This window comes from Mesitornis unicolor, unplaced genomic scaffold, assembly GCF_000695765.1.
Source record: "Mesitornis unicolor isolate BGI_N332 unplaced genomic scaffold, ASM69576v1 scaffold5600, whole genome shotgun sequence".
In the NCBI taxonomy this organism is placed as follows: Eukaryota; Metazoa; Chordata; class Aves; order Mesitornithiformes; family Mesitornithidae; genus Mesitornis; species Mesitornis unicolor.
The window spans coordinates 73,738-141,785 of NW_010157493.1; the positions used below are offsets into that span (position 1 = coordinate 73,738).

Sequence of the window (68,048 nt, forward strand, 5' to 3'; positions counted from 1 at the left end):
ACTTCCTGTAGAGTTCCATGACAGGAAGAAGGATGCTGAACATTCTTTTTCTCAGCCAGAAAAGCTTCTTTCCTTAATTGGGAATGCCAATTTTAATCCAAGTTTTTATGCTATACCATAAGATGAATTTAAAATGTAGGACTTAACAAATATTATAATTTTGCTCTTAACATTATATAGTCCTACCATATTTTGTCCTCATTCCTGACATATCTTTAGGGAAATCATGTGGTGTGAAGCAGATATTTTGTAATGTATTTTTATGCCCAGACAAGATATAAAAAGAAATATATTTAGATTCTGAATCACTTTGACCCAAAAAAAGCATATGATATTTCATGGTTTCAAAATCTGGCCAGTGTCCAAACCTTGGTCTTGTTTCCAGTAAAGCTGTAATTTACAAGTCTTAAAGCTTTACTACCACATCTGTAAACTGCAGAAGATACTCCAAAATTTCCATAGTTAAAAAGTCATATGCCTTCTCATCTTTTGGGGTGATTCAATCCAAGTCAGTCTCCTGGATTAACCTGCTTCTATAGGCAAGTAGAAGATTTAGTTCAAATAATATAAGTTTGGTCCATATGGAATTACCATTATTGTTACTACTTGTAAGACCTCTTTTTATAGGAAAAAAAATTCCTTCACATTTACTAGCTTTCTCATAATCCTTCATACGCTCCTTACATTTTAGTTTGGAGCTCATGTAATTAGAAGCTGGATGAGCATCAGAAAGCAATAAACACTAATAATGCAAATAAATATTTAAACCTTAATAGTGAGAAACAATAAAAACTCTTATCTTGAACATCCCAACGTGCATTGCAGTCAGATGGCTCCTAGAGCTACTAACACGTAGGTGTCCTTTTTTTATTTCTTAATTTTTGTAATTCCAATTTAAAAAAAGTTTTCATTGTTTTCAACTGGGAATCACCCTCATGGTTTTTTCTTTTCAGTAAGAAAACATGATTATTTCAGGCCAAATCTAAGAGTGTTTTGGTTTGTCTGCCAAACCCCAAAACGTTTTACAAGAAACTTTGCTATACTACAGTTCAGTGCTGTTTACAAGCCCAGCTTTCTGTAACAGTGTTTAGTGCAGCTCATAGAAACACCATTAACACAAAAGGGTAATGGGTTGAATCCTCTCTCAGGAAGGCACAACAACATTTCCTGCTCATGATTACCATGCTGCTCTGCATGAAGGTAATTTCTGGTAGCACATGGATCAGTGTGGCCACGTTGCATTGCCATTCCTGAAAGAATTCATGTTAGAGACTGATCTTCAGTGAAAAAGGAAATTAAAGTCTGCAAATTGCTCACCTGGGCAAGGGCTAATTTTCTAAAAAAAAACCTCCTTGGAGTTTCAGAAAGGTCTTGGCACTCTTAGCTGCAGCTAAGGAAAAAAATGAGCAGTTCTATGTTATTCTTTTTGTAAGCTGACCTATGAAAGTCTGCAGCTCCCTGCAGTTACATCACTGAGTCACTGGTATGACATTTTCAGCAAGGGTCTGTTGGAGGAGCTGGACTCTTCAGACTATTTCTTTCTCCAAGTCATTGTGTGGATTAACAGATTGAAGCAGTTCTTTGTCTAATAACACAGCTATTGGAACTTTCAACTTATGACAGCCATGGAGAACTTCAAACTGTAATTTTAATTCCCCCTCTCACTACTGGCAAGCCAAAAGCTCACCCATTAAAGCACCACAAGCATTTTCATAGTTGATGTATAAGGAAAACAAGTACTTATTAGACTTGTTTTCTGTAGTATGGAGGATGACAAAGCGCCTTTGCACTACACAAACACAGAGAGCAAAAAGAAAACGAAAACAAGCATCAAACAAAGAAAGGATGTGTACAAGGGAACAGACACAAGTTACTTTGTTTTTTGGCTTTCTTTTTGTGCTACAAATAGAACACAATGTTTATCTTTATGTAAAGACTACTCACCAAAGCCTGAACAAACCAGAGGTTAAGAAAATCAACATCATTAAAACTCTTTCCAATTTTCAGTTATCTAGATGCACTTTCCCAGTAATATTTTCTTCAGAAACTGAGTCCTCTCCCAGCAAAAAAATCCAACAGAAATGCTCTTAAGTAGACATTGTAGCAGAGAAATGATCAGACTTAGTCCTAGCTATCACAGTTAAAAGTGCCATTAAAGAAAAATGTGAGACACTGAAGCTAAGAATTTTGACAACCAAACCTTCGCTAACTCTGAAGCTTTTTAAATCCCAACTCTTGTAAAAGGTTGAACAACTTTCTATAATAATGCCTCCTAGCTATGAAACATAACAGTGTCTGGTGCTACTTGGAATGTACAATAAAGAGCGACAAACAGAGAACAGTGCAAGAGTTTTCTTGCCAGAACTGCCATCCACTTAATCAAATTAAATATGTGGTTTGTAGCACATCTTACCATTACACTAAAATAAAACTTTGAATAAAGTTTGTAAAAGACTGACATGTGCCAAAAATACAGTCTGATCTAAACCCAGCATGCTTTCACATTAGGGTTCTTTGTACTGGGTATGATTTAGATGCTACTACTGCAGATGTATAAATAAGGGAGTTTCCCATCACTAAATACGTTTGCAAGATAAAGACTTATCTGTAAATGTGTCAGATGTGCCTTGTAAATTATCAAAATCTTAACAAGAAAACTACATCACAGAACCTCCAGATACATTTGCAGATATAATACAGAAAGAAACATGCTATGATTTTAGATGTTTTCTGAAAACAGCTATAGACATGAGAGTTGTGATGTATAAAAAATGTGCTGACTTAGAAGATAAAAATACAATACGATATTTCTCATATTAATGTTATATTAAGGAACTTTTATGCAAAAGAAAGATAAGAACTAAAATTTAACTAATGTGCGTTCTGTTCCAACACAGATCATTTAAACTTTTTTTCCTCAGTGAATAAAGTACTAAATTTTCACCTCCAAGAATATTTCATGATTTGTTAGGTCTTATTAAAACAAAAGCCACCTCCCTGACCATTTTAGTGGTGTTGCTGAACAACTGTTGCAACTTGAATTGGTATTACCTGAACTTAGGACGGAGAGCTATGCAAATTTTTCTGTATGTGGTTAATAAATGCCTTAACTTATTGGCACTACCATTCTCTCTTCCTACTGAATACATCTTCCTTGATGCAACTTTGGGACTGTATTTTTCTTTCTCACAGCCAAATCACAGTGGTGAGTCATAGTCAGTTTTGTTATTGATTACTACAGTCAAGTCTTTTTACCACGTGTCACTTCCAATTTATGAGCCCCATTTAGAGAGAAATTCCTATCAGCTGTATGACCTTGCAGTTCATAGTATGAGATTTCTACCTGTCTCTGTTGCTGTGTTTTCAAGGTCATCTACCTCTCAGTGTTTAACGTTTTGGTCTCCTCAGTATTAGCAAATGCCTCCCAAATTTTGTCAGTCCTGTACCTCTCCTACCTGCTTCTTTAATCAAAATATTAAAACAAGATTAGCCAAAAAACAGTCCCCATGGAACATCATTAGTAAACTCTCTCCACTCTAAAAGTTTCCTTTCCAGCACGAAGAATTGTAACCTCTCATTTGTCCAGTTCATCGCACCCTAAGTTTTCTTCTACTAATCCCCATTTTTTCTAGCGTAAGTAATAATTTATTACAGGTATATTTTCAGAGAAATAAAACAAACAGTCTGAAGTCAGATTAGAAAGAAACATCAAGCTTGCATGTCACGATATGACAATGCTTTTTGTGAGCTGCTGCTTTGCTTTACTCCATTTTTCAGCAATTTCACTATATTCACGTTGCTAAGACCACAGCTCGTCCTGCCTCCACTTTTTAATTACTTATACCATCCCAGCTACTTAACAGACATTTCTGAAAATGCTGTCTTACATGTACCAAGCTATTTTATCTAAAAATAAAACCACCAAAAAGACTACAACTAGAACAAGAACATTTCATCTTGCCTTTTCAGAGAAAAAGAACAAATTACAACGTGGTCTAATAGTTATAAGCAGTCACCTAAATCTCTAAGCAGAGTTATAACCCTGAATAAAATGGTTATTTTAGTGTAATGATGCTTGCTCAGCAACTACTAGTAAATACACGTTAGTAAAATATGCGCTGTGACTCATCAGCCCATGAATGTGCTTGTCTGTGCATGCACTAACACTGTAAAGTCACACCACCTGTACTGTGTCTGTAAAATACTTCTGCATTCTTTATGGGTCCGAAGCAACAAGATCAGTATTTCCTGTGTTATCATTCAAATAGATGCACAGCTAGACAGTCTCAAAATTTTGAAGGAGATCACTTTTTGGAAGCAACTGTACAACTTAGGCCTACCTGGAGTAGACAGTACTTATACATAGCAAGAGTTTCAATCTTACTAGTTTACTTTGTCTCACAAACTGTTTCACTAGTAACTTCTTCAGGGTTTAGATTCCATCCTGCTATGACTGTTGTTATGATTTTATTTCAGAGGCACTGGGATCACAGAGTCAGCACACTAGAACAAAGAAAGATCAGCAGAATTTAGAAACCAAATTTCGACTCTATACAGACACAACTGAAGAAAGCTGTCAGATTTTTTTTAATCAGTTGGAAAGTCTTGACAAATGCGGCTTCAATGCCTCTCTTCCTCTGGTGATGATAGTCCATGGCTGGTCGGTATGAACTCACATTTTATTTTTAATTCAAACTGCATCTGATTTGATATACTTTTGTTCTCATTACGCTAGTGCCAAAAGTAACTTCAGGAGAAAGACTGCGGTTAGAAAGATGGCAGATTTCCTTGGTAGCAATCATGGCTGGTAACAATACAGAGTGGATATTCCCCACTGAGATTCTGAGGGAACAGTCTATGAGCAATATTTCATATGGGAGTCTCATGCCAAGGATTAGATTCAGCCCTGGTTTAAAGCCAGCAGAGTTTGAACAAGTAGATGATTTAATATGCTATGCCTCTGGAGGACTGAATACCAGTTTCATTTCCCTGGTATGTTCACTGCCAGATATTTACAGACTTACTGAAAAGAAGTGCACACAATCTCCCCACATCTTTCTCACAGATACACCTTTAAAGAGAACTTCTCGATAAGCCCCTCAGCTGAAAATGAAGCCTTCAGCATCAATGATTTATCAGCTGCTCTTGAATAAAAGCAGAAATTTTCTGGGCACTTGTCTTTCTTTTTTATCAGTAATAACAATTATCTCAGGAGGAGTGAAAATACTTAGGGACATCGTTTCACTGATAGGAGTTCATAGTACGAGACTTAAATTATTAGACAGTTCTTATATTGATTATTTTTATTTGTACACCAAAATCCAAAGATTTTCAGCACTGAGGCATGTGGAAGTCCCATAAATCTAGACATCAGCATTAAGCACTCCTTGTTTATATTATGGTTTTTCTTTCCTTGAGTTTTTCACAAGAAATATTTGGCAGAAACTGCTTTGCCTTATGAAGGCGGGGTTTGTTTTTCCTTATTTTTGTTTCTTTTTTTTTTAATAAAACAGGTAGATGGGATTTTAGAAGGTTGGACTTGGAAAATGGCAGCAGCTCTGAAGACTCAGCATAAACAAATTAACGTGATCATAGCAGACTGGCTTACATTTGCCCACCAGCACTATCCCATTGCTGTACAGAACACACGCTACATAGGACAGGAGATAGCAGACTTCCTGGAATGGCTAGAGGTAAGAGCCCCCAGACCAACACGTGTTTTTCTGGAAAAGACCCATTTACCTATTCTTATGCTTCTGCCACCGTTCTGAAACACTACGCTGGTCAATGCTGTTCATTTCAGTCGCTTACGTTTCTTTAGTGCGTTGCAAATTTTTCCTTCCATAAACTTTCATACGAGTTCGTAAAACTTTCATCATGCGAAAGAAAAAAGCAAGTGGTCTTGTTTATGAAAATATTTCCATAAACATCTTTAAATGTAAAATAATTTCATGCTACTTTAGCTTTTCAATTAGCATGCATGTGGACAGCTGATAGTCCCACACATAGAAAGCAGGCACATGTTATCATTTGCAAGTGGTTATGTTATCTGGCTTATGTTATCTGTGCTTAAATTCTGCTTTTAATGCACAATTCAAACGTGACATTGTGTCTGATTTTTGCCTCAGTTTCCCAAAGATTATTCTAAAATAATGGCAGAATGTAAAGAGAAACCTTTCAAGAGGGCAGACATGCCTCACAAAGCAGATGATATGGAGGTAGCAGTGAGTGCAGAGCCATGCTAATGCAGTGACTACTTATCAAAACTCCTGCTACATAGGGAGCAGTGGCCATGGTTGGATTGAAAAGGCTGCAGACAAGTCTGCAAGGGACCACTGGTCTCCAGTACTAGTTAAGAAAAGGCAGAAAGCAAACACTAGAATAAGAACCACTCATACAAACCAGGCACTCTAAGGAACTCCTGATTCATCTATCTCTAGTACTAATTTAAGTACCTAACTTAAAATGAAATTATACATCTGTACCTCCCAATGAATTTTTGAATACATTAATTGATCTAATTTACAGTGAAGCCTAAGGTGGAAGGGAATTACAATGCAAAGCTGAAAGACTTGTAACAAAAAAAATCATTGAAGGGCTAAGCTGCTTTCAACAGGAATGGCAGGGCTAGAAGAAGTTATAAGATACCATGCCCAGTTAGGAACAACCAGCTCAAAAGAGAAGGCAGAAAAGCCAGAGTCATTATTTTTCATTGTGACACTACAAGAAACCTTAACTCGGTCAGATGCAGTTTAAGCTGCTGGAGCCTAAAGTCCCATTTTGAAGCTGTTTCATTACAGAATGAATCAAAGGGTGGACTTTGTTCCATTCCCAGGAGTACACATCACACTGTCAACAGTAAAGACAATCTGAGATTTCTCCGGTATCAGCAAACAAATCAAGGCTTGAATAAATGACTCCTTGCTTCAGCATTGTAGGTTACTTCTCTGGTACCGTGATACATGTTTTAAATATACGATAAATTTTCACAGCATTTAATTGCATGTGTTCAAGTAGTAACCCTTCCTTCCGTTGAGAAGCACCCCTCCTGAGTCTAACAGTTTAAAAAGCCTTCATTCCAACTCCCATAACTATCTACACGCTATCCTTCGCTCTGTGTACAGGCAGGTATTTGAAATATCCCCAACGGATGTAACAAAACCAGTTTGTGCAGCGTTGTTGTGCAGTGCTGTGCAACATTTTAATAACAAAAAGTAAATCTTAGCGCTCTTAGTCTAGGAGTTAGTAGGGCATGGTCAGTAACGATCTCAGTAGCATCCATCTCAGTAACAGCTGCCAAGAAAACTGATCAGATCTTGTGACTCCCAAGAGCTGCCTCTCATAAAAGAATGTTGCCAAGTTTTGCCTCATCTTCACAAGAGACAGGTATCGAGACTGGAAAGCCAGTCCACTGGGACATGCAATATCCACAATGAAATGAAAACGGAAGTTTGCCTTTTCTGTGAGAAAAATATGCCACATTTTTTCTTTACAAGTCAGAAAAACTTTGAGCCCTGCAGCTCAGGTGAAATGCTCAAGATCTAGATAGTATTGATTAGGTAGAAAGAAAGGCCTGAGGCCAATTCTGCTTCAATAGGTTTGCTTCAGAACAGATATCCAGTTCTGTACTAATCAGTCCAAGGAATGTCATTAAAAAGCAAGGCACTTTCTATAAGGGATTGTTTTAGACTGAAGTTAAAGGACAGATATCCTTTTCATAGGAAAGTCAAATGCTGCAGACAAAAGGCAACGCACGTCTGCATCACTTGCAACAAACAGTAACAAAACCCCTACTCTCTGTGATGATGGTGTTCCTGAGCATAGCACATAAGTAGCAGTGCCCAAATGTGCGGCATTTTCCTGCTGCATGAAAAGCTGGCAAGGAATACCATGCAATCAGTGAAGAAATTCAGTGCATGATCCATGCACCTCATTCAACCTCCATCATCAACATACAAACTTCTTGCATTGTAATTAATGGAATTCCTGTATCGTAGTAAATATCTCACCATTACTTTTCACATTTTCTGCATCTAAATCAAGCTGCCGCTATCTTCCAGGAATCTGTTCAATTTTCCAGAAGTAATGCTCATCTAATTGGGTACAGCCTAGGAGCTCACGTTTCAGGATTTGCTGGAAGTTATATCAGCGGTACGAACAAGATTGGAAGAATTACAGGTATAAGACTTATAACCAAGATATGTAACAGTCAACTGATTTAAGTTACATAGCTATTTGACATAGCAATGATGTATTTAGCTGCTGAATAGCCATATTTGTCACAGTTTAGAAGTTTCATCCCATTGGTTTAAAAATTAGATTTAGAAAAATGAATGAAAACATTTTTCAAAATGAAGTCTCATAGTATTACTACCTCTGATCTTTCCTACCTCAGTCCAAATTATGACATACAGAATATATATGCCTACATGCCAAGAAGCAGATTCTACACAATGTGTTGTGATATTACACCTGTGTATACCCTGAAGGACTTTAGTTCATCAGTTCCGCTTGCTCACACCATATTGGCACATCCAACCTTGATAATGGATAAGTAAAAAAACATTAAACCATGTTATTTATTTTAACAGCTACGTGCATTCCTCAGTCAAAATTATTCAGACTTGTAACAATGAGTTCCAAAAATTCTATTAACAATAAAAGGAAATGCATGCCTTCAGGGTGATATCTCTACTTGTAGCCTGTGTTATTAGTCTTGTCCAGTTACATCTACACAACTGCATTAGTCCATAATACCAACTGAGTAATCTCGAATTTAGAAGCTTGCCCTCAAAACTAAAGGCAGCTTTAAACCACACAGGCAGTCCTTTTCCTAGATCAGTTCCCAACCAAAGAGCACCATACAAAAATGAACTAGCAAACTAAATAAGACTGATTTTTTTTTCTAAATACCATAGTAATTTGCGTTGAAGGCTTTTAAAGTTGAAAGGTTATTATAAACAACATCTAGCAGACACAGCTCTTTTAAGCAATAAGTGAAGCTTTATAAAGTTTCAGGTCTCAAATGTGGGCTAAAAGTCAACCTTGCTGTGGGAATGGTGTCTTCAAAAGGGGCCTCTGAAATGCATGACCTCCAGAGTATGAAAGAACAAAATCAAGTAAACATCCCTCAAGTGACAAAGCAGTAGCGAGCATGGTTTGTCTGTAACAAACAGCTCTATCTCTGGATCTGTGTCCTTGTACGTGTAGCAGTCACTCTTTATTACAGCACCTGTGTTTACTTTACCTTTTGGTGTAGCCACGTACCCTCCACAGGACAAGTGTTCCCAGCGTTGTTTCTATCACTGAAAGACCTTGTAAAGTAGTAGTGCTGTCTGTTTTAAAATATTTATCACAGACTTTACTCATAACAGAAACACTGCAGCCCATCTGCACTGTATCACAACTGGATTATTTGCATTTATTGCAGGCCTTGACCCCGCCGGTCCCTTGTTTGAAGGAATGTCACCAACAGACCGTTTATCTCCAGATGATGCAAACTTCGTCGACGCAATCCATACGTTCACTAAACAGCACATGGGTCTCAGTGTTGGCATCAAGCAGCCTGTGGCTCATTTCGACTTTTACCCCAACGGAGGCACCTTTCAGCCTGGTTGTCACATCATGCACGTGTATAACCACATTGCACAATACGGAATCACTGGTAAGAACCAATGGCACAAAACAGCATTGCAGCTGCACTGGCAGTATGTCTAGTCTTAAACAGTATCTAATGGGAGTATTATCTCCCATTATATGCAAGGAAATTTCTTTTCTAGAAATTGGTTATCTGGTTTTTATGTGTATTCAGTTCAAAGTGTTTTGACTCCAGCAAGGAATTTGGCTGCCTAGCACTTCTGAAACTGATGCCAAGAGCATCCTGCTGTCAAGCACTTCCGAATACTTTCAAAGGTGTTTGGTTTAGTGGTAGAGGAAATGAGAAAACTTATTCTAATTAAGCCAGATTAATCCAGTATGCCATTAATTATTTCAAATCAAATAAAACACAAGGCTGTACTACTCACCTCCTTAGTTCACGTGTTCCCAACTCTTCATCCTTCAGCCGTGCACACGATGATCTCTCTTGGACTTGGCTGCCAGTGTTCTAGGCTAGGTTTTATATAGGGAAGATAATTCCTACGTACCTAAACGTAAAGGTAGAGAGAAACTGATGCAACATACTAAAAAAAGATAAAGTATTGCAGTGACAACCACAACTGTTCACTGAAAAACCCCAAAAGGGTACTGTTCACCTGGCATACTCTATTGCAAAAATATTTCTTAACTATCATCACGCTATGTAAAAGTAGGCCTTAGTTGTTAGCAGGTAATTCAAGACAAACATGAAAGCAAGCATCAGCTAGAAATCTTATCAGCAAGGACATAAAAACAGTCCATCATAAAATATCCTGACTACACAGAAGACAGTAACTTTCATAATTTTATGGCGCTTAAGGAAGAAAAAGATACTTCTCATAAAAGCAGAACTATGTATTCGATAGTTTTTAATGTATTTAATACATTTTTTGCTCCTTTTCCCATAGTAGTGGTTGCAAACAAACTTTGACACGAGAGTCTGTCACTTTGATAGGGTAAAATACGAGACTAATACATAAGCATCTAAAAGACAACAGCATTCAATTATTCAAAATGAGATTGCTGTCTTTAATGTGGCATGATCTGAGAGGCATAGCCTTATATATTAATATTTCATACTGACCAAAGCAGCCAGAACTATGAAATCAAGGTTCATATTCATAGTCTTAAACATTCAGGCTAGAGAAGTTTAAGGAGCAAGTTATTAAATTTTTATTATCGTGGGGGTTCAGACAAACTATTTTTGGATGATCCTAAAAAAAAGTGAAGTTGCTACAATGTATGATTTCTAAGGCAAAATCATGATATTTTAGTAGTAAAGGGAGTGGGGGGGAAATAATAATATATACTTATAGTTGGTTACTGTAATCCTCTGTAGTTGAAATGGTAAAGAGGAAGAAGGGCGTGCAAAATGTTGTTGTTTGCATTTTTTTAGGCATCACTCAAACAGTGAAATGTGCCCACGAGAGGTCAGTTCATTTGTTCATCGACTCTTTGCTTCACAATGATAAGCAAAGCACAGCGTACTGGTGTAACGACATCAACACTTTCAACAAAGGGATGTGCCTCAGCTGTAGAAAGAACCGGTGCAACACCCTGGGCTACAACATCAGGGAGGAAAGGCTTCCAAAAAGTAGACGACTCTTCCTGAAAACAAGAGCACATATGCCTTTCAAAGGTTTGTGGGAATACTTGTTACAGTCTCCAGACTGATCACAAAGTGTGAAAATGAGTCTAAGCTTTGTGATCCCATTTAGTCATTTATTAAAGCTTCTAAAAATCTATAGGAATAATTAGTTTGCTGAGACAAATGAAAATCTCAGTGGGGCGTCTTTCTGTGGGAAAAAGCATCTTGCACGCTTGCCACGTGCTAACTGTGGCTCTGAGGTCTCAGAGATGCTTAGGGTCCTGATCTACTGGATTTTCCTACTGCTGGTCTGTGCAAGTTTGTTTTAACATATGCAGGCATACAGCCAAGCCAAAAAAGCAGTCTAATTGCTCTGGGAGGCCTGTAAAACCTCCCTTTCCAAGTTTGCCCAAATTTTATCTGCAATTAGTCTACAAGATGACATATAAATTATTACTTTTCGAACAATGGACAGACAACAGAATAGCATGGACTTTTACAAGGCAGAACTGTAGCACTAAAATAAAGTGACTGGTACTCCAGCTTTATCTCCACTGAATTACTTTATCGAGAGTACAAAGCAACAATTTTGTAAGCTCAGAGACACAATCAATGTGGTTTCTTGCATGTTACCAGACAGAGGGGAAGTAGTCTGACAGGGAAATGGGGCCTACCAGTCTCCATTACAAAACGGCTGTGGCCTGCCTGTAAGCTGGTTACGACTCGGCTGTTGGACAGCCCAGAATGTCTGCTGCTGTTGAGAAGACATTCACCCACCAGTGGGAAGGCTTACATACGTTTTAAGACAAGAATAAGCAAGACTGTGTGGGACAAATGGCAGGGACAGGCTTCTTTTTAGAGACTTTTGGTAGAGGGAACTGTGGCACCTCACCACATGTTCCTCCTCACCACCTCCTTCCCTGGTTGTCGACGAGGCTCGCTGCCAGCGTCAGTGCAGTGCACTTTGGGCAGGGCTCCTGCTCAGGGCCACAGGCCACCACGCACAGAGGAGACTCGCGACGTGTGCCCACCTCCTTGCCACAGGAAGAGCAGCCCGCTCTTCCCACAGCCCCCTCAGCGCCCACTGTGCCACAGCCCCTGCCCTCAGTGCTGAGGCAGCACAGGGCCCTGTCCCCAGGCTTCTCCAGAACAGCCCCACGGCCATGGGTGTCCCTCACCACCTCACCTGCTGCTGGGACTGGCCCAGCCTGCCTGGCACAGCCAGAAAGAGGGTGCCCCTCTCCTATTGAAGGGGGTCAGCCTGCTTGCTACCTACCCAAGACATCGGGGCTGGGGAAGTGCTTTGACAGTCAACAGTGCACCCCTGGCATGGACACTCAAGGACCTTCCAGTCCTGAGGAGAAAAGCTTAAACATGCCAATTGCATTACACATCTTGTTTCCCCACGGTGTCTGCTGCTCAACTGCAATGTCCTAGATTTAAAAAAAAGAAAAAAAAAAGGTACTTTCAAAACTATTTTAAAAGTCTTCCACTAACTCAGTGTTGAAGCACACAGTGATGACTCCAGAGGATCTGCTCAGCCCTGACCAATACTCAGAGTAGCTGAATCTGCTGGACCTGTCATTATATTTTTTTAAATACCTCAAGAAGCTACTTGAAGAAGATTTAAAAATTCCAGAGGTCGTGCCTAGTTCCCGATGTAACTTTGCTGCAATACAGTCACGTCACTGTCAGAATCAGGAAAGGAAATTGCTCTGAGGATATAGTGTCCACTATCAACGCACCTAGGCACAGAAATGCGATCCCTGTGTTGTGTTTTTTCTCAGGACATGGAAATAGTTTTAGCCTGTGGTAAAATATCTGTGTCTTATTGGCATTGATTTCAATTTGAAGCATGTTGCATTTTTATGCTTCAAAAAAGCATTTGCAGCACATACGCAGATAGCAGTGTCCTAGACAATGGTTTCCTTTCACAGATGTTCCCAAACAGGGCGGCAACTGTGGGAGGGTGTGTACAAAGTCATCTTTGTAACATTCTTAAAAAAATGTTTCAAAAATCATGTGAGAAGCCCAAACAGAAGAAATTTGAGAAGCTTGGCATTACACTTCACAATCCTCTGTCTTCAGGAAATCTGACGTTTCATTTTTCAAGTTGACAGTATTATATTCTGGAACATATGTTAAACCACTTCAAACCAAAAAAAATAGTTGTTACAAAGAAATTAACATTTATAATAAAGCTGCAATGGGACCCTAAGACAGTTTTTACATGAATAAGCTTACCTTTTTCCTTAAAGTGATCATAACCAAAGCAAAAGCCTTGGCTTTATCAAAACATATATCAGAATAATCAATTTTTACAAGGAAAGAAATCTCAAAGACGAGATAGTAATAAAAGTGATCTGTAAAACAAGACTCTCTGCCTGCTTTGTCTTCATCAGGTTTGCAGCAAAGAATCAGTCATTTTGTTTTCTACTGAGTGACTCTGTTTCAAAAGAAAATACATTGTTCACTAACATACGACTATGAAACAACAAAGAAATACAGCTTTTCTAGCAAATACCTTCCACTGCGAACACTCAGAGCCGTAGAAAGGAAAAATACATGTATACATAAAAAGATTACTCCCTTAGCAGTATGGTGGAGACATTCTCAGATGTAGTGAAACTTGAAGTGTGTGAGGGAGAAATGAGGAAAGAGCATCTTTCTGCTCAAACACCAGTGTGCAATAATGTTTACCCAGAAGAGTTTCTCATGTGTGACTTGACCAGACTGCAAGGATAAATACAACACTCCTAATTCTTTCAAATACTCTGTTGTCTTTGTTAATAGAAATTACTAAAGGCTTTCTTAATCAACACCTAAATCTATCAGTTTTGTGGCTGGCAGAATCGCCAGGCAGAGTAATTTTGGACATTCAAATCTAGCTGACAATATCTGTGTGCACATGACCTCTTTGGGGTATTTTGGGTTTGGTTTTTTTTCATCACTTATTAAATGTCAAACTGCCTGTAATCAGTACACTGATGATTTCCTCAGGCATTCTTCATTCTGACAACATTCAGTTCAAAGACCTTTCTAAACACCGTTCTTTTAGAAACCCACCAAATCTCGAAGTATTAATGACATCTTTTGTACAGCAATGTGCTTGGACACAGTCATATTGTTAACGGATGCATGTTAAGCACAATCTATCATTATGCACTCAAGGAAAGTTTGTGAGTCATATGTTTCGCAGGGCAATTTTCTAGAGAAAAGCCTGACTACATTGCATAAGGTCTTCAATCTGTATCATGCATCTCTAGCCATTGCCAGTCATAAGGATTGGTCTGCTGATGAGGTAGAGAGCTTGCCAGCAATGCTAACAATTAAACTTCAGAAAAGCTGAAATATTTCCCATGGAAGAACGTTTTCTCCTATGAAGGGAGCTCAGCCCAGGTTACCTTCTTTCTCTCCATCCTTTTAAATAGAGCAACAGGGTCCCAAACCCTAAGGGGCGCAGCAACAATCAAAAAAATTTATGTTTTAATTGCAACAAATTGGTTTAAAAAATAAAATGGAATATCAATCGGGTTTCTGTTCTGAATGGCAAAATTCTTTTGTCTAAAAAAATCTATTGCTTCTTTGACCGTTAATTTTGTCACCTTACAAATTCGTCCTTTCTACAGTCTATCATTATCAGTTCAAGATCCACTTCATCAATGAAATCCAAGGCAAGCAGACAGACCCAACTTTTACCATCTCTCTGACAGGCACTAAGGAGGATGCTAAAAACCTGCCCATCACACTGTGAGTATTTGTATCACACGTCATCGTACAAGTCAGAAACAAGGTGCCACTTAATAATACCGTATCATGTATGTAATCATGCTCTGAGTGATAGGGTTTGGTACAGCTAAGTGAAGATCAACTGGAACCTGTTCTCTCTTCACCCATATTCCCTAACATTCACAAACTTTCACAGAGTTCATACAGTTTCTGCACGAAAAATCTCTATGAAACAAACTTAGTAATCTCGGACGTTTCCCTGAACATTAAGTATCCTGTCCACTTACATTTGGTCCATCCCATGGCTAACATAGGGAGGTCTAATCAATTAAAACACAGCTACATAAGCAGCTTTAATTAAGGTAAAGAATTCCGGATATTTCTCATGATGGACACTATCTGTATTAACAAAAGCAAAGGCAACAGTGCGGGTCAGCATTTGCTGGAGCAGACAAAAGACAATGTAGATGCTATTAAGGGACACCTTTGCTGTCAGAAACCACTACTGCTTCACCGGCTGTTTAAGCTTCTCCCACTTCTTCTTTTCTAGCATGTTGTCATATTTCACTGCTTCATGCACCTGGAGGAAGAGTATCCTAGAGACAATGATGTTCCCTCCTGGACAAGAAGGGGGAACCGTGGTTCTTTCTTTGTTTTTAAAGGGGAAAAAAACCTTTTTGTTTTTCCTTCACATAATAATATATAATATTATTAAGATATAATATTATTAATATATAATCCATAATAATTAAGACAGCATTATTCCGGTTTTGTTTTCTGCAGACTTGAAGGTATTAATGGGAATAAAACCTACTCTTTTCTCATCACCCTGGACACTGATATTGGTGAGCTAATAATGATTAAGTTCAAATGGGAAGGAACTGCAGTTTGGGAAAATATCTGGGACACAGTTCAAACCATAATACCATGGACAAAAGGAACCCGTCGACCAGGACTTATAGTGAAGACAATAAGAGTGAAAGCAGGGGAAACACAGCAAAAGTAAGTGTAATGAAAGCACTGCTTTTCTGTATTAACACCACAAATGTTTGGCACACAGGTTATCCTAGTTCTAATAAAACCACCTGAGTCCCAGCACACACACCAATGGTGAATTTATCCATGTATAAATTCCAGCTTTGACTGCATGATTTTTAAGTGACTTAAGAATTTCTTTGTTCTCAGGTCAGAAATGAAGAGTGGGAAATATTCTGGCTCACCACTGTCACTAAACTGAGTTTAAGGCACAATAACCTTGGGTGACAGTTTTGTTGAAACATGGGAAGAGAGGATAGAGAAGGAGTTAGCACACAGTTCCAAGCAAGACTTTTAACAAGGTCTGCAACGCAATTTCTCTACACAATAAATGATGGCAATTTCTGATGTATTTTTAGAAAGTGATTATCTCACTCCACGAGGACCATATGAAATTTCAATGAAACAAGATATTATGTAAGATAAATATTGACTCCAAAATTAAGGTCATAAAACTTTAAAAATCCTACTTACAAAAAATATACCAAATTTTGATTATTTTACTTTGAGTACCTTTTTAGTAGAGAAACTCAGCATCACCATTCTTGAAAGTACTCATCAGAAGGATCACATGCAGAACTACACGATCATCTGATTATTCATTGACATTAAGGGTTTTATCATTAAATTCCCCTATTTTTGTCTCACTTGTTTAAGAGCCAGTTAAGAATTACTACTGTGCAGGCTGCATGAGAGGTGCCTGGAGTGATGAACTGTGGAAGCGATGTTTCAACTACAGGCATTTTGAAATTCCCGTAGCAAGCAAAGAGAACATGAGCAGTCCCTGAAAAAAATACCCACAACTATCTATACTTCTACATACCACACTTTCACTGGTATTTGACAGTAATTTTTGCACACTGCTTGTGCTTTTCTCTATAGCATGGATCCAGTCATGTTAAATTTTGTCAGCTGAACTCCAGAGCAGCATCAGAGAGCAGTTTTCTGGAGGAAAAAAAAATTAATGCAAACTGAAGTCTATGTTTGGGTGGCTTTTTTGTTGGGATTTTGTTTGTCTGTAGGGTTTTTTTTTGGTGGAGGGTAGGTGGTGGTTTGTTTTTTTTAACCCCCTGCTGATTGCTTTGAAACTGGATCACCAAGTCTGAGTGGCCTTGTTCTCTACATACAGCAGTGCCAGTGACTTTTGAAACCGCTTATTCATACAGAGAAATTTCAGCCAGAAGACAGATTAACAACATCTGTAATGATTTCCACTGCTTTGATCCTTTAAGACATTTTAACTGAGCAGCTTAATTAAGGTTAATGAGAAAAGCATGTCTTACCTTGTAACTCTGGCTCAGTCTTAGATGATTTTTCCTTGCTACAGCCTCTTTCTTACCAGCAGCAGTTTTAACTCCTGCAGATTCTCTGCAGAGCAATACTTATTGGCAAAGCTGCATCTCTTGGTTACTGACACAAAAAACAAGTCAGGTAATTTAAAGAGACATCTTTCATAAGACAATCCGTGAGTACTGGGGGGCAGAGGAGGCATCATATTTTCTTGGGTTTTGTCCCCTTGAAAACGTATTTTGTAGATATTTTCCTCTCCTGAGCACTTGACACGTGCTCCTGCCAACAGAAAAAAAAAATTTCTATAATATGCCTTGCTGTTTTAAAAGTCACGATTCCAAATCAGTACTGACCTTACTGCCAAAGCAACTTAAAGCATACTACACACTGCAAATTAGAGAGCTCTGTTTAAATACAGGGTTTTGTACCTTGAGAAAAATTACGAGGATTGCTAAAGGATGTCATGTACACTCATTCCTCTCACCAGAAAACTCCTGTCTAATACAGTTGTGTCAATAACCTGGCACAAGCCAATTTACTACTGACACACTGAAGAAATCCTAAGAAATGGGTAACTGAAGTGGGTAGTTATTTTACTAACAAAAAAATTATGCTGGTATCTTCAGGTACCCAACACCCCTTAGAAGTGTTCTTTGCTGCAAGCATTAGTGGGAGCTTGTGTCAAGATTTTAATGGATGTCGATTATGTACTGGGTTTTGTTCTGTGCAATCCAGGCTTGTCAGGGAACAGAAATGACAGGTTACTGTTGAAACACTGTATTAAAGCTTGAGGGGGAATGAAAGAGTATTAGACGATTGTAAAAGGAGGAACAAAGAACACTCAAGGAAAAGCATTTTCTTCATAGTGTGTAGATTTCAGTCTTCTTGGAAAGCCCTAACGTCACGGATCAAAGAACTAGCAATGTTGGAAATCCAATACTGAAAACGGGCAGTAAACACGAGATGCGTTTTGAGTTGTCTCGTGCCCTTTCTTGAGCATCTGAACAAGCTGCTGGCAATATTTTATCTCCATGCACCCTTACCTCACAATGTTCATGATACTTAGACCAATGATAATTTTTCCTCTGGTAGATTATCTAATAGCAAACACTTAGATGCAACATAGCGGCATAAACTTAAAAATGAGTTAATAAACAGACTATTAAGAGCAGTAAAATACCACATTCCAACATATTTGAGTTACAAATATGGAAAACATTGCTGCAGCATTGTAGTTGCTGATGTTTTTAGCATCCTACATAACTGATTTTCAGCAACTTCATCGCTAAATATTCGTATTCCAGCCAAGCACTAGCAGGCCAAACAGTGCAACCCTGGTAGTAGCAGTACAAGTTGAAACAATGACAATGGCCACTGAATGGCCACTGAATGGCCAATGGCCACAGAATACAAGGCCAAATCGCTGTGAGGGCACGCTACAGAGAACAGCACGCCACATCTGATAACAGAGAGAGACACCTCTTTCCTCATGAGCCTACAAAAACAATCAGATACCTTCCTGTAAAAGACAGGAGAAAGGAAGTCTGATGCAGTTTATCTAGAGCACGCTTTTTTACAGACGATAGTCCTAAAAAGTAACGTTATGCTTACATACTGTGTTCTCTTTCTAGAATGAGCTTTTGTTCTCAAAGCATTGACAACCTTCACCTCCATCCAGCCCAAGAGAAAACGTTTGTGAGGTGCGAGGATCGCTTTCGGAGACAAAACAGAAAATGAGCAAGAACACAAAGAACAACTACTCACCAAAATATATCCAAAATACTGTACATCTAGTAAAATGCTTTCAAAATACACACCTTGTTTAGCTATGAGCCTGTTCTAAAAGTGATCGACAAAGCAAGTTCATCAACTGCAATTGTCAACTTTACACTGTTTAAAGTTTTAAAAAACACCTGCTCGCTAGAAATAAAAATATGAGTATTTGAAAGAATCATTGCCGTAAGCCTTTGAAAAAATTCATTTTGTTGGATTTAAGGGGGAAAAAAGCCTTTTTCCATTAAATACTTTGACTACCAGTTAAACCTTTCCTAAATTATTTCCTAATGAAGGGCGAGCTAAAGAATTCATAGAAGAAAATGTTCCCAAGTAGCACTGTCAACAGAGTTTGAACTTTTTACTTTAAAACATTCAAAAAACATCTCGACATGGAGAATGTTTGAGCTATCTGTCATAGTCTTAGGACAAGACAAATAACTACGTCACCAAAACATGCCATACTACACTTAGTCCTACTGGGAAATGCTTTGCTGTTTAACTATTTTAATTAAATTACTGACTTAAAGTACTAATAGTTTAATTAATGATGCTTAGTTTACTCCGTGCAATTCTAGCACAGCTAACTTCAGTTAACTTTTGTGTTGAAATCATATTTACCCGTTCATGTAAGACCTGAAGTGTTTAGGTTTTTAAACCACTGTCTGGCAGATTTTAGCGTGATTTGAAACTGCAGGAATAAATCAAAATGGTAAAACTCTCAATCATCTTCAGTGCATGTAAACAACCTTTATAAATTCAAACATACACAATTCCCTCGTTTCCAAGTCAGAATATAAGCTACATAAACACGATAAGTCTTAGATTATTTTTATTGTATGGTTAGTGCATACTGAAATGGAAACCAATATATATGTCAGAGTATTTCATTTGTCACTATGTAATGCTAAGCACAAGATTCATTAAAAATTATGTTTCTACAACTCTGTATTCTGAATGTAATTTGTTTAAAATGTTCTCTAAACGGAAAAAAAACAAAGTGGAAGATAGCCCCAAGACCTGGAGCAAAGCCTACTTCTTATACCAAGATATTGCAGGGAAATTTACATAAAAATATACGGATATTACCAGGATTAAAGGGAGAGTCATCTAAAAAGCATGACAAATGAACAAGCTGAGCAGAACTAGCAGTTCTGCAAGCAACGAACAGCGATCAAACGCTGAATGTAGTCATCTTTGCTGCCCATTCAGAATATTCACTTCTAACTTCTAAAAGCTGTTTTCAGTAACTACTGTTCTTTTACAAACAGGAATATTCAATACAGAAACAGAAAGGCTGATGAATTATGATAGGAATTGAAGCACACTTACTTTTCAAAGGAGAACAGCTGTTCTTTCTGAGGTGTACATTTCAGAAGCTGATCCAATATTTAAAGTGGCCACTCGGAGCAGCACCTTGATTAGGAGAAATGTTTACAGATTTACATAGAAGCTCCACATGAAAGAATCTTTAGATCTTCACTGAAAACCAAGGTTTGTCCTATAAAAGATTTTGTGAAACGAAGCAAACTGGGTTGTTGGTTTTTTTTCAAACATGAAAAGTATTTTTACCTTCTAGATCAAAAATTACAATTTAAGTGAGTAATTTCATGCTTCAGGTTGATATCCTCACTACTTAATATCCCAAAATAATTATTTTATTAAAGTTCTTTTATGTAAACACAGAACATATCGCAATTATTCACCCAAATACAAGAGCTAGAAGTTAAATCAGGAGCACAGCACAGAAGGAAATTTCAGTAATAAGTACCCCTGAAAGTTAGAGAAGCACCAGTCTTTTTATTTAGGTGATGGTTGCTGTTTGCTTTTTACACATTTGTAGTAGCTCTAACCCACTGGAGAGAATCAACTGCTAGAGACCCACTGACAGCATTTTTAGGGACATGAAGTGAAAACAGACTGTGCCCCGAAGAATGACAGATAAGGAACAAATTACAAAGAGGATTTTTTTTCCCAAAGCACAATGAAAAATGAAACAGAGAAGTATGTGTGTGTGGCCAACTCCAGATTCTTTCTAGAATTCCACTTTTGCTTCTGTAAAAAGCTAAAGATCTGTCACTTCTTATGTTTAGGGTTGTTTTGTTTACAGAATTCCATTCATAGAATTGAAGTACTGTCACTGGAACTGCATCCACAACATTGCTTATGACCAACTTTCTAAGCTATGAACTTTGTACACTTCCTGAACCAAATCCTACCGCCACTCCTCAGAAAAGGCCTTGTTCAGAGTATACTGGAGGGTGACAAAGCAAGAGGCAAAGGTTACAAAGAATCGGACTGTGCTGCTTCTCCAGTGCAGAACTGTTACTGTTTCGCTATACCCTGAAAAAACAAGAAGCACTGGACAGTTGATGAGAGAGCTTTTAATGAGATTTGTATGAGGTAAAACATAACCACTCACAAAGCCATTCAAGTCATGCTTTTCCTGCAGTTACACATCCTAACACACTTAGAAACATTTTAGACATGAAAATTTGCATTTCTTTCACATCACTATCACTTACTTGGTGAGAAGGTCAATAAAGGGATCTAAACTTTAGGAGAAACAAGCTTGAAAGCATTAATGTTCAGGAAATAAGGTCAGGGATGTCTACAGTGTGCTGAAACTCAAGAAACAGGGATGCTGCAGTTGAGGACTTCTAAAGTTTCCTGGGAAAAACAAACCATTCTCCAGTTCAACTGAAAAAAGCTGATATATCTTCAAATCTGAAACCTTCAAAAAAGTCAAAAGGGAAAATTAAAAGGAGGCAGTATTTGAATTTTTGCAGATATGAAGACACTTCTCCTGATGCCACTTCTCGCAAATCATAAACCCTGTCCTTGTGTTTTGATAGCCATCACACTCATTTCTGATATAAAAAATGAAATAAAGCCCAAGTTGCAGCAGTCAAATGGAATGTCTGAACATGACACTGAAGCAATACCTACAACTGCAACTGCTCAAGTGGTGCCTTACTTTGTGCTCATGAGAATTATCCCTGGTCCCACTCCAAATAACTGGATCGAGGCCTTGGAAGCCATCAGGAGCCTACTCCTGTCAGAGGAAGTACAGGTAAGAACAACATAACAACTGCTGTCCTGCTGATCACCTCTCTGCAATAATGAGCCTCCCATATGCAGAAGTGTTTTCTGTGTTCTTATTGAAAGAAATATTGGAACAATTATTCAGAGGCCAATCTTAAGAAACACAAGACGAATAAATGAATAGCTACAACTAGGGATTATTAGGTAATACACTAGTAGGAAAAATTACAGCTATTTAAGTACTCATTTGTTTTCCCCAAACACCTTTTAAAATATACACAAAATTTGTACTTTAGATGCTTAGGCATTATTTCTAACACTCTGGTTTGCATTCCTAGGCAGAAATGTAAATTCAACCACTACCAAATCTATTAGGCACCTATGATGCTGATCTGCAGAAGGGCACTGTTCCAGCTGAGTCTCTTTTAGTACCTTTTGCCCTGCCAGTGAGATTTATCTACAAGGGGAAGCACTTCTAGAAATAAAAAACAAAACCAAAAAAGCAGTCATGGAGAGGAGGAAAAAAAAAGAAAAGTACTGCAGGGAAGAAACTCTGACTGTGCTTTGATACAGTGCTCAGTTAGGGAAACAGACGTCTAAGCAGGCCACTCTCACCAAACAGCCCTGAGAATGAAAGGTTAGCTGGCAGGACTTGACTTTTCAAAGCACTCTAATCACTTAACCACTCAACACATATGAAAACACAGAGACCCAGCTTAGCAACTTTAAACCATCTCACAAAAAGCCGCTTTACTCTAGAAGTCTTAGACGGCAGTTGTGCACTCCGAGTACTGCATGTGAGTTCCAGTATCCTCTTCAAAAACATATTTAATTCAGAAGGTATCATTCAGTAGCTACAGTGCCAAGCTTGAAAACCCTACCAATAACTAGTTTCCATTGTGAAGATAAGAACAAAGAAAGCTTTATTCCTGTGATCACACAAGTAATTCAAAGGCAATTTTAGGGCTTTTCCTTAAAAGGTTACACAAAAACATTTACTCTTACATTTAACTGCATAATGTTCAAATTCGGAGGTGCACTTCGATAGCGCAGCTACTTTTTGGCATGACATCCGGAATCTGGGTACTCCCTTTTGCTTTCAGGGTTCAAGAAGTAAATGGCTCTTTAGAAGATGATTTCATCAAGTCTATTTATTAATGCATTTCAAGTTTCAAAAAACCTTACATATCTTTGCACAATACTTTATTTTTTGCATTTTTTTAGTAAAAATTTCCAAAGTGAACAAAAAAAGATACTGTATAAAACACAGTGGACATGAAATCGACAGTAGTATTCCATTTCATTGTCTTGAACTTTCAGTTTTACCACATCTTGACTTGCAGTGGAGAGTTCAGTGCACGTTTCTGTTTTCAGAAAACATTTAACTTAGACTCAAAATAAAATAGGGCAGCATCTGTCTGCCAAAATCCTACCACAGGATAACATTACAGGCAAAAAATTTACATGTTCCAAAGTCTACCACACTCAAGAAGTTACTAAGAACTCTTGCTGAATAAAAGTCACCATTGTAGAAATGCAAACCCACTTCCAATCCTTGCACAGTCTTAAAACAAATGTATTTAAAATGACTTAAAAGCAACTACATACACTTCTAACTAGTTAAGATCATTTAGAATTATTTATATAGTCTATTGGACTTGGGGTTTCATGTACAAAATTTGTCTCTAAACCATGTACAAAAAGCTGTCTTTTGAAAAAGTTACCACGTACTGTACAAGTTTACAAGGAAGAGATCCCATTATATTCTGTAACATTTTTGGCCTTGCTGGCTTGTGTCACATTATGAGAATGATTGTGTAAACCTTATACTCTTAAAAAACAAAACAAAACAAAACAAAAAGACCAAAACGAACACCCCCCCCAACAAAAAGAAAAAACCAACCCAAATGCAAACAAAAAAAAACCCCCAAACAACAACAAAAAGAAGCCTGTCCAACTCTTAGTAAATTTTCTCCTAAGCAAAGCCAGGAAAATTATAGCCATTTGAGTCTCTAATTAGCTCGGTGCTTTTGGAAAGCAAGCAATAAATATATCACAAGCTTAAACGTTTTGTAATGCCCCCTTTCGTCTCCTGCATAGCAGTAAGCACCTTAAGACATCTTTTGTTTCCTCTTTCAAAAATGCCAATTACTTACATTCATAATAAAAACTTTGGAATGGGACATTGTGCTGTTGAACTTCACTACTGGTATAAAATGTAGGAAAATTGGTAGTCCTACCTACAATTTTAACTCTGCCACAGTAGCAGGGCAAATCACTCTACTCTAGTGGTTATCAATCAACAGTATAATGCTGAAAAGTTATCCAAATATCTGATAAATTAAAAAAGAAAATAAAAACCCTACAGCTTTCCTTTCTTTCCACATCCCTCAGAACTCAAAACTTCATCGTCATACTGTAAGAATATCCGAACAGCCCAAATAAACTGGTTGCAATTTTAAAAACAAGTTGAATAACAGGCAGAACTTTATAACGACGCATGGAAATATTTCATTTCACTATTCATTATTTAACTGAATAATCAGACAAAAAGATTTACGCTGAACTACAGGAAATTAGACATTTCTAGAAAACATTTTTGAAACATTCTGGCATTTGCAAAGTTTGCAGAACACCTGCTGTATCTCTACAGGACCATTCAATCTGGTATGCTATGTCTTAGCAGCTGTTTGATAAAGATGAAATGAGCGCTTGAAACAACTTTGATCATGATAAAAAAGTTTGATTTGATTCAAAACTGCTGTGTAAAGCATCACAGGATCCTTGACCATTACACACCATCATCCTCTGTTATCCTGAGTATGTCAATTAAACAGTAATTTCTTCATTAATAGCAGAAAAGTTTTATAATACAAAGAAACATCCATATTGCAATTCTCTTGTTTACAATTGCACACAAGTACGGGTGTACGTTAGAAATACATGTCTGCATATAACAACGTATATACATTGACAGGTAATGTCTCCAATGCTGAGGTGCTCTAGCTTCCTAGCCTTATCTGGCAGTTGAAAAAGACTTTTTTTTTTCCCAATTCTTGAGCAGAAGTGTTACTACAGCCATGTCTGCCTGCAAGTGAAGAAAATGCAGCAATGAAGAGCACAGAACGGGGAAAGAATCACGATACTCTAGGACTTTTTGCCACTAAATTAAAAATACGCCAGAAAAACACTTTTCTTCTTTTTTTTTTTTGAGCTGGAAGATTAACTCATTAAAAATTAACCATTTCCACTTGTTTTGAGGGCATATCATGCTTTTTTTTTTTTTCCTTTCCTCTTCAATTTTTGAGAGTTAGACCAGGGACAATGACTTATTAGGTTTTCTTTGGAGTGAGTTTTCCCATTGTAGGCACTAGGAAGAACCAAGGCAAAAAGCTGCAGTCAACGTCTCATATGTCCCATCTGATAGCTCTCTCGGGGCCTTTGCCGCTGTGGTGGCTGAGTGGTTTGTGGTGGTCTCCTCCTTTTTAAAGTGCCTGTTTTCAAAGAAAGGTACACGTTATCAACGTGAATTTTAAAAAGGAGAAATGGTTTCCAGAAAAGTTGCTCTGGTCATGCAAATTAAACTTAACTATTTTTCTGAAAGGCTTCAGACATAGACCTGCAAGGTTTTAAATTGACGAACTGCATGGAGTATTTACAGAATACATTTTATTATCTCAACAGTAGCTCCTTAAGCAGGTTGATTCTTGTAAATGTAGCATGGAATAGGAAATAAAAAGAACTCTTGACTTTAAAAAAGTCTTCAAAGCTTTCTTTTGATATCCATTATTATTTTATAGGAAAATAAAGGCAAGAATTACTTGTTTTTATGAACTGTTCAACTGGCATGAATTCCATTTGCAGTTTCACAGTGCCAGACTAAGAACTGTAAGTTGGGACTCCTAAAATTTCCCCTCAGAACAAGACAGTTGAGGATAAAACATTTCTCTATAGATTTAATTAGCTGGTGTACTCACCTGGAAGCGGTTTATGAGGAGGCAACTTTGGATTACTGCTTGGAGTATGAACACTGCATATCTTAATGAAACCAGCCATTAACATGATCAAGGCAATTCCCATCAGCAACACCGCCCACCAATAAGCCTAAAAACATTTAAAAAACTAATTTAGAAGGGCTGGCACACATGCACAAGAAACAGGGGTCACTGAATACGGCTTTCCTTTGCCTTTTAAGTCATCAAAAAGCTGTTCTGAAACATCACTGAAAAGACCGAAACATTTAAAAGAAAAACATCCCTAAAGTTCTTCCACAAAAAACCCAAATACTTCAGATTCATTCTATTATCAGAAGAGTATTTCCCAGAAGATACACTACAGCAGAGCTGTCTAAGCCTAAAACAATCCACCGCTTGCAGAGAATTGACTATGCAGCTCTACAGTGGTGTTCCGTTGTAGCTCTTCTCCCAGTCTATTATTAGGAAACTGTCATCCAGTGCAATAAAAATAAGAAACACTACAGTTCAATACCTTTAGTTCTTTAAGAAATTAGAGCATTCATATATGAACAGCTAAAATGGGAAAACTCAGTAAATTAACATGAACATTAAGACCAAAACCAACAGTGGAATAAATAGAGGTGTTAACACAAAGTATTTGTCATTTGTTTCCACTCCCTTCAATCTGTCAAACTTATTTGCTGCACTCAGAGTGCTTTTAGAAAAACTAGTAAAACAAGGACTGATTGTACTTGGAAGAATGCTGAAGTACTGTATATATACGGCAGCATTTACCAACTGTGAATACTGATGAACAAGAAAATGTTATATCAGACTGGCAAGATAAAGAAGTACTTACCACAATCCATTCTGCGATATTTTCATATAGTTCCGGATTAAAAATTGCTTTCTTTAATCTAGCTAGAGGGCCATCAGCATCTACTAGCCGGCACCTCATAAACACATCACAGTAGCCTTTGAAATCATTACAAGGAGATCCAGGTTGCAAAGTAATAGTTTCACGGTGAAAGTATTTCTCCCACTGGTTAGAGCCTGTACTTGCACAAGAAGCTGGGTCCACTGAGAAGTGAATACAAATGAGATTAATCAAATTGTTAATGTATTAAAACATATTCGCATGAATACCTTGGTGTTCAACTGTTCAAAATGCTTCTGAAAAATTTCAAGTTTCTACCAGTTGTCAAAAACTAAAACATAATCATTTATTTCTACAAAATGCAATGCAACGTCGATCTGAAACTAAGTACTAACAAAATCGCAGTATGCTCTCTAGTTAAAAAATACCCTAACATATAAACACCCTGAGAAGATTCCTCAGACACCCACTGCTATATTTATGCTGACAATCCAGAGAAATCTTACTTTTTCTCATGCAGCAGACATGACACAACTCTCGATCGTCCTTGCCATCTGAACTAGCACACGTACATTCCTCCAAGCCATGCTTCTCACAGATAGAGCCAGCACATTGCTGTTTGAGACAAAAGCACCAGAACACAAAAATAAATTTCACTTTTAAGCACACTGACGGTAGGAAAGATGCTAATTTTTAATAGCTGAAAGCATAATTGTAGGTCTAAAGATGCTCATCAATAAAAATAATTGCTTGACTTTCTTCTAAAGTTTACAAAACAAATTCCTACAGCTATTCAATTGCAGTGTTTAGGCTTATTTGATACTTTTAAAGACAATTTACCCTACTTCATTTTTTAACACTGTATCTTCAGTTAGGGCCTCTGAGTACCCTGCGAAACACTCAGCACTGCAACCGACACTGAAACTTCGTGACTCAAAACTATGGTTAGGAAAATAAACCAAAAGCATGTCTTAAAAATAAGATAAATTAATGGCAGAAAAGATTCTGTATTTAATTCCACTGTGGGAAGATACTTCAAATTCAAGTGAAAAAAACGCAGCATATTTAGAATCTTGTTTCAAAACCAACTAACTATATAAAGGTAAGTCCTCTATCTTTAAGATGATTCTGAATTAGCTGAAAAATTATTACAAGCGGTATCATTTGATTAAAAACCCAGACTGTGGAAAGCAGAGGCTTACAGCAACACAACTTACAGCTCTAAGAGGACGACTTTTGCTTGTTTCTGCTTCCAAGTAAACATAAATCAATTTATAAGAGACTTCCCATCAATGTTCCATGGCAACTGCCATAGACCCTAACCCAGGAAACTGATGGCAGTTCAGAGTGATTCTATATGCTTACACACCTGTGGAGGATCTCCACATGCACATGGGTGGAGGAACTGTGTATTTCCATTAAACCAAATTCAACACGTATTGATAGCATCTCGAACTTTCTAAGGCAACAAAATCACTTGACCAAAACCAAAGAAAACTGAAAACATGAAACTAGGAAATGAACCACTTCCATATTCCCGATTTAAAACAAACAAGCAAACAAAACTTTAAAGGGAACTTTCTGAAATAGTAAAGCTAGCTTGATATTTGTTACCTGCTTCCTAATATCTGGTGTACCTTCACAGTCATTTTGATTGAAACCAATAAATTATTTTTATTGCAAAAGAGATTAGTCTTACACTCTTTTCCATGAAGTATTGAATCCATACCACTGCATAATACAGCACCTTGGAACAAACAACTGTGGTTGCATGTGACAGTAAAGAAACCAACGTACCCCTTTTATGCAAACTTGTGTGTTCCTGTTGCAATCTGTGAAGTTTGGTTTAGGCTCAGATGCTGGGCAGAGAGCACTGACACCATTACACATTCCTTCTTTTGCACAGTCTGAATCATTTCGACACTTATCAGTCTTCAGTTTGAAATTACACTGTGCAGTACAGCAGGGGCCTTGAGTAGGGCTAGAAATGAGCAGAAAACATGGATGTAAAGAAAAAGTATGAACGATTCCAGAAAAACTACTCTTTCTGAAACCTACTCATGCACTCACATGTTTCTCACTTGTGCTGAGTAAAGCTTGAATTGAAAATTATTCTTTACATCCCTGAAGGTAACAAAAGCTGATTGTGCTTAATACGTATTTCTTAATCATTGTACAGGCACATTTTAAATTGAAATATTTAGAAGATAACAGCATTTCAAAGTTTGTGTATATAAAATATTCTATTAGCAAGTTGGCAAAATTAATTCAGGAACAACTGATTAGTTTGATAGTCTCAATGTAATAAGTAAGTCAACGTTTTTCTGTCACCAATTAACACCCATAAGAATTTTCTTTCCCTGCCTTCTGCAGCCATACCATTTACACTGTGCAAACAAACAAGAAAAGGGAAGGAGACAGGTCACATCAGAAATCAGCCAGCATACAAATAAACTCTGGGGGGAGGAAAGATTTGTCAAAGCAGCCATATAGCTTCACTCATTACACCAAAACACTCGGGCTCCTTTCTGTCACAGACAAAGCACTTGAGCCCATTATGCCACGTACACCAGTACATCATGAGGATATCTGGTGAAATGGCAGGAAACAATTACTTCTCTCTCTGACGCTGTGTTTGAGTACATATGCCATTACAAGCAGCGGAAGAGCGCAGGTTATAAAACGTACATAACTACTTGATTAAAGCTAAGCCTCCTGAATTCTCATCTCAACTTATTCTGCATCTCAACATTATTCGCAGTGTGCTCTTTGGCATTCAGTGGACATCAGAAGACAGCACAGACCTTCTGGAGGCCAGGGTCTCACTGCATGCTAAAAAAAAACAACCCTCTTACGTCACACATGAAAGACTAAAAGCCATGTAAAGCAGCTGGATAGATGACAGTTCTAGAAATGTATTTTAACATGTTATTTATGGCATCCATTCTTACCCTTGGATTTGCTTGACATGTCTTTGGAAACCTCTTTGTACAGCAAAATTTTCTACCTTAATAGAACTGAAAAAAGGGAATCCTAAAACAAAAGTGATGCAGCAATTCATATTTAAGAGTGTTCCAGCAGGGCATAAAGGTAGACTACAGTCAGCTGAAAACAAGAGAGCGAAGACAAGAGAGAGCGGTGGCACCTGGCGTACTCAGAACAAAACAGCTCCTCACCATAGATGCAACATAAAATCTCAAAAGCTAATTATAAATCAAGACAATGTAAAGCCTTTATTTCAGCAGAAACAGTAAGAACTTGCAAGACGGACACAAAATTACTGCAACTTGAATTCACAGGAGATAGTCCTACTGTATCTGCACCATCAAATACAGGTTAACAGTAGATGCTACTTCTACTCCCAGGATGACAAAGATAATTTATATGGTAAGAAAGTTTAAGTAGGAAAAATTTTGTAAGTTGTATTAAAAAGCTGAGCTGGTTTAGACTTAAAAATAGTACTAGGTTTTTTTAAACATCTTTGGCTAAGAGTCTAACCAGACATGAGACTTATGTCTGACTAGAGAGGAACAAAAGCTCATGCCTTTCATGTGAAAAAAATCCACTTAAGTTTTCAGATGAGGTAAAAATTAAGCATGTATATCAAGTCACAGAATGAAAAAGATACAAGTTGACTCGCTTTACTGTAAGTCTTTTGATCTTTAAAAGTTCCTCTTATAAATCACTGTGTACACAACACTGACAAGATACACGGTGACTTAAACATAGTTTAATACAATCTATAAAACAAGCACTAAAAAAGAGAAAAAACCCATCAACTACATCCTTCAGTCGTCTTCCAGTTAGGCAACCCTGTAGAAATGGCACTAGGATAGGATCCAGTTTCACTGTATCTCCTACTATCCTTTGGGCAGTTAATACTTTCCTATAGCTATCGTAAAAATAACATCCTGGTCCAGTTTATTTTCAACCATAGTTTTTACAAGACTTCAGTCTAACACGTTTCCAAGAAAGATAACAGAATTTCAACACATATTTGTCTGCACAGAATATTACGATTATGCTATGCAAGTAAACAGATTCAGATTCTAAACCACCAACTATAGCTACCACTAAACTCCCAATATTAGAGCGTACTGTAAGAGACGTGCACAATACCTGCAGTGTTTGTTTGGTTTTAACTTGCATTTTTTATCTTCTGATTGGTTTGCATCATAACAGCATTCATCCTTACACTGGTCACTGTAACCACAATCACACTGTTCTCCTTGCTCAACCAGTCCGTTACCACAGATGGGTTGACCAGACTCTGAAAAACGCCAGTATATTTATGTACAAAGCAGCACAAACAACATGCAAATAGACTTAGACATTGAATTGCAACACCATCCAGTTAATTGTGACTGAAAATGTCTGGTTAAGGTGGACTTCAGACCAGGGCTCAAGTCAACTTGTATTATTTGCTTGCCAGCCAACTTAGCCATTCCTACAATTTGGAATTTTAGCCCTCTGACTAAGCGGTTTCTGCTAGTAACAGTGGGAGTTTCTTGTGTGGACAGGAAATCAAAAGTGATAAGAGGAAGTTTTCTGCTAAGCCTCCAATGAAGCATCATCCTTTCTTGCACTCCTCCTTTAACAGAACTGGAAGACCTTAAGGCTAAAGCTGATGGTACTGAGGTGAATGAAAACCCATATTTACCCACTGCACAATCTCACAAAATCTGTGAGAGCTCATACATCACAGACTGCAGAAAGAAAATTCCTGCAAGATTCTTATTTTTAAAAAATGTTTAAATAGAATTTCCTGTATTTCAATTTGTGCTCCTTGCCTCTTGTCCTTTCACTGGGCATGACTGAAAACAGTTTGGCCTCATTTTCTTTACTCCCTCCCACCAGGTTTTTATAAAGACAGACAAGAGCCTCCTCTCTCCCCAGACTTCTCTTCTCCAGACCAAACAGTCTCGGCTCCAGCCTCTCCTCATGTGTCAGATGCTACAATCCCTTAATAAACTTTGTGACCCTTTGCTGGATTCAATCCTGTATGTCCATGTCTTTCCTGTACTGGGGAGCCCAGAACTTGATAAAGTACTCCAGATCTCAAACTTGTGAATTCTTAACTTACAGAATCTTTCAGTAAACTATACAAAAAAATTGGTAAGATAAATAAAAAAGTAAAAATTAATAAGTTTCTAGTTACAGATTATAGTAACAGCTTAGTCATTCTGCTTCCAAGATGACTAAATACATACCAACAAAACAATTATTTCTTTTTTTCTCAAGAACTTGGCTGATATTTCGAATGCTACAGACAGAGAACTTGTTGTTGTTAAGTTTGTCCCCAGAAGTAGCTCTTGCATACATTATATAATTGCCATTTTCTTTCTGTCCCAAGTTCTTGGACTCTCCTGGAGTACACTCCATTCCAGAATCGTGCTGGAAGAACGAAAGAATTATTTCCATCAAGACAGCTTCTCTAATTTCTTGCTATCTTTTTAAACATGTGCAAAAGTAACCCAGTTTGTTAACCTTAACACAGTGAGAATAAAAGGTAAAGTATAAAACCAAAAAACCATGTTATACTCTAAGGCTTCTTGGAATAGAAAAAATATAGAGAAAGCAAAGGTTTGTTTTGTAGGTTTTTATGTTAGTTTATTTTGCTTTGTCTTTGATTGTTTTCCCAGACAACTGTAGCAACTACCTAATTTCATATGTTTTAGCCTATTTGCATTCTTGGTAATGTATACCCCAAGTGCACGTCCTGGAATGAATACTGCCTTGAAAAAGTTGCCATCTCCTAAGAAGAGTGGCTTTATGATCACAAAAGGGTGATAAGTATTCTGTGGAATAAAAAGCAGGAGGAGTTAACTGAAACAGCAGTCCATTCTTTGTGCTTGTTTTGAGGGAGGTGCAAAGAGATCTTCAGAATAGAGCAGAAGCTGTTTCTGTCAGCCCGTGACTAGACCCATACAATATCCAGCATAGTGAATGAAATGCATTACAGGTTGGCATACTAGCAAATAGCAGACTGACAACACACTAAGTTAAGCATAAGAGGAACTCTAATGCTGTTCTGATGCATTCAGCTTTACAGAAATACAACCTGTATCTCCCACAGTAGTAGGTATATTTTAAAATTTGCAACATAGCTGTGAGAACTGTATCGTTTATTACAGTTTGGTAGAACCAAATGTGTACTTTCACGTATTTCCCTGGATCAAATGCTAGGGAGTAAAATGAAAAGAAGCATATTCCAGGCTGATCCAAAACAGGAGCAACGTTTCGCTCAGTGGGACTGGTGTTTCAGTTTCATGTGCTCGTATTTCCAGTTACACTTGGAAGGCCTGTTCCCACTCAGAGCAGTGGTACTAGGGGTTTTCTCAAGGCACGTGAAGAAAGCATTCACATGTGAACATGTGTTTTGGAAGAACTCATCATTCCTGTCATATCTTGATTTCATTTTACTTCCAAGAGTAGAAAGCCTATATACTTAAGTTTAAAAATAAAAAACCCAAATCAGAAAACTTTCTCTCATCTCCAGCAAAACCAAAAGCCTCATACTTTCAGCTTGTGACAAAAAAACCATGTCCCTAAATGACTGGGAAACAATTCTGCTCTAAAATATTGTTCCCAGCATCTTAATCCTCTCCACAGATTTCTTAGGTAAACTTGTAAGTATAAATAATTGAACATTAAAAAGAGCCAGTTCTATCTTCACTTATTGAATAAAGCTTCATCTTAACCAATTTTGCATTGATTCTTCCTCCTCTCTAGGATAAACCAAAATACATTTTAAAGGTGTGTGTGACACTAGTCTTCAATAAAGAACAGGGAAGTTTTTAGGGAATAATCATATAGTGCACAAGAGATTCACCTAGTAGAAATAAACAATTTACAAAATCCATTGTTGCACCAGTGTTGTCAGATACTCATAAAGGGGGTTTAGTTCAGCAATTTGCTTTTTGTCTGTATGCAATGTGCATGGACATGTGCACATGCAGACACAATCATATTCCCCTTGTTTATAAGTAAAAACCCCATTTGCAAATCACACACTTCAAAATGGTTGAAAGTGAGTTAACAGATCAATACTAATACTCACAGGGGAACCAAAGTTATGCCCAACCTCATGAGCAAAAGTAATGTGAGAAACCTTGGGAGGAACATGGGAGCCATAGTTCTGAACAGTGATGATTCCAGTGTTCAGAGACTTCTTCTTACCATCAGAATACAGTTTGCTCTTTTCACATATTCCACCAGAACTCCCTGCATTTAGACAAAAGCACAACAGTTAGTCATTTAAGAGCACCACCACCGTCGTAGTTTTCTAGTGACATTTAGCAGAAACAGCTTGCCTTCTCAGCAGACATTACAGACTAAGAGTTCTTCTGGGTAACCAATATTAGCCCAACTTTGAAAATATATTCTATTCATCCAAACTAATGCTCTCAGCACTGAATGGATACATTCCCACAAGATGTTAGCTGTTTTAGAATAGCTATTATTCAAGAGCTATTTTGGGCTTTCATTACATGGACAAGCCCTGATTTTATCATACCTGTACTACAAGACTAGCAGGGTACAACGTCCAATTCCCATTCTACATCCCATTTGGATTTCACTAAGTAAAAAAAAATCACCGCAGTAAAGTCACGTAACGTAACAGAAATAAGAGCATTGATATAAAATGCCTAAGATTAGTTATATATCCTTGTCAGCAAAAGTGACTCTATTTTCCACTGGACTAACTAAAGCTGAAAGTGCTTTTGATGTGTGGGTTAATCAGACCCGTATTTAGAAGATGAACAATCAAGTGTATCACATTTACTGTTTGGAAAAATCTCAATTTCACGGAATTTTTCCGTAACTTCAGTTTGTACTGAGGCAGTATCCATGTTCTAAAATTCAGCTATTCTACTGCTCACATAAAAGGTGTCTAAAAAAAGGTTCTAAAGAAGTTTCACAGAATCCCAGAACGTTAGGGATTGGAAGGGACCTCAAAAGCTCATCCAGTCCAATCCCCCTGCCGGAGCAGGAACACCCAGATGAGGTTACACAGGAAGGCGTCCAGGCGGGTTTTGAATGTCTGCAGAGAAGGAGACTCCACAACCTCTCTGGGCAGCCTGGTCCAGGGCTCTGTCACCCTCACTGAGAAGAAGTTTCTTCTCAAATTGAAGTGGAACCTCCTGTGTTCCAGCTTGCGGCCATTACCTCTTGTCCTGTCATTGTTTGTCACCAAGAAGAGCCTGGCTCCATCCTCATGACACTCACTCTTTTAATATTTATAAACATGAATTCCTTGCTTTCTGAAGTAAAATTTCATTTTAGTAAAAGATCCCATTTAATTTATGACAGTATGTGCATTAAGGATGAAAATCTCTCAAAGCAATTTAATTTTTCTTAATTAATATCAGTTTTGGTAGCAGCATTTATGGAATGCAGATTGCAATTCAGGCTGTGTTGCTCCGTCTATACACAAGACTGGACATTCCAACCCAGTTTCTTATTTACATAGGCCACCTGCGTATTATTTTTCCTATGTTTCTTCTATAGTCATTAAGGTGGGTCCACTGAACTGTTACTCCTCTGAATACTCCACTAATACTTCTTTGAGCATTTTATTCTCCTAAAAATCAAACTCAGAGACTGTCATACCACAACAGTTTTCCACATAGCTGCAGTACTCTACAACCAACATGTGCTTTAGAGGAAAGCACAGAAGTAAATGAAGTGGGGTTAGTGTACATCTCATGAACAGTTTAATACTTCTTCCACGACTACTCAAGTTCTGTTAAAGCTCTTGATAGTATTCTCATAACAGTATCCAATCTCTTGCAAAGTCTCATGGAACCTGTTGTTCTTCAGCCTAATTCCTTGTTACACAGACATCGCTCAAGGGAAGAACAAGAGAAGACTGTTCCTTCTAAATTTGATTTTGATTTCTGTGCAAGTTTCCACAAATTGGAATTTGTGCCGAGCTATAATTAAAGAATTTGTACTTAACAAAAATAAAGACTAGTAACTTTCAAATGTCTCATTTCATAAAAATAAGACATCCTATAAAACTAATACCTCCAGGACAAGCATCTTGAGATGCTGCACACATGAAGACCACTCTTTGGTTTTTTGTTGGTTTTTTTTTACATCAAGAGACATACTTCAGCCCCACAATACACAACTAAATTGAACCTGAATAAGAAGCTGTTCAAGAAGAGTTACACAATGATTATTCTGGTATCTCCCAGAAGAAGATCTTAATGATTTTACTTTAATTAAAAAAAAATAATTAAAATAAATCCAATAATAACTAGAAAACTTAAGTGTAGCTCTACTACAAAATTCCAACTGCATAGTTCTAAGCTGTTTATAGATAGCAGAAATACTTGTTTCTTCTGTCACTTTACTGGTCACTCATACCTGTGATAAATAAAAAGCCCTCTAAGTAACACCATTTTTGTCTAAGAAAAGAAGTATGTTTTTCTTTATTGTTCACATCTTGCTGATCAGAAGGACAGCAACACTAATTGAAGCGACACATGCTGTTTGTATTTTAAAGAAGTCCAACCATACATAACCAAAATTGTGAAAAGCCCGTTATGATATTTTTGTCTATTTGCTGTCAATTTAAATTACATAGTTTCTGCATTTCCTCTTTGCACCTACATACAACACTTTATCTCATAGCACTGAAGGTTTGCACAGAATTACCTGAAGGGGCTCCAACCCACGCCAGACCAAGGACTCCATCATCAAAATCACGGTCTGTAAATACATAGGCCAAGCAATAGTCATCATGATTCTGTTCTGAGTTCAGTTCCAGAAACTTTTCCACGCCAATGTTAGGAAATCTGAAGGGATTTGAAGAGTCCTTCTCATCTACTGTTGTGTTTATCTAAAAGTAAATGGAAACACACTAAGACATGATTCATTTCCACTTTACTTGTAAATACCAGCTAAGAGACTTACTGTTATCAGTATCTTGTTACTTTAAACAGTTAGAGATGCTGCTAAACATTTACAGGCCTTGACAGATTACTACCCAAATATCTGCAAAACCAAGTTATACAACAAAGAATTGCATTTATGTAGTAAACCCCCACTCTTATTTCTTTTTCTTTTCTATCAGGACCCAAAATTTTATATTTATAACCTTAAATCACCACTTTTAGAAGGAACTTTCAATGTGGATAGCCATTACACATTTTACTATTAAAGTTCTTGGAGAGCAATATAGTCTAGTTGCTGCACAGTCAACACTGCTGAAACATAAGAAGTTGATTCCTATAATAACTGACTACAGCTTAGTAACAGAAGTAGTGGGTTTTGACAATGAACACTAAAACCAAACCAAATAAATGGGTTAGGGAACAATTTACTACAGAGATGCCTGTGTTACAGAGCTACTAAAATAAATGGCTACAAGTGAATTGCAACAGGACTTTTGAAAAATACAGCCTCCAAGCAATATCAGCGAAGCTGGAAGTATTTCCAAGACAACTTACTCTTATTCGTTTCACCATGAAGCTGATGTTACGGATTCCTGAGAAATCTGTTGACTGATAAATTGTATCAATTGCTTTAACATGGCTGGATATCTGTCAAAAAGAAAAGCATCTCCAGTTCAAAGATCTCAGCACTACACTATAGCTCATCTCAAACAGCAACAACCACAGGGCCCCTATGCTTACATTTAAGATACTGTACCATATGAAGTCTCACAGGCCTTTTTACTCAAATGTTAATGGCAAATAATGGAAATAAATCAATACATAACCTAGTGCCTGCACGGCCACCACAGTGGATAACAGCAAAGTATTTTGACATTTACCCCCATATCTATCACCTGTTTGTGATACTCATTTGATTCATTGCTATGGTAAGAGAGCATCATAGTTATAATTGTATTCCAAGGACTGTATTTCTTATTTTGTGAAAAAAAATTACTTGTTAAAGCATCATGCTTTCATTTCTGGTAGAACTCAAATGTGAAAATGATCACTTACCTTCTCCAAGAGCACACACAAACACTAACTCACTGAAAAGCTGATTTTGAAGGTGACTTCAGAGCTTTGGAAAACATTACTCAAACTGTATTGCATATGTACAGTGTGATGAATAAGAAGTACAAGTCAGATTTGCAAGTAGCGGTGAAACTCAGATTTCAATACAAGTCTGTTAACATGCTAGTTGTATTTTTAGCAAATGATCAGCAAAAAAGCCCATGACAGCTTTTTCCAGTTAATATATTGACAAATGAAAAACATCTGCCACTACATCAGATACTATAGGAACAGATCTCAGTGCCACTAGCTCACAGTGTTTTGAACTAAAATTTCAAATGGAAGGCTCTGCAAGTGTTAACAGAGAGGCTTGGCCGGCTGTCAAACAGAGCAGAGCTCTTCAGGAAGTATTATCTTTCTGAGTAAGAATTGAGAAAAGTCAGATTGTCAGTCTTGCTCAGAGGTGCTAAACAAACCACAGCTGCTATTACTAACTAAAGGAAGCACAAGTGCCCAGGACTTTCTCATAGATAGTTTCTTTTTAGAGAAATAAGAAAAGCTGTTTATATAATTGTCAAGATCTCTGCAACAACTTAAACAAGACATTCTAAAGTAAATAAATAGTAATACACACAATGAAACTACATGAAATGCATCAGAAGTACACAAATAAAGTAAAAGCAGATAATTTAAAACAAAGGAATGTGCAATACCTGTGCAATTACAGCTTCCCTTGTTCCATAATGCTTGTAGAACAGATGATCAGTCTGAATATACAGCTGGCAGGTATTTTTTTCAGCCTGAGTGGCACGCTTTTTTCTTAAAAGCTGTGGACCATCTTTCTTAGGCTCTTCAAAAGGCTTCTACACATGCACAGGAAATAAATACATCACTTTTGTAGACCTACGTGCTTGCCCAAAAATAGCAATGGATTTTTCTAAGCATACTCCACTAATACAAACAGATTTTCATTCTTTTTCTTTAATCCATACAGCTTCATGAATCTTGAATTAAACTAAGTATGTAACAGCCAGGTTTCAAGTATGCCATCTATTTTTAATGATGTCTCAGTCAGACCCTTCTGTGTATTTTGTATTACAAACGGCAGTCGTTGTGAAACACATTTTTTCATCCATGTGATCTTTGGCATTTTTCTTTTTCATAATCCCTTTCCAAGATGAACAAACAGTTTGTAGATTAGAAAAAAAACCAGTGCCGTGGGACTCAAATGCACACTCCCTAACACAGGTTATTTCAAATAACAAACAAGCCATGTTGTGTCGTTTTGTTGGCATATACTTAACTGACACCACAAAACGGTAGCAAAATTTTAAGCAGCTCAGAACATCGCTAACACCAAGAGAAACTCAGTGATTTACTGCTGGAAAATATATATATAAAAAAAATCTAATGTCATGAGAAGTGGTCCAAACCTGAAAGCAAAACACCTGCAGGACTGATCAGGTATGCAAGCTCCTTCCATAGACCGCTTACCTCCCATTAGAGGTAACCTGTTAGCATGCTGTACCCCTTTCAATCTTTCAACATTGCTAATAAGACCCTCCACTCACATCACTTCACTTACCACTGAAAGCACTCAGATATTACAAACGTTACATTAACGTAACTTGAAAATCTAAGAGTTACTACTCTTCAAGGACCAGCATGTAACTTAGAGATCCAGGGATCCTGAAACCCTTCCTTCTCAACTGCAATAAAATACATTCCTCATCACAAGCTTGATTTCCACATTTGCCTACAATTCCCATTGTTGAAAAATTTGAGATCGCATAGGATCCATTAAGACTGTAAGCTAGCACATCTATGCTGTAGAAGCAATGAGAAAAAGAATTTAGAAGAAATATGCAAATAAGAAACCTCTAGCACTAATTTAGGTGCCTCTGAATGTTGAGGGACGACGACTGACCAAAAGTAAGAGACAACATACAAGAAATACGAAGTTATTACACGCATTTCTAATCAACATAACCCGTTAGCCCCTGTTGTACCTCTGTTGTTGGTTCTTCTACAGCAGTCATCTGGTACTTCTGCATTCTTTCAAACACTGAATGATCTGCACAGCCTCCCTGTGGTCCATATTTATGTGGATACTCTAAAAAGAGGAAGGCCAGATTGAGTTTTCAAATTCCAAGAACAAGTGCAAAATAGGGCAGCAGCACTGCAGCTTATGCTGCTCGTGGCCAATATTGATCATGTGCTTTGAGGGAAGCATTCCAAGATTCAAGGTTAATGTGGCTGTCTTTTCATGAAACATTTCTACTAAGATACAGTCTTAGTTTTACAAACGGAACAAAACCAACAACTGCATCTTAACATTGTTTTCTTACAGATAGCAAAAGAAAACATGACAGGCAACACCTAACATAAGAACAAGAGCGATTATGTACACATCTGTACCAACCAGCTTGAACTCAACAGCAGCCTTAAAAAAATTAACTCACAATGGAAAATTACTGGAGATCAAGTATACTAAAGACTGCTTGGATAACACAGGGTTTTTTTCATTCTACTAGGTAAAATAGACCTAAAAAACCTTGCCAACATCCTTGGAGGATTCTGTTAACTTGGCTGAACTTCCACAGAATTTTTGAGAATTTTTATATAATGCAACTCAACTACCAATACATAGAAACTGAAACTCCAACGATCCTAGGTTTCAAACTTTATTATAAAATTCTAGAATTACGACTTTGCTAGCAATTTTATTGAGAAGGTGAAATGTGCAATTTCTATTCTGGAATGTAAACAATACAATTAAGGATAAGAGATCAGGACGTGTACATTTATACGTGTGTGTGTAGATTCAAAACTTACAGAATTACGGTTTATGACATTTACAGATACATGGAAAACTTACAGGCAAAGGAAAACAAGACTGAAGAGAAACATTTTCATCACCTCCTTCCTATAGCTGACTGTTTAAACTAGAAACAACACTGTAGTACTATCTGGGAGCATATCAATTAAACAAGCCTGAGATCCAAGCTCGCTCAGTGAGTATCCTACAACTGGCTGCCTACCAAGGACAATTCCTTCAACACTTGTCAGTGCAGATCTCACTGCACATGGGATTGTGCTTCAGACACACCTGGTTGGGTTTTGACTGTTAGTACCTATTAGACACTGGTAAGCAACTCGCAGAAGCTTCCTCTGGAGATGAGAAGTACTGAAGTGAAGGGGTCTTGCCCCTTCACTTTCTCTGCAGATTGGGTCTCACTATGAACTGGTGCACCAGTAAGAGGCAACGGAGGACAGATTACAGGAGCCACAGGCAGTGCACTTACTTAAGGAACCAGTTTCTGTAGCGAAAACCACAGTTTTACCATCATCTCAACAGAGCGCAGGTTCTGTCAGAAATGCCTAGACTTTACCAAGGTTTGTTGGTTTTGGGGAGTTTTTGTTGTTGGGTTGGTTTTTTGTTTGTTCGTTCGGTGGTTTGATTGTTTAAGAAAGTGTGAAGATCAGAATTACAGAGTAAGTGGAACAGACACACAGGAGTGGATTTATAAAGCCTAAGACCTGGTACTGAGGACCTGATGTCCACATTATATGCACGTCAGGGGATTTTACCCGGGACTAGCTCTAGTGTAGTCCCGTGGAGGCAAAGGGTGTTAGCAGCTGAAGCACGGGAGATGCACTCTTGGGGGATGCACTCTGGTACAGTTTCATCTGACAGTTGCCTTTAATTATCTTTGATTCTCATACCTGTTTCCTGCAGTCACACCGTATGATACTGCTGAACTGTTTCAATACACAAGCACAACTTGCTTCAGATTTTCTCCCTATACCATTAGGCTCTAAACATAGCACTTCAATCATTAAAAGCCAAGGGAAAAATTAAATAGCGAACAAGAATAATAATAAAAAAATGTCCTTGGCATACAGCTAAAGCTAGTTATGAAAAATCCCAGACCATCCAATAGGCGTTTATGCTCCAAAATACTCAAAAACTGGGTTCAGTGCACCCAGCAATTAGCTTAAAAGGACTGATCAAGAAATAGAAGCATTCTTCTAACCTTTATTCCTCTCAATCACACATATTTACAAGTATTTCAGAAGGTCATATTTAACACTTTCTTAAAAACTAGTTAACTGTGTTTAAATTAGCCTTATTTGTCATTAATATACTCTTTTGTCAAACTGGGTCCTTTTCCAGGTACAAGTATTTTACTGCAATCGTAAACTTTGCTCAGTGGGAAAGAACCAGATTCAATAAACATGCTTCTTGGCAAAGGAAGTTTCAGCCTAAAAGTAATTTTAAGATTATAGATGGGTGTTAAACAGTTATTCATTATCTCACTGGCAAGTGAATTTTATCTACCACAAAGGTATCCATGTACGATACTGTATCTCAAAACTTATTTCTAGTCTGAAACAGAAAAGCCGGTCCAACAGACATCAAAATCACTTTTCTTCAGGCAGCTTCATGCCTACTCTGACCAGTGTTTGCCAATGACATCAGCAAAATCTTGATACTGTGTGGGAGGTAATGTGTTTGGGCTTTAATAAGGTTGTTTCTTTAAATTAAGAAGAAAAAAATCCTTTGGAGAGTTAACTACAATGAATGTGCAGTACTTAGGGTTTTGAAAAAATCCCAGACTTCCCAAGGAACTGGTATTTTCCTTTCACTAGGTCACAGAAATGTTAATGAATTACTGTTGTTAGGACCTTGCAAGTTCATTTAATGATTTTCTGTATATTAGTTTCCCACATTTCAATTTCTGTCACCACACAAATACCATTTTTGAACGGCTGTCTCATCACTTTCCTCCCAGTAAGGTCAGCCACAGCACACTGCCAGAAGAACGGAGAGAGAGAAGGAGAGGGGGGAAAAAAGCTCTTAGTGTAAGCCACCTCACCCAGTCTGATTAGCAATGACGTGGAATACTGGCTTTCCTATAACCAATATTAAACAAAAGCACTGCTCCCTCACTGTCGAGGTCATCTGCACTTTCTGGGATCCCGTTTACTATCACTACCTTGTGGTTAAGAGCAAAGGATTATAGATATGTTCCTTCCCTTCTCCACATCCACCACCTTTTTTTCCTCCAACCATAGGATAAAAAACCCCAACCAAAACGACTGTATTTAATCTAACTAAAATTCTCATTATTCATTACCCATTTCACACGGCTGACCACTTATCTCCGTGGCAAAAGCCTGCTACACAAGGGCAGGAATAAGGGACAATGCTGCCTCACCACCAGCACGCTCCATCTACACGAAACCATTGTAACCCTAAAGCAACTCCTGCAGGTGAAAACTGCACAGCATATTTTGCACCAGCACAAAAATGCCATTTTCTGCTCTCACCACACTTCTATTCATATTCGATGGCATTATATTGATTGACAGAACAGTACTAGAAATAAATGCTCTCGGTGCATTACACGAAATAAGCAGTATTTCCTCTGCATCTTGTTTCCCAAAGAGGTTAGAAAATCCCTTAATACATTTTTAATACTGACTGCCTGCTATTTAAACAAATATTTCTCACTTCAAAAGTAATAATCTAGCAAGAAACGCTTTAAATGCATGACGGTTCATAAAGAATTTAACGTGGAACAGTCTGCAACAGCAATTGCCAAGGTTTTGCACGTACTGGATAAGAGAAACCCTCCATGGACAGACTTGAATCCACGCTGCTAAACACAGGGGGCAGGGATCACAGGACAGCTCACTCTGGAACCCTGTCTAGCTTACAGAGAAAGTTGCACACAAAGCCTTCTTTTGATAAATGCTGCATTACCCCCCAGACTGTGAAGGCACCGTTCCCTCATCTGTCGAGGCTCCCTATTTCCACCAGCCCCTGCAGCAGTTCTGTTTCGGGTGCTAAGCAGGAACTTCAAACACGGTGTCAGATGATCCGCACAGTTCAGACCCACATCACAGGGGTCTGGTCCATGCTCCTGTGATGCTTTTCAATGCTTTGAGAGCATTTTAAATACTCGGCCAGCCTTCTGCCAGCTCTTTGGGATCAAGAGCTTCTCTGCCTATGCCTACCACAACCCTGTGACTCGATCACAAGAAAGCACATGCCTTCACCATGAAATGACTGCTTACATGAATGCAGAGCTGAGTTAAAAATAGGGAAAATTCTCAGGCAAAACAAGTATTTATCTTTTCCTGCACTGCCCAGTTGCCCATTTTCCACTTTCAACTTCTGTACATCCTGACAGAATGTTAGTAAACAATGAAATAATAAACCTAAAAACAACAAGAAATCCTGTAATTTCATATTTTCTAAGAGTATTTTATTCTAGCTATAGATGGCAGATGATTATTAATGAGATACACAATTACAGGTGCTCAAAATAAGAATTTTTATCCTTTTAAAAAAGGTACTACCTACCACAAAGGTATTCCTGATCACAAATAATATGATCTGGTAGGCATTTAGGTTAACTACTTAATGCATACTGGATTTGAGCATCTGGGGCAAGGATACGACATCAAACCTCCATTTCAAAAATGATGACAATTCAGTTCTTCAACAGCCATAGAGATTTGCCCGGTACCAGCAAAAGCAATAGTGTCAGAAGGAAATGTAAATTTAAGAAGATACAAAATATCCTCATTACAGCTTTCACTCCAAGCAGTCTGTCACGCTGTGCTCTCATGGCAACTGCCAAGCAGACCTTCCTCATTAAATTGACAACCACCATACGAAAGAAAGACACCAAGATCTCACTAATAATACATAGCTTGCAATGTCCGTTCAACATATAAAGCTTTGCAAAATTACAATACTTCACTTCCTGTTCAGTTATATAGTTCTTCTGAAACCATAAAGACAACTAAATGACCATGTTCATTTTCCTAAAGGTCTGAACAGGGTTTTCCCGTCTCCTGTTGATCTGAGGAAATACCAATTTTGTATCCCTGAGCTCATACCGTAAAAATACATTGAGAGTAGATATGATTTAAATAAAGTAAACATAGTTCCAATGAAATCCAAATCTTCAAAGAAAAGTTTCCAAAATATTGTCATGAAAATAGCAATTTGCGTCTTTCTAGCATTAAATTACAGAACGGTTTGATCAAGAACGGCTTAGAAACTAAAATCATTCAACTTGTGTTTCAAGTCATGAATAGAAGACTGCCTTCCACTGGTCACCACATCCACTGTTAGAGACAAAAGCTGCCTTATAAAGTTGACAATATAATCCCCATTTACAAAAAACCCTTTTGTTTAACTACTGAATAAGAACTCATTGAGATGCTAATCGTATGTTGCATTGTGATTTCTGAAAAGCACTAAAAGCATATTGTTTCAAAAGGCTGAAACACGGGTGAGCAAAAAAAATCCCAAATTAAAGCAAAGATGACTTCTTCGCCCTGTGTCTCCTAAGTTAGAAATGTGACTTTTTTTTCTGCTTTTGTCCCGTGTAAGATACTTGTGGTTGACTCTTTCACAACAGTTAGCTTTCGACTGCAGAAATAACGACGGATTCACATCCTCGTTTTTATTTTTAAAAACTATATGAAGCTTTTAGCAGAAGTTATGGTTTTTTGGAGCTGCAGTTCAGTGCAAAAATAGCTCTCATGAAAAGCAAAAAAATAAAAAAAATTAAGCCTCAAAAGCACTATTCAGCAAGTGACAGAAGAAGTTGTATACTTTAGATATTTCAGACCACAGAAATCCTAGAGGTGTCTAGGATACCAATGAAAAGTTGAACTATAGAACCAGAACGCATGCACACCAGACTCTGCATTGACAGCAACCAACAAGAGCGGCACGTTTTCAAATGGTCCTGCTCAGACCTAGCTCCAGGATGGGCTGTTTGCAGCCTTGTGGAGCCAGCAGCAGTGTTCACTCACTCGGTGATTTGGAAGCCACACTGGACTGCTGATTTAATGTGGCTCTCTGGAACAGATTTAGACATTCCCCTCTGATAATCTGATTTTGTTTCTAACTGATGGTTTTGATGCACAAGTTGCAAGAGGAAAAGCAGCCTAAGCCAACATAGCATCATCTAAATAATTTCTGAAAAATACATATCCTGTTCCCATTCACTTTAATAAGACATTAATATGAACCAAACTTATCATTACCTTTTTCTAGGTCTAAAGCAAGCCATTTACTCTTCCAGCAGAGATCACTTCCACAAAACAGCAACACTAACTTTCAGAAGATCAAGTTATTTGTTTCTTTAAGGTACAGCTCTATTTCTGCCACTGGTTAATAACAACGGAGAGAGTATTTTTAGTCACCCACTATGTACAGCATAAGGAACCAGGACATGAGAATCTTCTTGCTTGTCCTGCCCCTTGGAAATTGGGCAAATCACTTTACTGCCTTATGTCCCTTTACTCACTTCCTCCCCTCTCTTCTACAATAGGGTTAATAAAGCTCTTTGTAAAGCAGACAGGGACTTATTTACAGGAAGTGGCAGTCCAGCATTCTCCCTGTCAAGCAGTGAATTGAACTGTTTGGTGAGACCTATACGACACACCAAAGAATTCAGAAGTATTTGCAAATTATTCACAGAAATGTTAGCACAAGAGACACATCTTACGGTTTCACACCAGGCTTTTCTAAGTTTTTCACTACTTCTCCCCACTTCGCTTCTGTTCCAGTGGCAAACCCTGCACTACTCCAACAGCAGCTAACAAGGCAAACTGCCTTCTCAGACCTCTACCTACAATGCTCTGTAGAGCTGAAAATTCAATGCACGCCGCAATTTCTCTTTGAGAATCAAAGTATGTGGAACACTGTCCTATAAAGTTACTCCATTCTCAAATGTGGGTCCTGTAAACACCAGGAAGATACACATTTAGTCAGTCAGAAAACAAAGGGTAGCTCACAATATACCTAAAATTCAGTAACTGCATTCATTCAGAAGCTCTTTAAAATTAAGCAGCTTCTATTTCATTTTGCATTAATAATCATATTTACAGAATGTGGTAACAGGAAGGACAAACATATCTGCTAGCTCACAATTTTAACATACTCAAAGCCAGGACGCATGGTGCGACTGAATGTAAAATAAAGCTGTATTCCAGAAGCTTTATTCAATTAGAAAAAATACACAAAACTTGCTGAGTTTTTAGCAGAGAAAGATGATTTCTCTTCACTGAGAAAGTAATGCAAGAGAAGTAACCAGAGAGAGTTACTCTGCGCTTTTCACTGGCTTACAGCACAGAGAGAATGATAATATACAAAGCAAAGTCACAACCGGGTACTTTCCTCATCTATCTTCCTATTTTTGACATTTCTTTTCACAATACAGTCTCATTATTACACACTGAAAATTATTTATACATGTATCACCATGACAGTGGTTCACGTAATTTCTACTCATTTAACCCAAGACTCTTCATCCAATTCCAAATGAGATTTCAAACTCAAGTCCTCTAGGATTTGCACAATGGCCTGACGTTACAACTTTTTAAATGAAGTTATCGGTTAAATTAATTTTTAAGCAAGATTTAAGTCCTACATAAAGTTAGCTTGCAACACACAACTTGTTAGCTTCAATAACTAACAGGTAACCTTGAAGTGACCCTCTGCATACATCAACATGGAAGGACTGAAACCTGGAAGCACAACTTTACTGCAGTATTTCTGGGGTTCAGCATCACACAGAACTGATATTTATGACAGCTCAAGCAGGATCATACATAAAAAGGCAGTTAGACTGCAGCAGAACTCTGATGCATCACTTACCACTAAAGCCAGATTCCTGGGGCCATACTCTTCAAATTCAAGTGATACTCTCTGGACACTTCCATCAACTACTGTGTAAGATGGGGCATACTGGGTGCCACCACACCTTCTAAAGAGGTCTCTGAAGGCACCTGTGACCTATGCATGCACGGGGAGCTTTTCTTTCCCACAAATACTACCTTCACTACATGTAAGTAAATGCTTAGTAACTTGAACTTCAATTATCCTTTATTTTGGAGATCATGGGGAAGAACAATCAGTATAGAGCATTTTGAGAATGCATTAATAAAACAAAACAAAAAACCTAAAAATACCACACAAACCAACCATGTATCCATTGAGTAGAAACCAGACCACTCATTTAAGACTGACTGCTAAGGATTTCTTAAAATGGCAGAATAAGGAAGATGCACTTTGGTTTGCCATAAATCTCTCACACTGTAACTGTATAGCCATCACTTCACAACCGCATGATACACAGCATCAGACACAAGCCAAAGCCTTATTTGACGCTTACAAATGGCTTACAGCTTTTGACATTGAATGAAAAAAACATATTTCATCTGTAGCACAACATGGAAGTACTCACTAATATCATCTTCATGATAAATGACAGAGTGGAAAGGTAGAGTTTTGTCCTTAATGTATCTCTCTGCTGGCTCAATATAAAAGGTCCCACTGTGAGTTTGGATGAATCCTTCAAATCTTCCATCAATAACAGACCCATGGCTAAGACTTCCCTGTTCACCTGTTACAGAAAGAAGTGCATTAGTTTTTTTTATACCTAAAAAGCTTTCAGTCCCATGCAAACTTCAAGCATATGAACTATCCAAGGAGACCTTCAGGAAGCAGTTAGATTTCTTTCAGAACCAGACTGTATAAAGAGGGACAGGGTCTTAATCCTTCTCTTTTCAACTGCTTTTAATTCCCTAATTCTCCTTCCTTTAATCAATTGTATCTTCTTTTGTATTTACTGAAATCAAGTACGTTACCCTTGATGGTAGCTCTATATTCCTTGAATTCCTTTAATCTAAGAACAGTACCCGATTTTTTAGTGCACACAGCTTTTTTTTAATGCCTCAAACTTCTATGAAGATCATGTTCATAAACAGAATTGAACTTCAAGTTCCATGGATATGAAAATTAGGTAAAATACTCATATATAACCATCTCAAATGACAAGAAAAGAGGACGGAGTTTAGTTGCATCAGTAAAGTTTAATAATGAAGATAACCTAATCACACAGAGATATTCATTTTCTGGATGTACTATTTAAAAACCTCCCGTTCAAAATGACTGCATTTAAACCATTTGGAAGTGTTGCACTTACCATAAATGTGTCCAGTGTAAATATGGGAGGTATCATAATCGATTACTTGGTTTGATACTTCTACTTTAAAGTCATCACTAAAAAGAGATGTATCTCTCTTCATGCGGAGGTTGAAGTGTCTAAGGTAAATAAAACAAGATGGTAAATTGGCTTTGAGCTTCAGTTACAAAAGCACTAACCAAAGTACCTCTAACCAACATTTCCAGGCAAACAACGTGCAGACCCTGTAGAGCTTATCTACAGAAAATGCTTTCACTGTACAAGAATTAGACCATAGCCTAGAAGGACTTCCTTAAGCAAGATTATTTAGATGCTTTGGATACAAGTAGCTACATTTACAATATTTAAGCCAGACAACAGGGTTAGACTTGAGTGTATAAATCTAAAATGCTGAGTTTGACTATATGCTTGTTCCCATTCCTCCAGAAGAGAGATGTAGCTCAAACGAAAAGCAAATAACCTGGTTGTCTCACAGCTATTTTTAAACAAGTATTTTCTTTGCTGTTCAAACACGCTTGATAGGAACAAGACTGTCTGGACTGTTCACCTTTATAAAAATAAAAAAAATGAAGAAACAAATTTTCCTTAAGTTCTCCCCCACCATAAAAGGGAGGGAGAAGAGAGGCAGCTTGGGGTGGGAAGCAGTGGGAAACAAGTTATCTATTTGTCTATACTTCTAAGAATTAACAACTTTAACAAATCGCCAAACTTTAAACAATGGTAATCGTAAACCCTCACGTATTACACGAAACCTACACTGGAGAAAGTAAATTCTATCTTTTTGGCTACGCAGAGACACATTGATGTACTACTTACAAGCATCAGTTAAATTAACTGCAGACAAAAGATGCCAGTTCACAGGTGGTGTAATGACAGATTCAAACAAATGGACGCCCCTTCTCTTCCCCCCCCAAAAAAATCCTGTTCAACAGCTTCATTTCTCACTGAGAAGCTTCCAAAGACCCCACAAAATCAATTTCAGTATCTCACCCAAAACAGAAGTTTTTCTAACATTTACTCTAAATTTCTTCAAAGTCAGTGTTGCTTGCCCTTCTTGAAAAGAAGATTTGAGACCGCATCTGGACTATTGTGTCCAGTTCTGGGCCCCTCAGTTCAAGAAGGACAGGAACTGCTGGAGAGAGTCCAGCGTAGGGCTACAAAGATGATCAAGGGAGTGGAGCATCTCCCTTCTGAGGAGCGGCTGAGGGAGCTGGGGCTCTTTAGTTTGCAGAAGAGGAGACTGAGGGGAGACCTCATTCATGTTTATAAATATTTAAAGGGTGAGTGTCACGAGGATGGAGGCAGGCTCTTCTCGGTGACAAACAATGATAGGACAAGGGGTAATGGGCACAAGCTGGAACACAGGAGGTTCCACTTAAATTAGAGAAGAAACTTCTTCTCAGTGAGGGTGACAGAGCCCTGGCCCAGGCTGCCCAGAGAGGTTGTGGAGTCTCCTTCTCTGCAGACATTCAAAACCCGCCTGGACGCCTTCCTGTGTAACCTCATCTGGGTGTTCCTGCTCCGGCAGGGGGGTTGGACTGGATGAGCTTTTGAGGTCCCTTCCAATCCCTAACGGTCTGGGATTCTGTGATAAGTTGTTATCCTTCTCAAAACTATGTAGAAGAGAATGCATCTCAGTTTACTTTCTTAGCTTAAATGCAGTAACTTCATCAATTCTTCTGAGGCCAGGAGACTCCAGAGAAGTTCAACAAATTTATCTATACCATTCCTGAATATGGTTTCTAAAGCGAGCCACAACAGAAGAAATGAGAAGCTTCAAATAAGGGCTGGCAGCAGTATGGAATGTGACTTCAGTACAAGGACAGTCTATTTAGGCTCATACTCTTTTCTTCTCAGTAGGAACCAGAAAAATCTTTTTAGCTGTGCCTCCATGAGCCTCCTCAGAAGTCAGGATAACACAGATAACACTGTGCTCAAGGTGCAAGCCTTTTATGCTTAGTTTTCACATTTAAGAAGTGAAAGACTCTGTTCTCTGAAAAATGGAAGAGGGTCTATAAATAGAAGGGGAGAATAATTTGAGCTCTTCTTTCTAACTGCTTCCACACGAGACATCTCAAACTCTAAACTCAGTTCCCACACATTTGTCAGACTCATTCAAACCTGAACTACGTTAAATAGAAGACAGCTTAACAACTTAATGGTGGGCTTAAACTACTCATAAGCTAAGTCTACAGAAACACCACACTTACAGGCTTAATATTATGTTTTACACTGTTTTCACTTACTATTAAACCCACACAACATATTCCATCATCATTTAACTGACAATTCCCATGGTCCTGCTACAGACTCTAACAACAACATGTATTTGAAACAGCACATGATAAGGTCTCCATGTTTATCATTCTTTCTACTACCCACCCAGATGGGTATCATCCTCTATTAAGCATTTATCTAAAAAACCAATTTCTGCAGCGCTGCACTGCTCACCAATCCCAGCTAGCAAGCTTGCAGCTTACGATTGTTTTCCATCAGCACCTCTAGGGTGGCACTTGTGACTGTTCAGAGCTTTCTTTCCTAACCTTCAGAAGTCAGACTTGCTAAGCTAGTTATTCTAGAAGAACACAACTGAGGATGCAGCCTTCATCCTAAACGATTTGCCACTGATTATTCTTGATACACACAGCTGCAAACACATAAGCTAGCAGAAACCATCCAACTAGGATTACAAGTAGCTACATGTTGGCTAATTTACACTCTAAGAATATCAGTCAAGTACCTCTCTGTCCCAAAGGGCACGGTGTACAGATTTTAAGAGCAGAATGGTCTTTACCTACAGTTATTTTTTTTTCCTTTCAGTAAAATTTCTTTGGGAAGTTAAGTGCAGATTCTGTCACCTGATTTCCTGCTTATCCAAAATAACATTCGTATTTGTGTTTACATGAAGTTGAATATTTACATACAGTGCCACCTTCTAACACAATTAAAAAACATGAGACCAAAAAATAACACGTACAGCTGTACTAGAATAAAAATCACAAGGTATCAAAGTTACTATGTGCATTCAAACTAAGAAACTACTTTAGAAAGAAACCTTCTTAGTGAAGGAAAGAAACACATAGAAAGAAACCTGCTAGCCAGTAATATGAGCACATATGAAATGAAAGCACTTAAGCTGCGTGCTCAAGTCTACTGCTTTTCATTTTAAGAACATGGCTTCTTGAAAACATGGCTATGTTGATGAAGTCGCAATCATGATGAGAAAAACTTATCTATGCAGTTGCAGATAAGCAGGCACTTCTTTATTTGCAGCGCTGGGGAACACAGAGGGTAGCCCCTCAAAGGTGTGTTCCAACACCCATACAATTTCACAGACTATACATTCTCTAACGATAGCAGAATCATATGAGCATGCATAAGATGATCACCTTTTACTACTCCCCTCACCCTGATTGGTTCCCCGTCTTATACCCATCTTAAGCACCTGTATACACATATCCCACCATGGCCTATTCTTCTTATACCCGTCCTGAACACCTGTATACACATTTACCTCCGTGGTCCATTCTTCTCACTTTGTAGAGGTCAAAGTAATCTTTAGCTCTACTGTTAAGACAAAGGTCTACTTTAGCCAGCTAAAATTTCTTATGCCTATAACAGCTATGTCTGCTGAAGTATGTTGGTCAAGGAACAAAGTTCTAGAGCATTAATATCAATTTTAACAGTACAGCTGGGAAACCCTGTGCCACAGCTGGGCACTCTCACCAGTCCGATAGCAATGTACCAAGTGTTTCCTAAACAAATTCAAGTGAAACAATAAATGCCTTTTTTCCTGAGCACTACACGTATTCCAGCTCACTGTATTTAAACCCATAAAATGCAAGACATTTAACCCACAGACTAAATTTTTTTAAAAATAATTTCATTTTAAAAAAATGAGCAAGAACTCAGGTCCCTGCCTCCCCATTCTCTGCAAGACAAAAATGCTTTACCTGCAAGCACCAACACAGAATGGGTTGGTTTGTTTTTGACAAAACATGCGTAGAAAGTGAGCCTAGCAAGTTGTTTGTCAGGGTATGGAACTTAAAAGTTACAATAGATATAGATAGGAGATGATTGAAGAGAAGTCACAGAGCACTAATAAAGCTGAATAGACTACAGTAAGAACTGAAGAGATTCTAAGGGTTTGGTTTTGGTGGTTTTTTTTTCCTTTTACATTTAGGGCAGCCTAAAATGAGTTAGTTAGCAAACCTTGCAAACAAATCACTTAGTAAAATTAATGGAAATAATTTACGTAAGCCTCACAGAAGCCAACCAATCGGTCCTATTTTATGACCTCTAAAGCAATCTATTTAAGAAGTTAGTCAGTTTAGGAGAGTGTTTAAGTGCACATGAAACTGAAAAGAAAACAAATTTTCAAGATTTGTCCAGCAACAGTGAATCTGTTTTATGTTCTAACAGACACACAGAAAGTAGAAGACAAAGCCATTTCATGAATTAAGTAGTATGGTGAGTGCACAATTACAAAAGTACTTAAAATAAATTAAATGCCATAAAAAGAACATTTAGTGTTTAATAAAAAACAGAAGGTGGCAATATAAAGTCCTCTCTAATGAAAGCGTAACTAGCTCAATTACTTCAGTCCACCTCAGACAGCGTGGCAGCGCGCTCAGAACGTCGCCTTTGAAATTCAACATATCAAACAGGCAGGTAGCGTCCCCTTTTCATAATCTACTCAAATACAGACAACAATTGTCTTATTTAAACACAAACATTAAACAGCTCTGAATAAGGATGGCAATGTAAAAGATCAGAGGTTACTATAGAACCAAGAATAAAAAAACCTCGTGATTAAGAACTCTGAAATTTTGTGGTCCACTTTGGCCACTCACGACTGTACCAGAAAGCTCAATTAATATATGGCTGACAGCTGTCCAAAATTCTTATGAAAAAGATATCGGCACAGAAAATCAATACTAAAGCCAAGGAGTAAACAGTGCTTCACAAGTTTGTCTTGCCAGATGGTGCAGTGAGCGCAGATTAAGACCCAAAGTCACACCATTTCAAAACATGCAAGCTCTCATTGTTACAAAAGTTCCTCTGCTCAGTGCAAAAATACTGTAAAAGACAGTGGAATAGTTAAGAACCAAACAGTTATTGAACTTTATTCCAAACTGGGTGGCAATTGAATTATTTTTCCCTAGCAGCTGAACTGCATGGTCACTTTGCAACATATGACAGCTTTACACTGTTTTTTCTTAATAGTAGACATTGTACAGCATTTGCTCATTAGCTACAGTAAAAAAAAAAGGTTACATGCAGTACCCTGCAAGTAGCCGGAGTGAGACTGATGCTGTTTTTTCCAGCTGCTTATTTATCAAACACTGCTCTCAGCACTTTGACATAATCAGGCAAAACAACCTCAAGCAGAAGCTTGCCTCACAGCATCCTCCTGCCTCCAGCCATCCAGTGTCAGAAGAGCACTGATAGGCACTGGAGCTGTCAAGTTACTTGAAGGAGGATAGGATAAGATTTTTATAAACTCTCTCCCCTCTAAGAACCACCTCTTGCTGTAGGTCCAAAGTTACACAGCACAGCTGGACGTGTGCTCTTTTGGACACACAGGGACATGTCCCAGTGGGGACACAGAACAGTAGGCAAGAACATTCTGGTAAATAAAACCAGGTGAGGAAAATGTCTAACAGCCACCAAGGATCACTACAAACGAACATTATCACTGATTTTTAATGAAGCGAAAGCAAAGCTTGTGTTTCATCGTTAGTTAAAAGATATTCAAGTTTCTGACATTCCTAATGCAAACCTCTAGAAGCATTTATGCAGACTAACCTGAAAATATAACAGTCCACTATGTTTCTGAGCACTGTAAAAGTGTCCAGATGAACTGTATAACGTGGTGAAGGCTGAAGAATAGGTTATTCCAGTAGAACCAACTGACATTATCATCTAATATTTACATTATTTAACCCCATATTGAGCTAGTTTTTTAAGATTTAAATATGCTGGACTTTGCAGCTGTGACTTATAAGTCCAAATTAAAACGCTGAGAAGCATTTTTATTAGTGAAGCCCATATATTTTTAAACTATCTCAGGCTTTATAGAACAACCTAATAATATTCAACAAGTGAATGCTTTAATATTCACAAGCACAACTATATGAAAGGTTTTTTTACTTGTATGGCTGACAAAGAAGTGATGTTGCAAGCATTTCCAGTAACAGTTGTCATATTATAAGGATTATGTATAGGCCATATATGCCAACAAACATGCCTGAATCTAACCACTTCCAGTATTTTAAAAAAAAAAAAAAGGTATAAATCTAAGGAAAACTGTAGCTAAATTGCAAAATATCTAAAAGGTGCTCTCAATGTATCTTTAGTAACAAGCAGGTGTTCACACAGGATCACACAGAATCGCTTGGTTGGAAAAGACCTCCAAGATCATCACGTCCAACTGTTCCTGTCTACCCCCTAAACCATATCCCTAAGTACCTCGTCTACCTGCTCCTTAAACACATCCAGGGATGGTGACTCCACCACCTCCCTGGGCAGCCTGTGCCAGCTTCTGACGACCCTCTCAGTAAAGAACTTCCTCCTTATCTCTGACCTGAACCTCCCTTGGCACAGCTTGGTGCCATTTCCCCTTGTTCTATCCCCCATCACCTGGGAGAAGAGACCAGCACCCACCTCTCTACAACCTCCCTTGAGGCAGTTGTAGGTGGTGATGAGGTCTCCCCTCAGCCTTCTCTTCTCCAGGCTAAACAAGCCCAGTTCCCTCAGCCGCTCCTCATCAGGCTTGTTCTCCAGAGCCCTCCCCATCCTTGTGGCTCTTCTCTGAACACGCTCCAGAATCTCAACATCCTTCTGATAGTGAGGGGCCCAGAAGCGAACACAACACTCGAGGTGCAGCCTCACCATGTGTTATAACATGTGTTATCACATGTTCAAGTACCACTTGAAAATTCAAGTGTTTGCTCAAGTTGCATAGGCAACTTTCCCAAGCAAGAGTCACCAACTAATCCAGGAGAAAGAGTGGAAACGGGTGTGGATGGGTGATTAACAGGGCAAATTAAGAAAAAATTAGAAAGCATAAGTTACTAGTAACACACTAAATAAAAAGTTGACTGACATTACACGTACGCACTACATAGATATTTAGTTCCTTTAATCCTTTCCTGGACTCAAAACACACCTTAAGTTAACCCACAGTAAAACACTCACTATAAACTGGCAGATGGAGGAGCTATGATACATGACCAGGACTGTTTTAAAACTTCATATTCCTATGAAGCATTTTAGAAATGAGCACAGTTTGCACCTACGGCAAAGCAATGTTAACTCATCTAAACTGCACAAGTTATGATTCAAAAGCACTGGTAGGTATCCATAGCTTACTTTCAGCAATTTTAACTGCCCTGTTAAGTTAGTGGTGCAGCACTAGCTTAGTAGCGGCTGGTTTGGTTTAATTCATTACATCTGCCATAACAAGTTGTATGTTAACTACCCAACAACAAAAGTTTTGAAAAATTTCTATCCTTAACAGTATACTGTGTAGCACTTAACTTTCAGATGAAGGTTAATAAGACAGGGTTTCTCAATGATGGCATGTTATACACCCATTTTATGACTACCGAGTCTGGTGTGGAAAAAGGGAGCTTTGGGTTTAATTCCACCATTACAGTATCTATTTCCTTATTAAACTGTTATTAGTCCATGGTTAAACAGTCACTTTAACTTGGTATAAATATCTAATACTTAATACTTAAATGTAGTTTGGGTTTGTTGGGTGTTTTTCCATTTTCAACAAAAGGCTACTCTGAAACACAGCTCTTGAATCCAAACAGCCTACTGAAAAGACCAGATGCTACTTACACAATCACAAAATACTCGTAGCTGCCAGCCGTCTTCTGGACAATGAAGCTGTAAGTTTGACGAATGCTAATCTGGCATATGTCAGCACTGCCACTGAAAGGGGTAGTACCGCATCTTCCCTCTCACCACTTCTGCTGATTTCTACACCCTTTCTTCTTACAAGTTTGCTTATATACTGAAACGAATGACTAATTAATCTGGCTGAAAAATAACCAGCCAAATCACTTTCCCATCTTGACTGGCCACGAGACCAGCAGGTGCTTCCTCTGGCACAAATGGAAAGATTAGGCTTACAAAGTTCAAACTGGTACCAGAGACACAGCACAAGAACTGCTGTGGTCCAGCTAGAGGTCTAGTCCAGCAGTGAACTGCAGTAAATATTAGGACAGCTTTTCCATTGTTTCCTGGCTACAGAAGACGGCCATTTCATCAGGAGCCAACTCAAAACAGAAGATTATCGTTTCAGTACTCCTCAGTAGCAGCTGTCAGTATCTCTATTAAGGAAATACAAGTGGAACAGCTGTATGCCAGTAAATCATTACACTTGGACAAAGTCTTCACTAACCATTTGGTATAAGGCCATTCAAAAAATCAGATCTAAATTTTCAGAAACTCAACCCTCATGTTGACTGACAGCCTTTGATTTTCACCACTTGTATTTAAATAAAACAGCACTTTAAGAGTTTGTGGACTAAATCTAAATGCTTTAAGTATTTTGCAAACGCTTTATTTCCTACCTTAGTACTACGTAATTAGAGTGTTTGACAGAAAGGTTTTAATGGTGTCATTCTCAGTGGTGACACACATCACTTCCAAATAGTTATTCACAATACAGCTCCAACTACAAAAAGTCAGCCCTATTTATACAGTTTTTCAAACGGCTACACACCTTCAAAGCCACCAAATAGACTCTGTCAAATAAAACACAATTTTCTTGATCTTTCTCCATTCATATTTAATGAAAATGAAAATAATTTGTAAGAACAGACTCAAACCAATTAACAGGAATTTGTGGGCTAAATTTACAGCCTGTCAACTACCTTCTGTCTGTCAGATGTGTCGCAGGAAACTACCAAACCCATAAATTATGGACAGGTTTGGTGTTATGGTAAGCTTCCATTCAAGCTTCCTCAGTTAATAATTGATTTGTGCCTCCAGTGCATAGGGATTTAGAATCAATTCCACATATAAACAGTAATACTTTCCCTCACAAGTAGCAGTAGCTGTTATCAAAATGTTTATAAACCTGTTTGTTTGTCTAAGGTCTGGGTGACTGAGATCCATGAAGTAAGAGGAAATCTATTTTATACCTCATAATTGTAGGTATGGCCCATCATTTGTAAGTAAGGATTTTCAGCCCACCTTATTAACACAGAATGCACTGGCTAAGCTAAGAGTCCCATTTGACAGAAGAGCATTATGGGATCTTTATCAATGACAAGATGAACCTGCTCAAATTGACTGAAATGTGGACTGCTCCCAAAAAGAACTGTCTCATGCTCCCTCCATCACCCCTTCAAGTCATATTGATTTTTCTATTTTGCCAAAGTTTTCAGCTCGATCAGTTCCCAGATCCTATTCCTTGCACAGTTTTAAGACTACTGGTGCTAGCACAAAGATGACATTGGCACCGTGGTCAGGCCTGTTCCTCTCTGCAGTAGTACACACTCTGCTAAGCCTAAATTAACAATCAGACTGCAGCATTAGACTGAAACTAAACTTCACTGTTTTACAATCTTGCTGGACATCTAATTTAAAGGCAGAGAGGTTTACAGTAAGAGGAGCCTCTGAAACATTCTACTCTGCAATCTTGTTTACTAGAATAATTTAATAGTGAAGATTAGAGATTGCCCGTGAAGCTACAGTAGAGACAGCAGCAATGCCATTCTTCTTTAAATAATAAAATGCCCTGGACTAAAAATCACACCCAAATGTGTGGTTTTAAGGACAAGACTTCAAATTCAGGATTTGGGTTGCAGTTCTACAGCAGTTACAAACACAACCCCAATGCTAATCTTTTGGGAGCATGCATTGAAATTCAGTCATTACACCATACACCTCCAGTAGCAACACTTCATTCCCCAAAGAAATTACAAGCTGGCACAGAAGCAGAACGTGCTTCCTCATAAGACAATATTCCAAACACAGATTCAGAAGACCTGGTTTTGCCTTTGCCCTGTCAAACTTGCTATGTTTTACATATGGCTAGCAATTATTTATCAAGTTCTAATTACTTAAATTGCAACTGAAATAATTAGAAAAACAAGGGCATTATATTCCTTAAGTATATTAAGACAAGGGTGCTGCAAAGGAAGGAGTCAAAGAAACAAAGATACAGAGAAATCTTTCAACTTTCTTCCTGTTTCTCCTCAGTTATACAACAAGCAGGCAATTCTGAAGTAGAGAGAGATCTTCCTAAGTGAAACCTCCAGATTACCACAGAATCACAGAATTGCTCGGTTGGAAAAGACCTCCGAGATCATCACGTCCAACCGTTCCTGTCTACCCCCTAAACCATATCCCTAAGTACCTCGTCTACCCGCTCTTTAAATACATCCAGGGATGGTGACTCCACCACCTCCCTGGGCAGCCTGTGCCAGCTTCTGACGACCCTCTCAGTAAAGAACTTCCTCCTTATCTCTAACCTGAACCTCCCTTGGCACAGCTTGGTGCCGTTTCCCCTTGTTCTATCCTCCAGATTACACCTCAGTTGCTCACAGTGAATATCTAACCTTTGCACTGAATCTTAAAATGCTATGTTGTTGCAAGGCAGAGCAAGTCTTGTAACAGCAATTATGTTTTCACAGAATCACAGAACGTTAGGGATTGGAAGGGACCTCAAAAGATCATCTAGTCCAATTCCCCACATCAAATAATTCCTAAATTCCACAACAGTACAGAAAACAGATGACACTATTTCAAATGAAACAGAGCACTTTCTTTGCCCTATTTTGTAGTTTCAAATGCAATTTGATATTTTACTTTTTCTCACTTAAATCCCTTCAGAAAGTTTAGCATTATAAACTTGAAATCAAGCACCATTCTGTTCCCAGAATTATTTCATTGCTTAACCTTCAAAGTACATTAATAGTTATCACCAGAAGTTAGAACGAGTGATTACAAGCAACAATTTCACACCTACACTAGATATCAGAGCAAACACTTCATAGAAACTGTAAGCACTCCATTTTAGTGTGTTCCATCTAACATCAGTTCGATGACTGTTTCATCATTCACGTTCCACTACAATTAAAACACATATATGAATAAAATACTTAATACAAATATCTTTTAAAACATCACTAACCTTCCATGAGCATGAAAATCTAGGCGCAAGAACTGATCTTCATGCGATACTGCTCTTTTGGCACGCTGGTGTTTTTGGTGTAACAAATCCACATCGTAAGACAATCCTTCATAATGTCTAATGTACTTATTTAGAGGATTTCCATACTGGCCTGAAAAGAGAAAAAAGTAAGGTTTAGCATACCTGAGAAATTACTAAGGTTACAACCACACTACAAGGTATGGCAGATCTGTGGTGCAACACAGCTGATAATGAGGACCCAACTCCCACCTTACAAGCATTTTAGCTTTCTTTTTTCTCCCTTGGACACCTCATTCTACTCTGGTCCCACAGACTGCATGCACACTTGCAGTAGAGTGCATTAGGTGGACCTTGGAAAGCATCTGCCACTTCATGTTCAATCAAAACAAGCATAGCTCATTTACTCCAAAACTACTCCACAATGCAAACTACATCACTGTGGACAGGAATATTTGAGGGATATTTCAAAACACACTCCTGATCCAAACAAGTGCAACAGCTGAACATCTTTCTTCTGGTTCCCTAGAAGAATTGTACTTCCAGCTTCACCCTGCACTCCTAACACTGAAGTATCTGCTCAGAATGTTCACATTTCACACACAATATATCCAGAAAATTAAGAGGAAGTCATGCCACTTAGCAACACGACATTTTGTATCTCAAGGAATGTTCTATCACATGGAAAATTTTTATTAAAGATGTATCTCCAAAGATGTAGATTCAGTTCACTCTATTTCGAACACTTCCTTCCAAGGGAGTATTTCTGACTTGCATTAGGAGTGCATGACAGAAAATGGGAAGGTTTTGGTGCTCGTATCCAGATGCAAGAAGGAACATGCAGAACTGACCAGAGGCACTAGCATTGGAGAGCTCTTCATAGATCTATAACGTGCGTACAGAGGACCACCGTATCAGCTCTGCATTTACACTAGACATTTCTTACTATAACAGTATTTTTCACACCAAGGTTTGCATTAGTAGGTCTGTAAGAGGACAGAAAACTCCTTGTGCTGCCAGACACCTGTCAGATACACTGCTGAGATGTACTTTTACCTAACAAAGAGTCAACAGGCCAGTAATCATAAGAACCGAAACCATAAACATTAACAGCATTCTTTTCCTCCAGACAAGGAGCCACTATATGCATTACAGACATTTGGTCACTTCTTCCAAATAAATACAGTTTCCAGCCAGCATTCACCTTCTTGGTAGTTAATATATCCCAAGCAATCAGAAATGTATGCACAATAATTTGGCAGTACAGCACATATTTAACAAGAAGTATTTCTCATATCCTGACCACCACCACCATCTCTGTCCCCTGACTGCACATTCAACCCTGGTACTCTTCACAAGTCTTAGCACACTTTTCTATCAAACACCAATACTAGAACACTACGGATGAGAAAAAATTTCATCTACTCGCCAAAAGTAAACACAGACGTTGTGGAAGGAATTATTAAGATGAAGTGATTCAGTAACTGTGATCAGAGACCAAAAAAGATAGAAGTTCCAACAGCAGGAAATAATGTGGGGAAATAGAAAACCAAAACACAGCTCATGGACCAAACCACTATGTCTTTGCAATGGAGGTATTACACACAGTGCATTTCACATACACAGTGAGAAACTGTTTAAAAAACTGTTTTTATTTAAAATATCCAGACATAAGGGATTCCTGTAGATATCTGTATCTAGAATCTACAGTCAAAAGCAAGATCATTTTAGCGGTTCTGGTTTCAACGCCAGATTATACGTGACCCGAATTATGTCATGTTTCTTGATGTACTGAACGCTAAAGCCAGCAAAGAATTAAAGCTGTTATGATGTATAACGTTTCAAAACTCCAAGAAATAATTGCATGTTTTGATACATAACTTATCAGAAGCTAGCATGAAAACATTCACCCTGACTGAAACAAAGCCTTGCAGCATTCTCCTACGCACTTTAAGCAACAAACATACAATCAACTCTTCTCTCTTTTACCTCCATAGAAGCAATTGTTTCTGTAGAACGAATCAACTATTCATTACAGAAACTACTTCATGTATCAAATCACTGAAAAGCAAGCACCATCTCTTAGTGTTATTATGCAAAAAGTCAGGTTTTCTTCGAAGCAGCCTGTGGCAACAATATATTGACACATGTATTTGTAGAAGGAACGTTTTGGCACTCTCAATATTTAGTAAAAATTTCCATACAAGTTCTTCCCTCCATGACCCCTCTGACAAAGCATTTTCCAAAACTTTGCAAGGCATTTCAGTGAACTATATTTTTTACTGAAACAAGTTGGCTCTATCTTTTTAGTTCACTCAGGTGCAATGTGATGACACAAAGAAAACAGAGTGCAGTAAATGTATCGTCATCATTTTTACTAACATCTTTCACAAAAAGGACACAAATTCAACTGTCAACCGCTTCATTCATAAAGAGATAGACCTGACGTAAAAGCTGGACTGTCTACTGAAAGCTGTGGTATACAAACACAATCTTATCTACGCTAAGAATACAAAACTAGAACACAGAACACGCGAGTTGCTGGTTCTCCAGCTCCAGGTTGAATCGGTAATCTTCAAACACAACCTCACGAAGAGTGCAACATTTGTTGGTGTATCATAGGAACTGCATTTCACAGCACTTACTACTACATTCTGAATGAATTCTCAATGATACAACACTGTGCAAAAGTTTCTACTTCAAGGACGTATAAGCCTTTTTTTAAATTTCTTTTTCTGTTTTGTAACTTTTTTACCATCTATTATTCTAACTTCATTGGGCGTATGTAAGTGTTTGCCTCATTGTTCCTGGTTCCTCACCTAGGTTCAAAGCTCTCCTGCCTCAAACTCCTCCTTAAGGAAGTGAACAAATTATTCAGTTTATGCTTGATTTTTCAAGAACCTGACTTGGGCTATCAACGTTTTTTTTTCCTGAAGAAATATCGAGATGCAGCATTTAAGAGATAAAATAAAAAGTAAAATCTCTACTCTTCTTTGAAATTCTTAACTCTGCAAGAAAAAACAGGATCTCTCATAATCGTTTTAACCTCAAACAAACCTAAATGTGAGAATTCTCAGAAATTTCATGCAATATTTTTCTTCAGATATCTATCCTAACGAGGTCCAGGGAGGCCCAATAAGACAAGTGTATCCCAAGTAGTGTTACATTTTCCCAAAGAAAAAACAACTTAACTCTGTTATTGTAGTGAGGTTACAATTTTGTAAGCAATAAAAATACAAATTTACCTTTCCCTGTATTTATTGTCATAATGTCTTCTTTAAATTAATATCACTGATTTTTCAGTGCCTCTGTTTGTTTTCAAGGGATTAGAATGTCTGATCACCAGTAAGCTCAATTAGTACCACAAAGGATGACTAAGTAAATTAATCCTTCCAAATGCCTCGCTTGCAGTTAGCAGCAATGTGCACAAGATGACTGCAAATACAGCCCAGTAAGAAAACCTCATTCTCATTTCCTCTCCGTCTCAAAACACAAGTCCATTCTCATCCAGCTTTCGAGAAGCCTCTGAGGTGTTATTAAACACTCATAAAATACGTGATTTAAGCAAGTCTACATAAACTCTAATCCAAATAAGACACAGGACAAATCCAAAGTTTCAGCAACCAGCATGAGGAATTTTGAGGATGAAGGACGTTGTCCCTGTCCGATGTCTCTCTAATCGTTTCCAACATAATACCACAAAACGAAGCAGAAGTTCTCAGCCCACAGTGGGTCTTTCTATATACCAAACAAGAGTAGCCTGAGTCCACCCATTCAATCAAACTGCTGCACAAAATACATTAGCCTGGCTACAGCCTTGCAACTGCAGGTGTACAACCCAAAAGTGTCAGCATTAAAGGAAATAAGCTTAAAAATTAACTGATATAAGCTAAAACTTCGCTAAAGATTAAATTTTATAACAAACCTAAACCTAAAATATGATACTAATAACTCACTTTAAAACTTTATCAAAACTAAGGAGTAAGCCCACTGCAGAATGTGTGCTCCCTAATTCCAAGACTACTTACAAGCTAAATTATCTTCAACTTCTCTGCTGTAGGAGGCTTCTAATAATGCATTCCTTAAACTTTCATACCCTTTTTTTTTTCTCCTCAGTATTGCAAGGTGCTTTTTGAATAGCCTCAGGGACCCAGAGAAAAAGTTTTAAAAATGAAAACTTACTGAAGACCCAGTAATACGTTGCACCTCATCCAGGTCTCCTGACCATGTGGAAAGCTGGGAGAGACTGCACTCAACTGAGTCACAACAAAGAGTTTTTAAGTGCTAACTACTGTGACAATAGAGCAAAAGGCTCCTGACACTAAAAAGCCCTATAACCGTTCTTCCTGCTAAGCAAACACATTTTTCTTAACCAAAACGTATACAGTTTCTGTGATCACACAGGGGAACAATGCTGTTTCTTCCTCCTTTCTCCAAAACTTAATAGAACTCCTTATGTACTCTCACAGAGAACACTTAACACAAACGCTCTTGTTCTCCTCTTGCTGAACCAAAGCAGCTGCGTATCACCTAGAGTATACGCTACTTCATAGCTTCTCTAAAAAGGGACTTTCGACAGGGTTGAAATCAAGACTTCAAAATGAACATTCACTTTCACTTCCAGAAGCATGGATAATGTTAACATTGCTACAGTGTTCAAAGTCTACAAGGACTTTGAGATCACCTATCAGGCAATCTCCTTCTAATAAAACCAGCTACATACAAGAAGTGATTACTGTCTTCACAAAAGGTAGCTCAATAAGTAACTCAACCTTGGTAACGCAAGGATTTACAGAATCCCATGGCAAAAGTTTGTTAAACTGGAAAGATGACTTCGGTGAGGTGCACGAGGCAGACACAACTGCTAGCTCCAGTTTTTGTAATAAGATCCTGCATGAAAATAGAAGTCTATCACAGAATCCGAGTAGTGCACCCCAAGAAATCGCTACAATAGCACACACCCAGATCCCAATCTCTGTGACAACCTACTGTTATTATTTTGTAACCACTGGAAAAGTAGTGGGGTTTTTTTAACAGACTGCAAGAAAGAGACCTTTTCAAATAACGACATGGTCAGGAAGCCTCCAGTAAGGAACACTGAACCATGAGATACAGTTTAAGGGAGCTGCTCTACAAGTTTCATGTATCACGTTGCCATCAACCACTGGGCTTAGGGCTGCAAAATAAACCAATGTTACATGTCTGGCAGGACATGATTAATTTCTTCTGTTTAAATTAGCAGGTTGAATTGGCTCCTCATGGCATCACACAAGAGGTGGTGAAGGAGGAAAGGTGGGAAAGCATTGTCAAGGTGGGATCACCAGACAGCAGAAACTCATTGCAGCGGCTCTGCCGTGCTGTATGACTGAACCTTTACATCCTCTCAAAAGCAAAAATAAACCACAGTCTTAGGCATTTGGGCAATAGTATTTCAAAGTTACTATCTAAACATGTGATTTTATTTTCCTTCAGTTACCACAGGCATCTCAGAAACAACCATTGCGACAGCTGCCTTTACCAGACATTGTATCATCCCGCCATACAGAATTCATGCTTTTATTTTAAACCCCAAATAAATTCTGGAAGCTGAGCGTCATGTTAATGAAGGCTAGTATTCCTCTCTGTTTATACCAAGGATGGATGCAAACAATCACTCAGATGCTGAGAGCTCATAAATGCCTTCCCACGACTCCCCCATGTGTCCACAAAAAACCAGAATTTCTCCCCTGCTCACAGGGAAATAGTTCAAAAGTAGTTGAACAGTAGTTCAATAACCAGCAGCACAAGACATTAAGATACAATTTGAAAGTCCCAGCAACATAGAAAAGTGTGTTATACCAGTGAAAACAATCAATTTATCATAGATTTGCAACAACGTTCAGCATCTGATCAGCCTAGCATGATGGCTCTTGTTAAATCCAAGCTTTTTTTTTTTTGGAGGGGGTCTCATTAGCCCTCTTTTTCACATTTTCTATTCCACTCACCCCCCAGCCTTCCCCCCCTTTTAAATGATCCTCAGGGAGAAGAGGAGGTTCTATCAGTTATTACTGTTTAATATACCTGCAAACATCTTCATAACATGCAACAAAGCATGCTACTAAAAGCTGCAAATAATGTTTCTCAAACTAAGTATCACTTTATACATGTCAAAATTATTAACAGCACAACTAGTGAATAGATACCTTAAGCCAAGCAGTTCCTAGGGTATAAGGGAAACCACTAAGATTCACTTAAAAAAAATTTTCTTAAAATTGAAGGCACAATCTTACCTTCTAGTATCCAGTATCTACTTGATACGTTCTTGTTAATTCTACCTGTCTCCAATTACTAAAAAAAGAAAAAAACTGGCATGGATTTCCCACAGTATTGAAACTGCATTCAACTGACCTACTGGACCACTCGTTTTATGAGGGTCATATTTATTCAGTGGAAGCAAAGAAAGAAAAAATTCTAAGAGACCCTAAAAGTGACCTAATACCAAAACCTGATCAAGCACGTGTTTCAGGGCCCCTTAGACCAAATCACTGATAACTTGCCTGCTTTAAACATAAACCATACATAGTTATAAAGCACTGTAATATAGACATTGCAGCACACTTCAGTAGCACAGCAATGCTAGTGATTGGTTTTGACTGCATTCCTTTTACATAGATTGAAAAGCAACATAAACTACAAAAGAAAATAGTTTTTTTCAAGTGAAACAAAACTATTTCACTGATCTCCATCTAAGTTATGTCATACCTTAATATTTTAAAACGTTGCTTTTGTGATTCATACTTAACTGCGAAGGAAAGTTACAATTGGTTCTGTTAATCTATAATACACCTTTGTGTGTTTTGGAGATGTGTATTGACCATTTCTACATTTCTATCCAGCACTATTAAGCTTTCTTTAAAGAGTTACCTGTACTGCTAAACATTGAAAGACACATGCTGCTGTTACCTGCTAGTGAGGTGTTCTTCCTAGCATCACAATTGTTGATGGTGTCAATTTTTCTCAAAGAAAAAAATTAACATTAATTTCTAAAATAAAATACAAATCATGAACTGGCTTCTATCTATCCAGAGGACTGTACTTTCCACGCTTACTGTGATTTTAAGTTTAAGGCGTATTTGCCTGTGTAGTTGTTGCAAACAACCTTCACAACTGGTTAATGAATCACTTTGAATTAATTCTGTGCCAGCACGGTTTAGTTCAGAAAACAAAGCAGCCTTGAAAAGTATGCCAATAATTAAGTCTAGAATACCTTGATAGCTTACAATAACTAATGAGGGAAAAGTCACCAGTGAACTCTTCTGTGTATACCACTCCTAGTCATATAAATGAGGAGATGACTTCTGACCATGCACATCAGCTTGCTTTTTATCTCACGGCTTAATCACAAGTAAAACCTACTGAAGTTTTCACGTACTTTGATGGTACTTTTTAAGAACAAGCAAAAGACCAGGATTTAGGGCTAGATTCTTTGTTAATAAACTTACATACTGATATACACAGATGCAAAGCCCAGATAAAAGGAGAGGAGCCAAACACAACAGAGGAAGTAAGTCCTTATCAGCTGCTCCAGGCATCCTTCTCTAAAAACACCCTCAGAAGTTCACCTTTTCCAATATCTATTCTTATAAAAATTTGAAACTGTTTTCCTACCGTTATTTGACCAATTACACATCACCATCAAGTTTCCTAATGCTGAAAAACAATTCATAACGGGAGCCGTTATAAAGTTCCACATCCCCCAACAGACATAACCATGTTTTTCTCTGGTCTGGCAGAAACGCGAGACCCCCTTCTCTTGAAGCTGCGTCGCACTTCACTTCACACTTTGGGAAAATCCCGGGCTCGTCTTTTACTTCCTTAAGCGGAACTTTCCCGTGCTTCCTGGTTTCGAGGACAGGGAAGCGAGGGCAGGGAAGGCGAGGTCCGAGGGCGCGCCTCGCTCCGCGGGCAGCGGGACACCGACCCAA

The 68,048-nt window shown here is 38.1% G+C and overlaps 2 protein-coding genes across 2 annotated transcripts; one reads left to right on the forward strand and one right to left on the reverse strand.

Moving 5' to 3' along the window:
* Window positions 1-4,476: 4,476 nt before the first annotated feature.
* Window positions 4,477-19,022, forward strand: LIPC (lipase, hepatic; the record flags this gene model as incomplete). Its single annotated transcript, XM_010180185.1, has 8 exons — window positions 4,477-4,664; window positions 5,514-5,693; window positions 8,061-8,178; window positions 9,431-9,664; window positions 11,033-11,275; window positions 14,854-14,974; window positions 15,737-15,955; window positions 18,910-19,022. Coding segments are annotated over 8 exons (1,409 nt in total), but the record flags the coding sequence as incomplete, so codon positions are not given.
* Window positions 19,023-24,042: 5,020 nt separating this feature from the next.
* On the reverse strand, window positions 24,043-60,217 carry ADAM10 (ADAM metallopeptidase domain 10; the record flags this gene model as incomplete). Its single annotated transcript, XM_010180195.1, has 15 exons — window positions 24,043-25,590; window positions 26,074-26,200; window positions 26,912-27,132; window positions 27,436-27,544; window positions 28,727-28,910; window positions 31,049-31,199; window positions 32,140-32,323; window positions 33,990-34,153; window positions 36,596-36,779; window positions 37,390-37,482; window positions 38,601-38,750; window positions 39,897-40,000; window positions 48,168-48,326; window positions 48,909-49,027; window positions 60,067-60,217. Coding segments are annotated over 15 exons (2,195 nt in total), but the record flags the coding sequence as incomplete, so codon positions are not given.
* Window positions 60,218-68,048: the final 7,831 nt, after the last annotated feature.